We start from the raw sequence: 72,089 nt of genomic DNA on the forward strand, positions 1-72,089 counted from the left end.
TGCAAATCGCAGGGACGATGCAACAAGATAGCAAAGATGATGAATTGTAGACTTATATTTGCAGATTTTAAATCTTATTGCAATAAAACAGAAGCAATTACAATAATCTAAAACTAAAATATGATGCTAATTATGCTCAAAATTAAAGCTAATCCAGATCCTATAATGATGCATGAGACATTATGCATTTAAGTTGCTGAAATTGAACACCAGATAGTAGATTTGAACTAATAAAACATAAAAGCTCATCAATCAAGAGCATCAAAAATCACCAGAGAATAGTTGAGGGTTTTGCATAGTCAATTTGTTTTTGCACAGGGTGAATTAGCTACGGTTGCTATCTGGAATTGATCAAACCTTGTGCCTTGTTGTTAGATTTCGAAAAGTTGCTAATGGGTTCAAATGTCTTATGGGAGACCATATGCCTAGCTGGATTTAAATTCTTCCATCAACAAAATTTATTGGATTTCCATCAATCTCTCTATTGTATAGTGTTTTTAAGCTTATTGTTAGGTTACTAGCATGTTATGCCATACCAGTCCGTATTTGGTGTACCATTATCTCTACGCAGTATGAGGTTACTGAGTATTAATATGTGTACTGACACTATACCGAGATGGTATTGGTACGGGGGTCGAGTATCGATATCATGAACCTTGGTCATTAGCCTAAGAAACTAGTAAATTTGAAGTCTCCGCCAGATGCATCTTTACTTAATGAGCTGGTATATCCATTTGCATATTACATGCATGATTTGTCTGCTAGAATTTATTGAAAAAACAGCTTTGATCATTGAGGGCTACAAATTTACATCATGATGTCTACCTGGAAAAGGTTCTAGGTGGAGCCTCATGGACCCTACGTGCTAGAAGGATAGACGTGTTTAATGCAGTATTAGTAAGGTTCTTATTTGTTGGATATCCACAAAGAAACAAGGATCAGCCTGATTTTACTATAGAGACTTGAAATTTTATTAGGAACCTACAAGCATAGAATCCCAGCCTTCCTCTCCTTTCTTTTCTGCTACTTATATTATTGCACTTTCCACATCTTGTTAGAGCTTAGCACTTGCTAACCCTTAGCCTCTCATCTCACACAACCATCACAAACGAAGTTAATGAGATAGAGGTGTTATTACATAATAGCCATCTAATTCGTAATCAATCAATACTATGAAAATCCCACATGTTTGGTATTCTTTTCCTAGTTCCATATGCCTAGGTCTGGCAAAAATTAGTTGACACCAGACTTATGGCATTGCCATACATTTGTTAGTTGTTTCCTGCTTTGTTGAGCCTAGATCCACTTCAGAATCAATCAAAGTTTAAGCTTATGGCAATCCCTTATTTCTTCCCACTTCAAAGTCTGCTGGGATTCTATAACTCTGTACATTTAAAATTTGAATAGCCATCTGAATAAGGCAATGGACATGGTTTCTTAGGAACAGAATTCAAGATATAAAATCTTAACTAATAGAGCGTCCTGATTGACTTCAATTACAATAATGCTTGACATCATTTTTCAATTAAGCCTGTGATAAGCTTGCTGTTATCATATAACAGCAAACATCTAACATCTGAAACAGAATAAAAAGAAAAACTGGAAAAGGCATTGGACCCACCAGCCATTACATGGTTTCTAAGCCAATTTTCTGTTGGAGGGAGAACCAGTCATAAAGCTCATTATTAACTCCCTCTTATTCTCCTTCTCCATATTGCCTTCTCTCCAAGCCTTTTTGTCCAATCCTTGATGTTATCAGTTGGTCTATTACCTGAATGGTGGGATATAACCTATAAAATGGGTGAGAACTAGCAACAAGAAAAGATGACAAGGAAAAGAGAAGCCATCAAAGGAAAAAATTGTGGTACGCCGTATCGGCCCGAACTGGGCGATACGGGGCATACCGTATTGTACAAGTTTGGGACCGGTATTTGATATGGGTGGTGTACCAATACTCAGTACTGCAAAAAGCTCCGTACCATACTATATCGACACTGTGCTAGTGTAGCACCAGTATGGAGTCCGGTACCGAGACGACAAACTTTGGAAAAAACAGAAGCTTAGAGAAGAGGTAACAAAATAGCAGGAGAAAGAGAGAAAGAAGGTGATGTTTCTTTTCAATCCATGTTGTTCCTCTTGCTTGCTTTTACAAGCTATGCCCAGATATGCTACCCGTGCCTTTTCCATTAGGGGTGGCAATCGGGTCGGGTCGGGTCATAAACGGATCGGGTCACATGCAGGTCGGGTCAGAAAATCATAAACCTGAACCCGACCTGTTTATTAAACAGGTCAGAAATTACAACCTGAACCTGTCATGTTTAATAAACAGGTAACCCGACCCGTTTAACCTGTTTAATAAACTGGTAACCTGCTTGCTCAATCCGATCCGACCTGTTTAACCTGTTTACCCAACCCGACCCGTTTAACCTATTTAGACTTGTTTAACCTGCCCAACCCAATCTGTTTAACCTGCCCAACCTGACCTGTTTAGACCCGTTTAACCTGTTTAGACCTGTTTAACCTGCCCAATGGTTAAACGGTTTAAACGGTTTAAACGGGCCAGACATCTAAAACCCGTATCCGACCCAATTAATAAACAGGTTAAACGGGTTGACCTGTTTACGACTCGAACCTGTTTAGGCTAAATCCAAACCTGTTTATGGCGGGTCGAACATGGGTCGGGTTGGCGGGTCGAACACGGGTCGGGTTGGCGGGTCGGGTCATATTTTGCCACCCCTATTTTCCATTGCCTTAGAAAAGAGAAGGAAACAAGAAGAGAAGTTGGAGGATGTATGTGCTACTATGTTTTCTCAATCTTTTGCTTCCATGTTTTTCTTCTGTATTAAATTTGGCTGAATCCCCTCATATTTCTCTACCTAGCTCTGAATTTAATAGCTGGATATGAGGTGTTTTGAGTTCTTTGTTTCCCCTCTGCATGACCTGTCTACACTAACTTTGTTTTCAGTGGATTTTGTTTTGTACTGCCCTGTTTCTTTCTGGTTTCCCATTTAAAACCCGCCTGCTTTGAGAGTTCTGCTGCTGAGATATTTAGAGATGGCTCACTTTTGTCTATCCAGTCCTCACATAAATGAATGTATGGATAATCATGTACGCCATGTAAAGTTTACGCCGAGCCCTCTTATTCTTCTTAAACCTTAGATTTTGTCCTTGTATGTTTGTTGTTTGATCAAATGTTCAGATGAGATTCGAACCCTTCTTTCTAGAGTATAATGAAAATGTTAAAGAACATTTGATGGAAGGTGACAGCCTGAAACATGATTTAGCAAGCAAGCTTGAGCAATAATCATGGCGCACATGTTTGGATTTTGGTTATAACCTTCACCCCCAAAATTGGCTTGATTCTAATTTCTCAACATGTAATATTAAAGACAGAGCATTTAGCATGGTCCTTCTGCAAATGTGATCCTCGCTTTAAGGTTGGATTGACAGAAAAAGGAGATAGCTTTCAGCTTTGGGCTGGCCTGATAGGCAATGTCAGAAAGATAGAACACCTGACCTGTTACTTCTGAAAAATAAGTTTTGATTTTTGACTTTGAGCTAGTCCAGTTAAAACAAAAGAAGCCTTCACCCTCAGGGTTGTCTCAAATCAAGTGAAACTGGATAATGGAGCTCCGCCCTAGATATACGACCCATCTCTAAGACCCATGTTTTGTTCTACTTCAAAGTCTAGATGGACATAACAAAATACATCTAAGCTCTCAAGCATGGTTTGATTCTAAGCAAATTAGACATGAAGTTGGCCTCACTTATATTTGGCATGGCATGAAATAAGGAGGACTACAACTCTTCACCTTCAAATGAGATTTCATGTGAACTCATAGTACAGAATTGAGTTTTTTTTCCGCTTTTTTTTATAAACAAGTGGACTCTAACATAGAGAGGACTTAGAGTTCAAAGCTTGGAGCTTTAAGTATGAAGGCAAAGGTCATATCCTTCGAAACATGGAAGCTTTTTTTTAAAACAAAATCCTGATTAAAGCAACAGCTGTAAACCTAGATGGAGTGGGACAGCTCTCAAGCTGCACTCCTACAAGGAAGAGGTTGCTTAAATCTGAACTTAGGATCATATCTATTAGAGATTACCCGGAAGCATAAACATTCAGCCAGTATCCTGAATAAGGATCTTCTTTAAAGTTGCAAGGCATTGTTTAACATCTAGAATTGATTTGATGCTAGCCCTATATTGTTGGACCTGGACCTGAGCCAAGTATCTAATCACATTAGATATCTAATGTATCACTAATATCATGGACTCTTTTCACAAATCATTGGCTGTTAAGTATGCATTAATGATAATAAATTTTAAATTTTTAACAGCCTGTCTTTTTCCATCAATATAGGTATGAAAAAAATATGATACACCAAGTTTTTGGGACTCTTCTTGACACTTTTAACCAGATGACAACCTCCCCAAATTTGTGGCAGTATCCTTGCTTTGTTGAGTATCTGCTTCTTGACACTTTTAACCAGATGACAACCTCCCCAAATTTGTGGCAGTATCCTAGAGAAGGCCTGGAAAACCAGGTCACTGGAAATCTTAATTCATTCTTCACTCAAACTACCAACACATTATTCACTAGAGGTACCACCTGTGATTAATTATAAACATGATTAAGTTTAAAAATGATATAACGCCTCTGCAGGCAGATCAGTTATTGGCAATCAACATCATACTAGATACACCATCTAAACTTCTTTACGTGGGGAAAAACAAAATATAATCTAATTCAGAATGGGAATTTATCATTTCTTTTTATTTTCTGATGAATTCTTATAATGTATGTCAGGGGCTGGAATTGATCTCTCTTCTCTGATCATTGTTGAGGGTAAGGTTTGCTGGGATCTATATATTGATGGGCTTGTTGTCAGTTCAGATGGCAATCTACTGGATGCATTAGCAGCTGCTATTAAGGTAAATTCTCATGGTAATAAAAAACTCAGCTTACCATCTTCTTACATAGTATATATGCTTTCGTGGCTAAGTAAATTGTTGTGGAAAAATATTATTGCCTTTTCCATTATATGACCCATAAAACCATTAACCATTTGTTAGATAAAATAAATGAGATCTCAGGGCATATGCTTGGGCATATTAATCAGTTCAAACAATGATTTGCTGAATGCTATACCTATCAAGGTCATTGATATGGGTAAGGCAAATCTCATCGGATTATTATATTTTTAGTAGGTTGCAGGGAGATATGTACCTAAAAAAGAGAAGAGAAAAACCAGGGAAAAGGAGCATCTAAAAGAATAGAACTATAAGAAAGCATTAGGTGATACTGACTTCTTACAAAGTTATTAATCAGAGCTAAGTTCTATTATTTTATTCTATGAACAAGCTGTTAACATTGAAATAAATTTTAATAAAAATAATAGACAAAAGCAACTGATGCATGTTTGTGAAGCTTTTGTTCTTTTCCTTTTCATTCACTTCTGAGATGGGTCAAGGTAAGTAAAAGCGATGTAAGACATGGTATTGAGACCTAAGGCCATGGTCTTAGAAGTTTTTTAACATTTTTCCCATTTTCTTCATATCAGTTTTTTTTTTTTTGAGAAATTATTCATCTCAGTGTTACTTTGACATCTAGCACAAGTGCCATAAAATATTCAACATGTTAGCCTCCAACAACCATAGAAAATTATTTTGTCCAAACTAGAGTTGATCAAAATCCGGGCCGGGTCGGGCTCTACAGCAGAAATTAGGCCCAATGGTTATGCCTAGGCCCAGCCCGACCCGACTGTCAGGCTTAAATTTTTGTCCAGGCCCGACCCGACTTTATAAATTTGGTCCCAAGCCCGACCTGACAGGTCCAATTTTTTCTTTGTTTGGAATCTGAAAATGGGCTAGAATGGCCCAACAGCTTAATGGGCTCTCTAAAACTTCATATATATATATATATGGTGTTTTATATATAAAACACGGGCCGGGCCGAGCCATTTTTAAAAGTTTCCAAGCTCGGCTCGATTTTTTGGTCGGGCCGCTTTTCCTACCCAAGCTCGACCCATGGGCCTTTTTTTTAATGCCCAAGCCCGAAAAATTCTGGGCCGGGCTGGGCGGGCTGGGTAGGCCAGAAGGCCCGTGATTAGCTCTAGTCCAAATAAATAATTTTTATTCATCTCTGAATGTGTATATTTTCTACAACTTGAAAATACATTGTAAAAGTTTTCACTTTACCATAGCAAGATGGTGAGGACCAAGGAATGGGAAGCAAAACCTAGAAAGTAGAGAGGAGAAAAAGCAATTAACGATGAAGATATTTTATAAAATCAATTTTCTGCTATATAATTTATCTCTGTACATGTGTAGAACTATTAATGATGCAAATCCACAGTTCATCAATCTAAAGAGTTTTTTGACAGGTCCTTCCATCTCCCTCCTCCTCTCCCTTACCATTCTCCCCTCCACAAAAACAAGCCACCCCCTCTCTCTTTCTCAAAACCCTCGTGGCATAGCACAAGCCATCAAACTACCCCACAACAAGTCTGCTTGCCGTTTTATGGGAAATTCCTAGTTAGAAACCGAACCTTCCTTGTATAAATCAAATGGATCAAAAGCTTAGGTTCACAAAATTAGATCGTCATTTTTCATGTTGTTGCACCATAACAATATCAACATGGAATAGTCTGTTCTTTTGCTTCACAAACCCTGTGTTATTGAAGTAATTTTATGAAACTCCCATAGTTAAAGCTGCTTGCTTTTGAGGAATTTTGGTAATGAAGATCCAATCTGTAAGCACTAGATGATCTTAAGGAACATTTCAAAATCTAACCAGTGATTATTAGAAATCGGCTATAAACTTTTACGTTATTCTTTGTAAACTTAATGCATTGACAATTATTTCCTATATTGTATACTTTCCTGCAGGTGGCCTTGAGTAATACAGGCATCCCAAAGGTGAATGTTGATCTCGGACCTTCACCAGATGACCAACCAGAGGTCGACGTTAGCGATGAAGAGTTCTTGCAGTTTGACACTTCTGGAGTTCCAGTTGTGGTTACCTTAACCAAGGTAAGAGTTCTAACAGCAGTTTAGACTACAAGTAGCTTGTGATTGACAGAAGCTCCATTCATTGAGAATCAAAGTATTGGAAGGAATCTCGAAGGAATTGGGCTAGCATGTTTGAATCCTTTGTCCTGATTTTTGAGGATAAAGAACTCTGTCTCCAGTGTGATTTACAATATTCTGGCTAATTAGGACTGTGGATCCAATGGCTGCCACAGATTTCCGCTCTGCCTCTTCGGGGGAAAATTTGCAATGATCACAGGCTGTCGGTGGATAACACTTTCTGCCATCCAAACAGGGCCTCATTGTAGAATATATGTTTATGAGAAATTCTCCAGTGATAGGTTCATTGCAGTTGGATGTTCGGCATAGGATGAAATGAAAAAGGTATCAAGGTATTACAAAAAGATGGTGAATTTGCATGTGCAAACAACTTGTTCCCACTATATAATGCACTTTCTTTGGTCTCTACCTCTCTAAGGGAACCTTTCTTTGATGAGTATTTTGGTAGACTGAAATTGTAGGCAATTCGTATATTATTCTTCTAAAATTATGTTGCATAAACATATGATCATGCATTCGAGATCTACCCCATCTATCTCAATTGATATAAAATGGTTATACCGAAACTATCCATTTTTAGTTGGTTTCTTTTTAGTTTCAATTTTTTTTCAAATTTCATCAGTGGTTATTGCCATTATTCTGATAGGTCGGAACTTTTGCAAGTTGGGGTCTAATTGACACCTTGGAATGTATCATGGAGCAAAGATTGAGTTGGCAAACCATCTAATAGGCACCAGATTGAATCTTGACTATCATAAGAAACTAAGAATTTAGTTGAAGCCTTTGGCTGACATAAATGAGTTTGGGTCATGTTTTTTTTTTTTTTTTTTGTTTTTCTTCTAAATAATGAGCTTGCTCATCACTGTTAAGTTTTGAATTCATATCTCTCAGGTTGGCAGGCACTACATTGTGGATGCAACCTTGGAAGAGGAGTCTCAGATGAGTTCTGCTGTGTCAGTCTCTGTGAACAGGCATGGACACATATGTGGGTTGACCAAGCGTGGTGGCGCAGGCTTGGACCCTAGTGTTATTCTTGACATGATATCCGTGGCAAAACATGTGAGCCAGAATCTTATATCAGTGTTGGATTCAGAGATTGCTGCTGCTGAAGCAAATGCTAAGGAGTGACAATATTATTACTTTAGATAGTTAAGTAATTGTTCTTGTACTCTGTGTTAATGTAAAATTTGCTTAGAAATCTCTTCACCATATGAAAACTCGCGTTGGATACATTTTTTAAGTCCCTTTGATCATTTTACATCATGTTTCAAGTTCAGCCGAAAGGGAGCCAAAGCCACAATGGCCATTGTGTAGAATTTGGTATCTTCTGCAACCCAACGCGTGGATATTTTAGAATATTAAAGCATATTACAAAACAAACATTTACTCATTAGGAGTTTTAAGGGTGTTTTTTCCACCACGTCGCACTATGGCAGGGGCTGTTCTTAGTAAGTATTTTTGGGTGGAGGGAGTGAGTTTTTTTGGTACTTTGCCCCCTATGATGTAGGATTAAGGGTTGGTCTGAAAATATGCAATCACATACAGAAGTGACGATGGAAAAGATTATTCAAATATCTGCATCGTAATTATGCTTTGTTGGGATGCCAAAGCATTTTATCTGGCAATAAGATATATCTATATTGTGGTAAAAAAGTGTTAGGCACCTACCTTCTGTAAGGGTGCCCATGCGTGATTCAAATGAGTTCAAGTGGGAGTTATTACATTGTGGTAACTACCTTCTGTAGTTATCCTAATTCTTATAAACCACCTCAACCTTCCCTACAGTAAAAATGGATAAGAAACCAGAGGGATCATTGATCTTCTCTCGTCTCCTCCATGTCCCTTTGCCACTTTTGAATTTAATAGACTATTAGGTTATAAGAAGGAGTTTCTGTTTCAATTGTCAATGGATTTTCGATCATGGATTCATGCTACAATGCGGAAGAAGATGTTCAAGAGCACAACAAGGAGTTTGGAGCATGTAGTCCTTGCTAAAACCTGGTCTCAAAAGTCTTTGATCATGCCCTTCCAAATGGTGTATTATTGGTCTTCCTTTTGGTTGAAGTATTGATTTCCATCGAAAAGAAAAAAGTTTGAGAAAAAGTTACCCAACAAGAAGGGAGTGCTTATTATAATAAGAAAATTTAATTCATATGAGTCCGTATTAGAAAAATCACTTTTAAACATATTGTACTATTTTTTCTAATTGTCGAGGACTCTTCTACCTCAGGTGCTCATCCTTCTGTCGCCATCCACCATGTATGATGTTTATTGCATGGATAAATTATAGGGGTGGCTATCAGGTCAAACCAAATATGGGTTCATTCAAATACATGATAGATCAAAAATCTATCAACCCGAATATGACTTGTTAATTAAATGGGTTGAAAATTCAGACTCAAATCTAACCAATTTATTAAATAGGTAACCTAACCTGATCTACAATGGGGCAAGCTAGAGCACTCTGAGCTTCTCCAGTCAGTAGATCTTAGGTACAGATTCAAAACCCTCCACCCTTTGTTGCTAGGTTCTATTTTTAAATCTCATGCGCCTAGACCTCTTTCTTCTATCTTTGCAAACCACCCCAAAGAAACTTTTCTTTATGAAAGGTAGGGGTTTAAGACGTGAATCTAGAAGAACCCCAACAATCACCGGCCATATCCCTACAAGTATGATCTCTAGAACTCGTGGTTTAACTATGTCTCCCAGTACAAATCATGTGTGAGAGAAAAACGGTCTCTTTAATATCATGGCCTTTTCCTGTTGTTTTCCTGTGGCTAACTAACTTTTGCTCTAAGAGAAAAAGTCAACCATATCATGACCAGCTCGAGTCTTTGAGACTCAGGTATTCTTTTTAACCTCAGATCAACTGGCAAACTTTTCTATGCTAACACCTTTGTTGACATCCCAAAGGATGATTTCGTTTTGCCTTTAAGTAATTCTATTAGTTATAATTTCTATATGTAGACTTATCACTATCGTATTGGGCCGATATCATATCAAGAGTACGTTGCCTTCTTTCTGGTATGGGTGCAAATACCTACTCTTCTCTCAATTGGTCCAAGTGGTCAAGGCACACCTCAGGTTGGCCACAGCCTTTGCTAAAGATTGTCCTATAGCCTGGCTCCTTTTGTGCTAGCCTATCTCTACCAGGGCCATAGAGAAATCACTTCTAGGCATTGGGGATGTGGAGGTCTTCTCTAGATTCCCAAGATTTGGTTGTACGTCTACTTCTCAAAAATCAATCCATCTGTGTCTTATGAGTCCGACATCGTTCTTGTAGATCATTAGTATGTTCTCTTAGAAGGTCCGTTCCTTTTCTTCCTAGAGTATTTACGGTTCTTCTATGAAAGCCTTCCTTGTAGAGTTATAAATCTCTAGTTTTCTTTTCTTCATTCTTCGAAGCCTGCCTAGCTAGTTCTCTCAAAGGCCCATATGCCCCCAATGGAGATCAAAGATGTAGAACTTTTATAGAGAGACTTCTTCGTCCCTAAAGATCACCATATCAGTTCACCATATCAGTTCAATCAACAATAACTGCTCTATTGAGTACTACTCCCCCAATTTTTTTGTTCATCATTTCGGCCTAGTATGTGGCATCCCTTATTTGCCCTTTTAGTATACGAATGCCTTGTTTGTTGATTGGATACTTATCTCTGAGCTACCTCGGATTGTATTGGCGGACTTCTTTCATAAACTATTTTTTCCCTCTTGACCTTCGGCTTGGCATGACCAGAGAGTTTATAGGTTGGTGGGATGCTTATAACCAACATTCAGTATGAGAGTGCTACCTCCATCTTGGACCGTATCAACATCAACTCTCCTCTTGATTCAGCACCCGATACTTCTTCTAGTTCATAGTTGATTGACAGTAAGTCTAAGCAAGACTCTAGTCCACGGCAAAGGCAAAAGTATCGGTATTCTTTATGACCTAACTAAATTGGTTTGTTTTGATTGCATGGTTGCAATCACTTCTCAAGATCCTTCTTCTTGTAACTACTTTGATAGTTCCTCTTGTTTTGCTGGTCTCAGAGACCAAAGTCCAAACTCCGAAGGGGATAAATGCAGTGGTTCATAAGCCCAAGCCTACCCCTCTCTGACGCCATGGCAGAGTGAGATGCCCTATAAAGACAAGCAAGGACGTGTCTTCCAAGTCTGCCATGGTTCTAGACATCAGTGAGGGCTTGGAAGAGAAATCACTTGATATCACTGCTGATGCCATGGACTCACCATAGGCTGAACCTTTGGGAGATTTGGCTCTCTTGATGGAGTTGACTCCCCCTTCTTGATCTCCACATACATCCTCACCATCACTAAGAGCCTCCAATGTTGGGAAATCTTTCGGTCCTTGTGACCGATATTATAGTTCATACTCCTTGGCCTGATAAGTCCGAGCCTCTGTTTATCCCGACTCCATCTGCATCCTTAAAGGCACAGCTCTCCATCTCCTCAATTACCGGCCATGAGGTATTATTTACCAGCTTTAACAACACTATTCTTCTATTTTCTGACCTGATTCCTTTTCTCAAGGGCTCAGCAGTCTTTCCATCTTCCAATCTCTAGCTAGTGCTAGAGCTAGGCTGTTGGCCCGATCGGTTGATGCCTGTATCGACCACTCATCAATCAATACTACTGTATAAGTAAGGATAGCTAAGAAGTCACCGCAGTGCATTCTCCCCATCCCGATTGACAACCTTATCTTCTCAAATAGTATGGTTGATTTTCTGAACGTGATTTCAACCTTACAACACTTTGCCTATCTCTTGGTGGATCAGGTCGATGATCTTCTACACAAACTAGCCAACATCTCTACTATTCATCATCCATTGGCGAACCTAACCAAGGAAGTAGATACTTTGACATCCCACACAAATGAACTGAAGGTCAAGGTCCCTTCTTTAGAAGAAGAAATCATGCTTGCTTGGATGCATAGACAACCATCTAAGATAATTTCACACTTAGAAGGAACTAGTTGCATCCCTTGAAGCATAGCTGATCGACGCTTGCTAAGAGGTATAACTCTTGGAGGAAGAGTAGGTGAAGCTGGAGCACAATAATAAGAAAAAAATTTTAGCCTTAGATGCAGCTCTATAGCAGCTAGAAGTATGCAAGTCTAATCTCTAGCCCTCTTTGAGAAGGTAGTTGCTTCCGAGCTGATGTCCCAAGCTCTTGAGAGAGGATCAAAATCTTTGTGAGAGATCTTTAGAATGGAGTCCAGTAGAGCAGGGCATTATTATATGTATCAACCTCTTGGCCGAAACCTAATCGAATGTATTCTTACTAGCTACAACATATTATTATTTTATTCTTTTTGTTTTTAGAATGAATTTATCATCATCTCCATCTTCCAACATATCTTTTGTTTGGGATCCATATTACCTATAGTCTATATGAGGATCCTTAACATTCGAATGGTCAAGCTCCATACCCTATAGGATCTCCAAGAATAGCTAAAATGATAACACCCCCGACATATGGATTCAATGCACACAGCATTTATGAAAGTGTTGCCACCCTTTCCATCCCATTCCAGGCGAGCTAGAGAACGCAGGATCCTCAAGAAACTCAGTTGGTCAAAATAGAGGACACGTTGCCAGGCTTTTCTGGACGAGACTTGGATGTATGAATGGGCATGTCACTGGTATTAGGCTAGACAGAAATATGTGAGTCGAAGGGAGGATGGAGAGTAACATGAGTCGAAGTGCTTGAACCTTCAAAGACTTCCGCCACCATCACACCACCATTTTCAAGAAGATAGAAATGAATAGAGGTGTAGCTCTAGGATATAGTAAAAGGTGTAGCATTGGGCTATTGTACGTGTTGCCCAGCTATGCAGCCCAAGAGGGAGGGAGAATTGTTTTTTTGTCAAAAATTTTAACTACCAATGAAACAAAAAAAAGTTTAAAAGAAGAATACAAACTTTATCAGTAAGCAGATAAGTGAAATATTTTCAATAAATAAAGAGGGAGTGATAAAAATTTTACCAACTCCAATGATCTTTTCTTTGTTGTTGTTGCTAAAGGTGGCCACACCTGCTTTTCTTTCAAGAAAAATGAATTGAGATTCATCCCTTGTCATGCGTCTAGAGCACCTACTATTCAAGTACTATTTTCTATTTGCTCCATGGGTTGCTAGACCCACCTGTACCACATAAATCAAGTTTTTTTTTTAGGTACCCAAGCTCTCATGGGTCTTCATAGGTTAGCTATTATGGTTCCTTTTGGAACCCAAATTTTCTTAATAGCCACTTTACCATTTATGATATTTGTTTTGTACTTATAGGTAAAAAATTTATGGCCAATTTTACCAAGGTCATAACAAGTTATTTTTCTTGATTGATTGTTGGAAGATTTAGCAAACATATTCTCTAAATATTTTTATTTTAATGAAGGATTATAGATAGATTCAGCTTTGTTAAAGACAATTCATTTGCTATCTAACATCATGTTCAACTATTCATAACTTAAGGTATTTTTTTCTCCAATTAGTTTTAGTTTACTTACTTCTTTGCTTAATTTCTGGTTTTCTTATAGTAAAGTTTGTTTTGTCTTTAATATATTTTCATTTTTAGTTAAGAGAGTTTGATTTTTTAACTTAAGTTCTCTGCTCTTTTGACTAAGCCTTTTAAATTCATCTATTAACTCAGAAATAGCTTCCTAATGTTTATTAAATAATAAATTATCCAAAAATTCAGAACTTACCTCATCCTTATATGTCATGAGACATAGATTAGCTATTTCTTGGATTTCGTTTTCTGAGCTCGATTCATCGCTGTCACTCCAAGCAGCTACTATTGCTTTTCTCTTTGACTTTTTCAGAACCTTATTGAGTAATGGGTAGTCTGCTCTAAAGTAGCCAGGTTTCTTACACTCATAGCATACTTGTGGCTACTCTTTTTTTGGCTTTGCTCCTCCTTAGCTAGGGGCTTTCTTCTTACTCCTCGCCTTCTTATAAACCTTCTAAACCTTATAATGAAGGCCATTTTCTCATCACCCTCTGTATTGTCAGCTTTTTTGCTCTCTTCTTCTTGTTGAACAATTGATATGAGAGCAATGGTTCTTCTCCTTTTTTTATTCATTTTCTTCTAGGTCCTGCTTCATGTATAGCTCGCGAGTCATCAGCAAACCCAATAGTTTTTTAGAGGAAGGGCACTGAGGTCTTTTGCTTTTTGAATGGCAGTAACTTTAGCCTCAGCAATGATCTGAGAATCTTTCTTACCAAATCGCTATTAGTATATAATTTTCCAAGGCAATTAAGACTATTTATAATATAAACTTTAGCAGTAAACAGATAAGTAAATAAGCTGAAGATAAAAGCAGATAGATCAAGTAATGCAAGCACAAGAGATTTATAGTAGTTCGGTGCTAATCCTGCACCTACGTCTACTCTTCAAGATTTTCTTCTTAGAAATTTCACTATAATCTTTAACCTAGATTACAGCCTAGTTATTTTTTAGGTTCACAACTAAATCCAGTTAATTTTCTCAGGTCAATCTACCAAATTCTACAACTGATTATTTTTTTGGTTCACAAACAACTCGGTTGATTTTTTAAGAAAATCAACCAAAATCTACACCGATTGTCTTTCTGGGTTCACAGTCAACCTAGTTGATTTTTTCAGAAAATCAATCAAAACATTCACAATCCAATTTTAGGTTTGGATGAACCTTCTCCTAAGTGTCAATCCTTGAAACTTATTACAGCAAAGATAGAAAGAATTAATTGCTGACATAATGAATATAGCTTCAAGATAATAAATATAAAATAATAAATGGAGCTAGACTTTATTGGTTGACTTGATTGCTCTTGAACATGCTTCACCAACTCTTTGATGTAGAAGATGTGATCTTTCAGCTTATAATTGAAGCACTTGAATGATATCTTCTTTGAAGCTAATAGATATTTATGAGCTGAATTATTATGAAAAGTTTAAGGTAGCATTATTTCGATGTGATTGGGTAGATATAAACTCACCTAGAGATTTGGGGCATGATATAAATAGATTCACACTTATAAATTTTTTAAGGTTGATACATACTGGTGTGTTATTGAAAGACGACCCATTTATTTTTTTATCTCAAGCTCGACAAGTATTTTTTGTGCAAGATTCAAAAGATAAAAATTGGTCTATTGCATTAAGACGAAACCTAGGGACTTGTATGATATGGAAAAAGGGTTGGAAGAAGAGGACATTGATACTTATACTCAGTGTATGCCTTATAATATTATGCCAACTGATGAAGTAAATGCGCCAACGAATTTGGTTAGGATGGATGTTGAATGAGAATGTAGTTTCTTAATGGTAAGTAAAATTTACGATGTATACATTGAATGAATTATTGTGTTCTCTTTTATTAACAATTCATTTAGTATTGAATTATCATTTAACTAATATTGATTCTTTTTTGTGTATAGCAGGTAACAAAATGTGCCGAGGAAAATGATTCAGAGCTTTGGAGTTCCAACAGTCTCAGGTGGGATCTTCTTCTGATCAGTTCCAGCAGTCCTGTGAGCACCAGCAGCATGAGTCCCAATCTCAGCACGAGCCTCCTGCTGATTACCCAGGGAAGGAGGTTGTTATGGATGACTTGCAGATATAGAGTAATTTGATTTAAAGTTTATATTTTAAGTTTTATTATAATCTAATTATTTTAATTTATTCGTTTTCAATATTTTAATTCATATTTTATTTAATTTTAATAGATGGACAAGGGACGGTGAGGACGAGATGGGGACCCACTCGAGCAAGAAATGTGTGGCAGCTTCGTGAGGGTGACAAGATCGTCATCTGATGCAATGAATTAGGAAAGCCCATCAAGGCTGGAAGCTTTTATCAAGTTTATTAGGATCGGTTGCACACAAGGGTCAGCTGTGTCCGCTCAACTATATGAAGTGGAATAAAATGCTTCCTTCATATAAGGTTGAGCTTCTTAGACTTATATAGGTAATGAATTGAATTTGTTCTTGTTAATTTGATACCTCTTGTATGTTAAATTTGCTTACTATCATAAATTTAATTTTTGATTTGATATTATTATAACATTCTGTATCTTGGTGTAGGGTAAGTTTGTACTCCCTCCAGAGAGCTATGATTGGGTGCTAAAGTCCCTCAACTGCAATTAGAAAGAATATAAGGCGAAGTTGAAGATGGACTTCAAGCGTGAGGGTACGACAGAGGAGGAGGTTGCTCGTGTTTGTTCCCCTGATGTATACCCTCAGTAGTGGAGAGAGCTTGTTCACTACTGATTTTGTGAAAGAGGACAGGTTGTGTATATTGTTTCAATATCTTATATTATCTTTATTATTATATGGATTACAAATATATACATTGAATATATTATATTATTTATCTTTTTTTTGGTAGACATATTTCGATATTGGTAGAGCTGCACGAGTATCTCAGGCAGTTTCTCACACTTCAGGCTCAAAGAGTTATGCAAGACGTAAAAATGAATTCGTAAGTTTTTTTAATACTCTTTGAAACTCTATTAATATATAGTACGCGTCATATATATAGTTTACCAATATACTCTTCGTGTGCGTAGATAGAAGAGCATAGAAGAGAGTCTAGTGAGGTGTTGTTCTATAGAATGACTCACACCCACCGAGATGACAGCTTTGTCTAAGAGGAGTCGAGAGATATAATTGTATGTATTCATCTTTGATCTGTTCAAATTTTTTTTATTAGTTTTACTTTTTAAAAAATATTAATGTAACTATTTTTTTTGGGAGAGATATAGGATAGGGCTACATCTCTTATTTCAGAGCGCGTTGAGGAGTCATTATCATCCAGCGCGACCAGTCGCGTCGAAGCTTAGGTCTTTGCTGAATTAATGGGCCCAGAGCATTATGGTCGAGTGAGGGCCCACTTAGTTGTTTGCAGGGAGCCGATATAACCAAGATGCCAGACAAGATAGTAGCACTGCAGAGGTTTGTAGTCTGAAGATAGAGATAGAGTAGATTAGGCAGAGCTATAAGACAAGGATAGAGGAGATAAGGCAGAGCCATAGGATTGATATTGCAGAGTTGAAGTAGAGCCATGAGTTAAAGATACAATCTTTGTAGGATCAGCTTGACTAGATTTCATCTTTATTGCAGAGATTTTTTCCTCCGGTAAATAACTAAATCTATTTGAATATTTTACGTAATTATAACGTATTTTTGTACGAGCGTAATGACTTTCGTATTCTTACTTTATAAAGTGTCTTTTTTTTCTTGTAGATTTCTGATACTTCATTTACTTATAGAGATGATGATGCCATCGACCCCGATACATCGCAAACTGTTTATTTAGGAATTTAATATGTATGTTTTTAATGTTATCGAAGTACAATGTAATCCAATATGATAATATGAATGTTTTGAATGAAAAGTTCTTGTTTGTGATGTGATTTTTATTATTTATGTGATTTAGGTTGTGTATTTGTTGTATTAGAAAGTAATGTATACAGGTTTAAAAATTGTTTTTATATATTTTTTAAAAAAAATAATCACTATTGCCGACGTTTTTAAGCATGGGCAATAAGCAAAGCGGCACGACACGGGGTGGCCTTTGCCGATGCTTGAAAGCATCGGCAAAGGCCCAAGCAGCCCTAGCTTGGGATGATGCTTTTAAGCGTCGGCAAAAGCCCAACACGCTTTGGACTCCATCGACGCTAATAAGCATCGATAGAGTCCAAAATGGGCCGACGCTAATTAGCGTCGGTAGAGTCCAAAGCGGGCCGATGCTTAAAAGCATCAACATAGAGTCCGTTTATGCCGACTTTTTAAAAAAAACGTCGAAAAAAAATCTCTTCCTCACTTGTTCGACGCTTTCGTGATACTTTTGGAAGCATCGGCGCAAAATTACCGACACTTAGACTCTAGAAAAGGCCAAGAAATGTTATTTCTTTTGTAGTGTCACCATTTTCTAAGGTCAATTCGAGATTTTCAAGAGTCGACCCATGATCTTTAGGAGTCATCTCAAGATTGTTTCTATTTCTGCTATTCTCTATCTTTCTTCTTTGGCACTTATGGAGTCGGCTTTTTCAGTTTAGGGGTCGACTCATCAGATGACTGGAGTTGACGTGTTGCTTTCAGTGGTCGATTCTTCAATAGATTAAGTTTCACTGGTCTCTGTCTTTCCATCGTGGCCATTCTCGGGTTGACTTGACTGTTTCTAAGGTCGAATCTAGTTAGACTAGAGTCGGCTCGTAAATTCCATGGGTCGGCTTGCCATTGCAATGATTTCCTTAGCTCTCTGTCTTTTCTCTATGGCCATTCTGGGGTCGACTCTTGCTAAGCTGGAGTTAGCTCGAGTACTTCATGGGTCGACTCGTCAGTGTGATGAATTTCTAGACTTTCTGTCTATCTTCTGAGACTACTCTGGGGTTGATTCGTGATTTGCTGGAGTCGACTCGTAAAGGCATATCAAGCAGCGATAGTGTGCTAGAGTCGATTCGTTGAAGCTTGTGGTCGACTCTTGAGGCAGCTCAAGATGAATTTTTTCTACCTTACATGTGAGCTTTAAATATTGCTTTCATGGCTTTTTGGAGTTTAACTTCTTAATGTGGAGCTTTAGATGGATGATCTTTACTTGAGAGTGGCCGAAGGCTTTCTTCTTGCTTTCTAAAATTAATTAATGTTAGCCCAACTAGGCAACCCAAGAGGGGGAGGGGGGAGAATTGGGTTTTATAAAGTTTTGCAAAAATAAAATCAAATCCCCTCAAGTTTTTAAATCTAATGAAATAAACTAGATGCAACAAGTATAGCAAGTAATAATCACAAATATGCAACTAAGTATGAAAAATAAAGAGTGAAGGAAAGAAAAATAACACGCAATGATTTTTTAACAAGTATAGCAAGCTTTTTAACTCTAAATTTTTGAGATTCATCATGAAGTTCTTTACAAGGATTTTGTAATTCTTTATAAGAAAAGTTTCATTAGAAGAAATGCATACCTCTTCCGATTCATCGTCAATGGCCATTAAGTAAAGGTTGGCGATCTCGTCTTTTTCTTCATCCGAGCTATCATCATTGCTTGTATCGTTGGAAGTGCACTTCAAAGTGATGTTCTTTTTCTTGTTGTTGTCGTCAATCTCCTTGTGACTCATCATGGTAATCTCATGAGTCATGAGTGAACCCAAGAGTTCATCAAGACTTAGTCGATTGCGATCTTTAGCTTCTTGGATCATCCTCACTTTTGGTTCCCAATTTCTTAGCAAGCATTGGAGGAACTTTCTTACTATTTCTACATTTGAATAAGTCTTACCAAGAGCTTTCAAATTATTAGTGATGTTAGTAAAACGAGTAAATTTCTTAGAGATAGATTCATTTTCATTCATTTTAAACAACTCGTAATAATGAATAAGCATACTAATTTTTGATTCTTTCACTTGATTGGTTCCTTCATGCATAACCTCTAATTTATCCCATATTTCTTTAGCCGTTTCACATGCCGAGACTTTATTATACTCATCAACATCAATAGCGCAAATCAAAGAATACATGGCTTATTACCTTTTGATACTTTTCCATGCATCTACATCATGAGCACATAAAAAGATTCTCATACAGGCTTTTCAATACATGTAGTTTGAGCCATTGAAAAATGGAGGTTTATTTGTAGAATGCCCTTCAATAATACCGGTGTTCAAAAAGTTTGTCATAGATCTTTTCTCAAAAGACGGTGAAGTCTAAAAATAATTTTTGAGCCTTGCTCTGATATCAATTGTTGGCCCAACCAGGCAACCCAAAAGGGAGGGTGAATTAGATTTTATAAAATTTTGCGGAAATAAATCAAATTTTCTCAAGTTTTTAATTCTAATGAAATAAACTAGATACAACAACTATAGCTAGTAATAATCACAAATATGCAACTAAGTATAAAAAATAAAGAGTGAAGGGAAGAAAAAGAATATGCAACGATTTATAGTGGTTCGGTCTTCTTGTGAGCCTACATCCACTCTCCGAAACTTCTTTTCGAGATTTAATCCACTATGCTTATCCAAAGCTTTACAAACCGCTTGTCTTCCGGGTGCAAGCAACCTTTACACTTGGTGATATCCGAGCTAACTCTTGGTTGATCTACTCTCTCAAATACTCCCTTATTTATCTAGAATACAATTTTCTCAAGCAATCACTCTCTATCAGTCAAGCCAGCAAGAGCTTAACAACTCTCTTACAATACTTAAAAAAAAGAATGAAAGCACTGCATTTAATTTCTCAACAATGAAGGATTGTCACTTGTAAGCACAAAACTCTTTTGATTTTTCTTCAATCTTTTGGAACTCTCTTCCTTCCCCTTGCTGCAATATGAGGTATGAACCTCCTTTTATAGGCTTGAGAAGCTATTTTCCCGTTTGTAATAATTTGAAGCTTTGCAAACATTTTTTCAACACATTTAATGTAGGGTGATTCGGGTCGGATTTAGTTTTCTGCTTTGCAGCACCTTTTTGATAAATCAAAAGGCTAAATTTGACTTAGTGGTTGCAGACAGAATCGTAGCCCTTTAAGTTATCTTTCCAACCTGAGGAGAATCTCTCAAAAGGACATTTGGTTGAAACATTACAGCTAAAAGAGTAAATATATATCAGCCTGAATTACAGCTATAGATAGATAGACTGCAGACCCTATTACTCGTAGCTAACATTCAAATTTGAAAATATATTTAATATAAACATTGTGTCGCTTTAAGTTATATTTCCAACCTGCTAAGAATCATTTCAAAAGAACATTTGGTTGAAAAGTTACAGCTAAAAGAGGAAACATATGTCAGCCTGAATTACAGCTATTGATAGATAGATTACAGACCCTATTACGCTTAGCTAACGTTCAAATTTGAAAATATATTAATATAAATGTTATGTCCCTTTAAGTTATATCTCTAACTTGATGAGAATCATTTCAAAAGGACATTTGGTTGAAAAATTACAGCTAAAAGAGTAAACATATGTCAGCCTGAATTACAGCTACGGATAAATAGATTGCAGACCTTATTTCTCATAGCTAACGTTCAAATTTGAAAATATGTTGAATATAAAAGTTTTAGATAAATAAGTATTCTTTCAATATAATCAAGAATTGTATTAATATTATATTTTAATAAAATGTTATGTCAAAAATACTGACATACGTTTAGAATTCCAGCATTTGCCTTCAAAAGAAATCTCAATTCCTAATTTTTATTCATTTCCTATAATCATAATAATGAACTAAATTCATTTGTTTGTTATCATCAAAATAAAATAGTAAACCGTTAAAACCATAGGGTTAACAATTAATTAAACTCAAAGCAATAGATTAGTCAACTTTTTACTCAACTATTTTGCATCATCAAAATCAAGCCTTTAGGGTCAAGAATCTCTCCCTTTTTGATGATGATAAAATTCTTGAGTTCCAAAAGAAATTGATATAATCAATGATAGCATCTTTTAGAAAAATATATTTTTACAAAATTCAGATAGAAAGAATAACTTGAATAACATCTAAATTTGAGTTTACAAAATTCATAAGAGTGAAAAATAATTTTATATTACTTGATATTATTCACTCTTTATGCTTTATTATACTTGCTTTAGCTGCAAGTTGAATAATTCTCTCCCTTTTTGATGTAATAATAGGACTATTTAAAGAAGAATTTTAGATCACTATTTGCAAAAATTTTAAACTTCAATCATTCTTCTCTTTATGAACCGTTCATCAGAACTTTTCTCTAGTTTCTTTCTCAAACTTTTCTTTAGAGATTTCATCTGATATCATTGAATTTTTATCATCGTTCATGTTTCTTTCTCAATTTTTCTTTACTCCCCCTTTTTCTTTTTCTTTCTCCCCCTTTTTGTCATTATTCACAAGGAGGCCACCAATTCACAGAACATGTAGGAAAAACATGAGAATTCTGTAAGTATTCAAACTAAGATATTCATTGCAGCATATCACATAATCAGATGGATCAACACAAGTTATGAAATCCAATAAGCACTTAAACTAAAGATTTTCTTCACTGTAATATTAACGCATATCATAAGCACATGTCACATAAATCAACAACCACATGTTACTTGAACTAAGACTGTAAATTTCATTAAGTTAGAGAGTTCGAGTACATGAAAGGATAGGGACAAGTTACAAAAGATAGAATAAGAAGACACATGATAATCATTGATCAAGCATAATTATGATGTCTAGTCTTTGTCTGAAGAAGAGGAGACATCAAGATTAGCAAGCCTGCTAGAAGATTAGCAGCTCGACGACTCCCAGCTCTACTAGAAGGTCCAACACTAGTAAAGCATTGAAAAGATTTAGATAAAGAAGGTTGACCAGGTTGTGCAGGGGGTCTAGCTGATGTGGAGGCTTTAGGGATAAAGGAGCCGGTCTCAAGTTTCCCAATTAAACTCCCTATAGACTGAAGAAAATACATCACTCCAGAGGAAATAGCAGTAGAGGTGCTTTGAATCTCTTCTTTCAATTGCTAGATTCTAGACTTAATTCTTCCTCTAAGTCTTCCAGCTTCTAGAGCAAGTTCAGAACAGTATCTTCAGTTGAACCTTGACTTATTCTGCCATGATCAATCTTTTTTTCCAATGAACCCACCCTTTTACTTAGATCAGTGATAGAGTTCTGAATCAATGTCAATTTTGCACTTTGCTCTGTCAACAACTGTACCAATTCAAATGAAGCTGCGGCTTGAGGATCCCTTGAGCTATTTTCCAATTCAAGAATTCTAGCTGCCAGAAGGATTGCAGCTAGTTGATCAGATATAATCTTCAGCTCATCTTCATGCACTCGAATGTAAACATGTTGATATCTGCTAGCTGATGGTGTTTCAAAGTCTTCTTTAACAGCAGATTGCTTCTGAGCTTCTCTTCTTATAGTTCTGCTATGGCTTCTTCTTTATTTTCCTCTTCCTCAAGTCTGGCTGCTCCTTTGGTTTTCACCCAACGACCATCTTTCTTGTTGAATCCCATGCGATGTAGAGAATATTCATTATAGGTGTCAGAAAACAACAGGACACTATATTTTCCTTCGGTGTGGTTGCAACCCCAGTCCTCGTGACCCCAAGGTCACCACTTAGCCCCCCCATATGTATTGGGATGGTTGATTTTTTTGATTGAAGCATGCACTCCTTTCTCAATCCAAACACGATCTCTTGTATATAGTTTTGTTGTCTCGGCTAAAGAATTTCGAGAACATTGGATAGTTTTCATCCTCATTTTCTTGACTAGCTAAATCAAATTGCTAGATTTAATGATTTTGACATTTCACTCCAAAAACTAATGGTTAATTTACTTCCCCTAGCTTCTTGATTGGCTAGGTTTACCATAGTATTCATTCCAGCATGCTATGGCTGGTGACTCTAATCTTCAACAACAGAACTAAGCTTCTCCTATAGTTTTCTCATTATCTTTGGCGCTGTCATGTTCTGCTTTATAAGCGCCTTTAGTATGGCAACTGTTGGGCATAAAAAGATCTCCAATAGGCTACGCCTGCATTCCTCTAGATAGGACTAAAGCTGCATGACCACTTTCTATACAAGATCAATCGATAGATAGGTCACCATCATCTGACAAGCATCCTTGGTCCTTTCGGCAATGTGATGGTAGCTATGTGAATGTCCTACTGGGCATGCCAAAACCTTGTTTCCTATTCTCCTTTCGATCTAGAGAGAGATGAGCATGCCAAAGAAACTTGTTGATTGCCAAAAAAGGGTAACAAGTCTTGTGGCTGGGTATTACTACCCTTTCCACCCTACTTTTGGTGAGCTAGAGAACTTGTGATCACAGAAAACTCGGTGAGTTGGTGAAGGGTATGCTTCCAAGCTTGTTTGGGTAAGGGGTAGATGTGTACACGAGCATGCCACTAGTATTGGATTAATTGGAAAGATGTTGATTGAAGGGAGGATAGAGAGTAATATGGATTCAAAAATCTTAACCTTCAAGAACTTCTGCCATCATCACACTACCATTCGAAGAAGATGGAATTGGATAGGAATGTAGTGCTAGGTTATGCCAAAAGGGTGTAGCAGTGGACTATGGTAAGGGTGTAGTGATGAACTGTAATAGAAAATCTAAGTTACACCTACTCCTAGGATAAAAGATTAAGATAAAGATACAGTAATATAATTGGATTGATTATTGAAGGATCCTTTTATAGAGTACGAATCAACTATTTATGCTAATACATAACAACGATCCTTAAATAAAATAACTATCTACTTTGATATTTGCTTCCCATGTTTGGTCTCCATTCCTAGTGGTTCTGGTAATTGTCACCAACCGTCCTCTCACTACATATGTCAAAAGGATGATTGCTCTGCAACTATCAGACCAACAATCATATTCTATCAGTCTTTGGCTTATATTGGCTGTCTCTCTTCACTCAACCTCCAATATGATCTTTCAGACTTAGGAATTTCTGAGATTGGTAGGATTGTCTCGGTCTTCTACTGGTCATCTTTCATGACCAAGACTGCCCTTCGGCATATTATCTCCGATAAGATCTTTCAACCCGCTTATCCATATTAAGGCTGAATTCTATCTATTTGGCCTGTGTCTTCATCCTTAGTATGATTCATGGCCAAACTTTACCCAATCTTAGCAACAGTCATGTAATTCTTACCTACTCTGATTCTGTCAAACTTGGTCTATATGGTGCATGCTCTCAGCTGGTAGCTAAATTGTTGCATGAGATGTATGTAAATACTATGGTAGATGGGTGAGAGTCGCACCGGCATGTTGAGAAGCCAAAAAGAGGATATCGAAAGGAAGATGATTCGAATAGTATGGATCCAAATACCTTGACGTTTGAGGACTTTCGCTACTGTTACATCACTCGTTTGAAAGTAATTTGATGGGTAGGAACAGCCGTAGCTAGGGCTATGATAGAAGATATCTACGTTATTGTTACTCCTAAGATAGAGCCCTATTGGCAATCTAAGAGTAGGATAAAGTAAAAGTAATACAAAGATAAATTAAAGATAAAATAAGATTCATTGATGTGTTGAAGGGTTCCTCTAGAATACAAATCATTTATTTATACTAGAAGACTATCTACATGAACTTGCCCCCTCTCAATAATAGTCCATATCTGGCCTTTATTTCTTGCTAGTCAGGTAATTGATATCGACTCTCCTCCCACTACTCATAGTTATCATAACGGCTCCACTAGTTAGATTGATAATCGTACATGATTGGCCTTATCTTTGTTATTAGACTCTACTTGGCCCGTCCATAGTAGCTTGCTTCGGACATCTCCTTGTAGTATTGTCTTTTATACTTGGAAGTGCTTGTGGACCGATTCAATTAGCTCTATCTATACCATACTTGTTCACTTTGGTCCACCAAATATTCTTTCACTAGCCATCTTGGTGACTATACCAACTATAGGTCCTAGCTTAAAGCTTAGAAGTCTCGCCCTCAGACTAGAGCCATCCTCGGCTCTAATACCAAATTGTTAGATGTATGCCCTAGAAGCCAATCTTGCGGACACATTATTAATTCTGGGACATAAATTTGTACTTGACTTTATTATTATTGAATAATAAATGGGCATCTTTTCATTCATATTGTTTATGTGTCTATGAATCGTCCAAGGAATTAATAAGATGATAATACATATTCTCAAGAGTTGAGAATTTGAGCCATGTATCATTGGTGATTAATTTCTAAATGCTCCTGGTTAATGGATCATCACGAGGACGGTGATCAGTCCGATCAGTGCACAGATCGCTTTCCTTATGGATGGACGAGACTCGAGTCCACAGTGTAGAGACACTGAAGTGATAGTGTAGGTGTTTGTTAGAGAACAAGGGTACTGAGCGTGACCAAGACAAGAAGTCACTTGGATGTCTATCCACTCGTCAGTGACTTGCTTGATGTTGCAGTAGTGTGGCTGGTCCTTTGACCTGCGGTGCTTCGGCTATTCACAGTGAGGTTATTGTAGTTTGACTGCACATATACATGGTCTCTAGTCATATGGGTCCTTGTTGTGTAGATTGGCTGCAGTAGGTTCACTGTAGGAGTAGATTTTGCACTTACATGGAATCTATCGACCTTGATAGAAGAGGAGTGATCCTATGTGATTTATTAGACTGAGTTCTAAGACCTTAGACAGGGCAGTAATATAAAGTGGAGAAAGAGTTTTCCACTATCGAACTCAAGTCGAATAAATTTAGACATATGACAGATAACGGGGTTTGACGAGTTATCCATGACCTCCGGTCTGTAGGGATCCACGATAGAAGGACTGTATCATACGATAATTGCACCTAGAGGTTCATCATTCTATTCTGCTGGGTAGCCACTACATACTGCTAGGTGTCACTGGTGGATGGTTAGACTCACAAGGATCATCTGGATGGTCGATGATCCCTGGTGAGTTGAGTTGGAAATGTTTCAACCCATTGAAAGGAGTTTTCAATGATATTGTGATAGAGATTGCAATATATCTCACTACCAGTCAGAATAGAACCTATGGGGTCACACACATTAGAAGTAATGACCGATCCGATGGTTGAATTGTGATTAAGAATCACATGTGATCAATTAGATTGATAAATTGAAAACCCGCTAAGAGTTGGTGGTTAGAAGAAGGAATAATTGCAATCGGATTTGCAATTTAATTTAATTAATTGGATTTAATTAATTGGATTGATCATGAGTCCTACTTGGAGTGGGATTCATGAAGTCCTAATTGGATTAGGATTTCAAATTAAATTAGAGTCCTACTTGGAATAGGATTTCTAAAGTCCTAATTATCTTAGGGCTGAAATTTGAACAAGTCCTAATTAGATTAGGATTTTCTCAAGTCCTAATTAATTTTAATTTTAATCTAATTAATTAAATGACTCATAATTGGATTAGGATTGAAGAGTTTAATAGAGTCATGGTTCAATTAAATCCTAATTAGATTAGGATAAGGAGGAAATTGAAATGGGTTCATATAAATCCTATTTTGAATAGGATTGGACTCATGAAATGAACGCAAATTAAATCACCCTTTAATTTGATTAAATGGTAGATTTAATTAGACTTGAGGGAGGGGCCCACGCCCCTCCCCTTGGGATGTGCGTGGAAGAAAAAGGAGGGGCGTAAGCCCCTCCTTGCTGCCGAAATAAAGAGATAGGGATGAGCTCCTTAAAAATAGGAGCTCATCCTTATCACATATGGAATTAAAAGGAGGAGGGTTTTGGCCCCTCCTCTTATGCTAATTCTGGTGGTTCACGGCAGCAAGCTCCCTCTCATTCATTTCTCCTTTCAGCCGCAAGGAAGCAAGGGAAAAAGAAAATCCTTGGTGGCTCTCCTCCTTCTTCCTTTTGGTTCCAAAACAAAGAGAAAGGAAAAGGCTGCGCAAGGTTTTCAAATCTACTTCCTTGGCTCTTCTTTCTTCTTCCTCCTCTCAAGGCAATCAAAGGTTGATTCAAAGGAGAGGACTTCATCCATCTAAAGCCTTCTCTACAAGGGAGCTAGCACCCCGGGGAGATCCAAAGGCTTCGATCGACTCACTACTTCATGTGGATACCTGTAAAGGCCGGACGCGTGTGCGGCTTCTACTGAACCTTCATCAAATACCACGTGAATCAGATTTGCGGAGACCATCTATCCGTACAAGGAGAAAATCTGATCTTCTTAATCATGATTTTAAAATGATTCAATAAGAATTTAATCCTGATCTATCTACAAAAAGTTTTAAAATACGTTCATGCGATGAACGAAATATGCACATGTCGTTCCGCTGCGCATCTGAAAAAATTTTGAATTTTCAGCGGCATGTGACAGATCCTAACAGTGGTATCAGAGCCATGGTTATGTAGATTAAGATTAGGATTAAATTTTTAAAGGCATTTTAGATCTGAAATTTAAGGGATTATGCTTGCTGAAATTTATGTATGCAGAATTTTCAGCTTGCTAATTTTTCTGCATACTAATTTTTAGATGCTTAGATTAATGATTCTAATGCATTGATAATGTGATTACAAATGTTTAGAGTCAAATCTAGCATGATCAGCAAGTCATGAGATGGAATAATCAATTAAATTACAGATCTGAAAATAATTTTTATGCATGTGATGCATATGGTGATGATCATGGATGGACCCTTTGAATGTGCTGAAATGTTCTGCGATGTTCTGTGATGCATGTAATTTTAATTTTTTAGATGTCTGCGTGCATCTTAAATTCATGTATTACAGACCTGCATGTCTCATGAAAAAAGGGTTGTAATTTATTATTTTTATTTTTATTTAATTTTTAAAGCAATCTGGGATGTAATCTGTGATGTGTGTTGCACGTCGATAGTTGATCGATATGTGCATAAACAAGCTCAACATGCGCGGATCGAGATCAAGGGTTGATTGAAGATGGATCAAGGAGTTGATCACAATTGGACCTAAGGGATCAAGATCAAGTCAAGAGTTGAAGACGATCTAACCAATTGACGTGCATGTGCCTGTAAAATGACCCCATCCTCGATCCATGATCATCACCATTTAATTTTATTTTGATAAATGCCTGGATGTTTAATGCTTATGTCTATGCGGGTAGACTTATATTTGCATTAGATGTGAATACGCAATCGAGTGAGACCTAAATATAAACCTCCCTAATTAGTCGAGAGTGAACCTATATGAGTTCGTCATATTAGATTAATTGATCTAATTCGTGTCTAGGCAAGCCTAAAAAGTGGTTACTTAATTAGGACTTTACTCTCTGAGTATGGAGAGCCTCCCACTTGCTTACCTGGCCAATTGTTCTATTACCTCTTATGAAGAACTCAAGTTGCAAACACTAAGACATGATTTCATAATATTAAGTTCATAGGTCTTCCACCGTAGTAGAGTTGCTAAGGTCTTTCCGGTGTTGATTTGTCTCGGCTGGACACAGTGGGCAAGTTGCATCAGGGGATTAGACCTCTCTATTAGACATGAGATGTTGTGGGGTAAAGGTGGGGTTGGGCACCAATAACTGTTAAGTGAGGACCCAATAACGATTTTATTCCTGTAGTTATACGGTGGGTCTGACTTAACTAAGTAATGAGGCCAATAACTGTTAGGTGAGGTCTTCATCACTTAGAGACCAAGTACCACTGCAATTTGCTTCAAAAGCATTGTACAAGAGTTGTACACTCATCCATTTATATGTCACCAATAACTGTTAGGTGAGGCGGCATGTAAATCGCTGAGACCGCAGTACCCATTAGAAATCCTAGTCGCGTAGGGTTTTCGTTTCTCCATCAGGGGAGTATGAGGGATTCGAGAAAATAGTGGGAGCATATTTGTTTTAAAAGACCCTAAAATAAATAGAGTTCAAGTACAAAGTCTAACTAGAATCTTTACTCTCTACAAATCACAATGTCAGCTTCGAACCCTTTGACCCGTGTCCTTGAGATCAACCGACTGACCGGAATCAATTATAAAGATTGGCTTAGAAACCTGAAAATTATTTTGAATTATGAGAAATTAGGGTATGTGCTCGAGAATGACATCCCCAGGTTACCAGCATGTCCTACTGATGATCAGCGTGAGACGTATCAAAAGTGCACAGATGATGACATTAGGGTCAAGTGCTACATCATGACATCCATGACTAATGAACTTCAATGTCAGCATGAGAACATGAAGACTGCTAGGAAAATACTGGCTCACCTACAAGAGTTGTATGGTGAGCAAAGCCGCACTGCACGCTTTGAAGTGTCCAAGCGGCTCTTTAAGGCAAAAATGTGCGAGAGGCAGTCTGTCCATGATCACTGTTTGACTATGATCAAGGACCTAGAGGAGCTTGAAAAGCTCGGTATGACCATGCATAAGGAACTGCAGATAGATCTGATCCTGCAATCCCTTCCTGATTCATTTGGGCAGTTTATAGTAAACTACCATATGAATAAAATTGAATGCACTAAGACCGAACTATTGAATATGTTGGTAACTACTGAGGGAGCCTTGAAAGGTTCAAGGGGCTCTGTTCTGGCTGCTGAATTGACTTCTGGTTCTAAGAGAAAGTCTAATTGGAAGAAAAAGGAGGGGCGTAAGCCCCTCCTTGCTGCCGAAATAAAGAGATAGGGATGAGCTCCTTAAAAATAGGAGCTCATCCTTATCACATATGGAATTAAAAGGAGGAGGGTTTTGGCCCCTCCTCTTATGCTAATTCTGGTGGTTCACGGCAGCAAGCTCCCTCTCATTCATTTCTCCTTTCAGCCGCAAGGAAGCAAGGGAAAAAGAAAATCCTTGGTGGCTCTCCTCCTTCTTCCTTTTGGTTCCAAAACAAAGAGAAAGGAAAAGGCTGCGCAAGGTTTTCAAATCTACTTCCTTGGCTATTCCTTCTTCTTCCTCCTCTCAAGGCAATCAAAGGTTGATTCAAAGGAGAGGACTTCAGCCATCTAAAGCCTTCTCTACAAGGGAGCTAGCACCCCGGAGAGATCCAAAGGCTTCGATCGACTCACTACTTCGTGTGGATACCTGTAAAGGCCGAACGCGTGTGCGGCTTCTACTGAACCTTCATCAAATACCACGTGAATCAGAGTTGCGGAGACCATCTATCCGTACAAGGAGAAGATCTGATCTTCTTAATCATGATTTTAAAATGATTCAATAAGAATTTAATCCTGATCTATCTACAAAAAGTTTTAAAATACGTTCATGCGATGAACGAAATATGCACATGTCGTTCCGCTGCGCATCTGAAAAAATTTTGGATTTTCAGCGGCATGTGACAGATCCTAACAGTGGTATCAGAGCCATGGTTATGTAGATTAAGATTAGGATTAAATTTTTAAAGGCATTTTAGATCTGAAATTTAAGGGATTATGCTTGCTGAAATTTATGTATGCAGAATTTTCAGCTTGCTAATTTTTCTGCATACTAATTTTTAGATACTTAGATTAATGATTCTAATGCATTGATAATGTGATTACAAATGTTTAGAGTCAAATCTAGCATGATCAGCAAGTCATGAGATGGAATAATCAATTAAATTACAGATCTGAAAATAATTTTTATGCATGTGATGCATATGGTGATGATCATGGATGGACCCTTTGAATGTGCTGAAATGTTCTGCGATGTTCTGTGATGCATGTAATTTTAATTTTTTAGATGTCTGCGTGCATCTTAAATTCATGTATTACAGACCTGCATGTCTCATGAAAAAAGGGTTGTAATTTATTATTTTTATTTTTATTTAATTTTTAAAGCAATCTGGGATGTAATCTGTGATGTGTGTTGCACGTCGATAGTTGATCGATATGTGCATAAACAAGCTCAACATGCGCGGATCGAGATCAAGGGTTGATTGAAGATGGATCAAGGAGTTGATCACAATTGGACCTAAGGGATCAAGATCAAGTCAAGAGTTGAAGACGATCTAACCAATTGACGTGCATGTGCCTGTAAAATGACCCCATCCTCGATCCATGATCATCACCATTTAATTTTATTTTGATAAATGCCTGGATGTTTAATGCTTATGTCTATGCGGGTAGACTTATATTTGCATTAGATGTGAATACGCAATCGAGTGAGACCTAAATATAAACCTCCCTAATTAGTCGAGAGTGAACCTATATGAGTTCGTCATATTAGATTAATTGATCTAATTCGTGTCTAGGCAAGCCTAAAAAGTGGTTACTTAATTAGGACTTTACTCTCTGAGTATGGAGAGCCTCCCACTTGCTTACCTGGCCAATTGTTCTATTACCTCTTATGAAGAACTCAAGTTGCAAACACTAAGACATGATTTCATAATATTAAGTTCATAGGTCTTCCACCGTAGTAGAGTTGCTAAGGTCTTTCCGGTGTTGATTTGTCTCGGCTGGACACAGTGGGCAAGTTGCATCAGGGGATTGGACCTCTCTATTAGACATGAGATGTTGTGGGGTAAAGGTGGGGTTGGGCACCAATAACTGTTAAGTGAGGACCCAATAACGATTTTATTCCTGTAGTTATACGGTGGGTCTGACTTAACTAAGTAATGAGGCCAATAACTGTTAGGTGAGGTCTTCATCACTTAGAGACCAAGTACCACTGCAATTTGCTTCAAAAGCATTGTACAAGAGTTGTACACTCATCCATTTATATGTCACCAATAACTGTTAGGTGATGCGGCATGTAAATCGCTGAGACCGCAGTACCCATTAGAAATCCTAGTTGCGTAGGGTTTTCGTTTCTCCATCAGGGGAGTATGAGGGATTCGAGAAAATAGTGGGAGCATATTTGTTTTAAAAGACCCTAAAACAAATAGAGTTCAAGTACAAAGTCTAACTAGAATCTTTACTCTCTACAGATCACAATGTCAGCTTCGAACCCTTTGACCCGTGTCCTTGAGACCAACCGACTGACCGGAATCAATTATAAAGATTGGCTTAGAAACCTGAAAATTATTTTGAATTATGAGAAATTAGGGTATGTGCTCGAGAATGACATCCCCAGGTTACCAGCATGTCCTACTGATGATCAGCGTGAGACGTATCAAAAGTGGACAGATGATGACATTAGGGTCAAGTGCTACATCATGACATCCATGACTAATGAACTTCAATGTCAGCATGAGAACATGAAGACTGCTAGGAAAATACTGGCTCACCTACAAGAGTTGTATGGTGAGCAAAGCCGCACTGCACGCTTTGAAGTGTCCAAGCGGCTCTTTAAGGCAAAAATGTGCGAGAGGCAGTCTGTCCATGATCACTGTTTGACTATGATCAAGGACCTAGAGGAGCTTGAAAAGCTCGGTATGACCATGCATAAGGAACTGCAGATAGATCTGATCCTGCAATCCCTTCCTGATTCATTTGGGCAGTTTATAGTAAACTACCATATGAATAAAATTGAATGCATTAAGACCGAACTATTGAATATGTTGGTAACTACTGAGGGAGCCTTGAAAGGTTCAAGGGGCTCTGTTCTGGCTGCTGAATTGACTTCTGGTTCTAAGAGAAAGTCTAATTGGAAGAAAAAGGAGGGGCGTAAGCCCCTCCTTGCTGCCGAAATAAAGAGATAGGGATGAGCTCCTTAAAAATAGGAGCTCATCCTTATCACATATGGAATTAAAAGGAGGAGGGTTTTGGCCCCTCCTCTTATGCTAATTCTGGTGGTTCACGGCAGCAAGCTCCCTCTCATTCATTTCTCCTTTCAGCCGCAAGGAAGCAAGGGAAAAAGAAAATCCTTGGTGGCTCTCCTCCTTCTTCCTTTTGGTTCCAAAACAAAGAGAAAGGAAAAGGCTGCGCAAGGTTTTCAAATCTACTTCATTGGCTCTTCCTTCTTCTTCCTCCTCTCAAGGCAATCAAAGGTTGATTCAAAGGAGAGGACTTTAGCCATCTAAAGCCTTCTCTACAAGGGAGCTGGCACCCCGGAGAGATCCAAAGGCTTCGATCGACTCACTACTTCGTGTGGATACCTGTAAAGGCCGGACGCGTGTGCGGCTTCTACTGAACCTTCATCAAATACCACGTGAATCAGATTTGCGGAGACCATCTATCCGTACAAGGAGAAGATCTGATCTTCTTAATCATGATTTTAAAATGATTCAATAAGAATTTAATCCTGATCTATCTACAAAAAGTTTTAAAATACGTTCATGCGATGAACGAAATATGCATATGTCGTTCCGCTGCGCATCTGAAAAAATTTTGAATTTTCAGCGGCATGTGACAGATCCTAACAGTGGTATCAGAGCCATGGTTATGTAGATTAAGATTAGGATTAAATTTTTAAAGGCATTTTAGATCTGAAATTTAAGGGATTATGCTTGCTGAAATTTATGTATGCAGAATTTTCAGCTTGCTAATTTTTCTGCATACTAATTTTTAGATACTTAGATTAATGATTCTAATGCATTGATAATGTGATTACAAATGTTTAGAGTCAAATCTAGCATGATCAGCAAGTCATTAGATGGAATAATCAATTAAATTACAGATCTGAAAATAATTTTTATGCATGTGATGCATATGGTGATGATCATGGATGGACCCTTTGAATGTGCTGAAATGTTCTGCGATGTTCTGTGATGCATGTAATTTTAATTTTTTAGATGTCTGCGTGCATCTTAAATTCATGTATTACAGACCTGCATGTCTCATGAAAAAAGGGTTGTAATTTATTATTTTTATTTTTATTTAATTTTTAAAGCAATCTGGGATGTAATCTGTGATATGTGTTGCACGTCGATAGTTGATCGATATGTGCATAAACAAGCTCAACATGCGCGGATCGAGATCAAGGGTTGATTGAAGATGGATCAAGGAGTTGATCACAATTGGACCTAAGGGATCAAGATCAAGTCAAGAGTTGAAGACGATCTAACCAATTGACGTGCATGTGCCTGTAAAATGACCCCATCCTCGATCCATGATTATCACCATTTAATTTTATTTTGATAAATGCCTGGATGTTTAATGCTTATGTCTATGCGGGTAGACTTATATTTGCATTAGATGTGAATACGCAATCGAGTGAGACCTAAATATAAACCTCCCTAATTAGTCGAGAGTGAACCTATATGAGTTCGTCATATTAGATTAATTGATCTAATTCGTGTCTAGGCAAGCCTAAAAAGTGGTTACTTAATTAGGACTTTACTCTCTGAGTATGGAGAGCCTCCCACTTGCTTACCTGGCCAATTGTTCTATTACCTCTTATGAAGAACTCAAGTTGCAAACACTAAGACATGATTTCATAATATTAAGTTCATAGGTCTTCCACCGTAGTAGAGTTGCTAAGGTCTTTCCGGTGTTGATTTGTCTCGGCTGGACACAGTGGGCAAGTTGCATCAGGGGATTGGACCTCTCTATTAGACATGAGATGTTGTGGGGTAAAGGTGGGGTTGGGCACCAATAACTGTTAAGTGAGGACCCAATAACGATTTTATTCCTGTAGTTATACGGTGGGTCTGACTTAACTAAGTAATGAGGCCAATAACTGTTAGGTGAGGTCTTCATCACTTAGAGACCAAGTACCACTGCAATTTGCTTCAAAAGCATTGTACAAGAGTTGTACACTCATCCATTTATATGTCACCAATAACTGTTAGGTGAGGCGGCATGTAAATCGCTGAGACCGCAGTACCCATTAGAAATCCTAGTCGCGTAGGGTTTTCGTTTCTCCATCAGGGGAGTATGAGGGATTCGAGAAAATAGTGGGAGCATATTTGTTTTAAAAGATCCTAAAACAAATAGAGTTCAAGTACAAAGTCTAAATAGAATCTTTACTCTCTACAGATCACAATGTCAGCTTCGAACCCTTTGACCCGTGTCCTTGAGACCAACCGACTGACCGGAATCAATTATAAAGATTGGCTTAGAAACCTGAAAATTGTTTTGAATTATGAGAAATTAGGGTATGTGCTCGAGAATGACATCCCCAGGTTACCAGCATGTCCTACTGATGATCAGCGTGAGACGTATCAAAAGTGGACATATGATGACATTAGGGTCAAGTGCTACATCATGACATCCATGACTAATGAACTTCAATGTCAGCATGAGAACATGAAGACTGCTAGGAAAATACTGGCTCACCTACAAGAGTTGTATGGTGAGCAAAGCTGCACTGCACGCTTTGAAGTGTCCAAGCGGCTCTTTAAGGCAAAAATGTACGAGAGGCAGTCTGTCCATGATCACTGTTTGACTATGATCAAGGACCTAGAGGAGCTTGAAAAGCTCGGTATGACCATGCATAAGGAACTGCAGATAGATCTGATCCTGCAATCCCTTCCTGATTCATTTGGGCAGTTTATAGTAAACTACCATATGAATAAAATTGAATGCACTAAGACCGAACTATTGAATATGTTGGTAACTACTGAGGGAGCCTTGAAAGGTTCAAGGAGCTCTGTTCTGGCTGCTGAACTGACTTCTGGTTCTAAGAGAAAGTCTAATTGGAAGAAAAAGAAGCATGTAAAGAAGCAGAAGAAAGACAAGAAGCCTAAGAAGGAAGTTCATAAGAAAAATGATAATGACAAGGAAAAATGTTTCCACTGCAACGTCGACGGCCATTGGAAAAGGAACTGCCCTTCATACCTCGAGAGCCTGAAGAACAAAAAGGCAGACACACCTTCTGAAGGTATGTTAGACTTGCTCGTAATTGAAACTAACCTTACGGTTTCTTCTACTTCTAGTTGGGTTATAGATTCTGGTTCTAGTGCTCATTTGTGTACTACTATGCAGGGTCTAAAGGAAAGTAGGAGGCTGCCGAAAGGTGCAGTGATCCTTCGGGTTGGCAATGGGGCAAGAGTTGCTGCTGTAGCTGTGGGCACCTATCCTCTACGATTACCATCTGGATTTAGTTTATTGCTTAGAGACTGTTACTATGTCCCTGCTGCTAGTAGGAATTTGATTTCTATTTCATGTTTAGCACAGGATGATCATATTTTGACATTTGACAAAGACTACTGTTCTATTTATTTCAGAAATAAATTAGTTGCACGTGGTTTCATGATCAACAGTCTCTATCACTTGCATATTGATGTGTCTGTTAATGTGTCTGAGCAAGTAGTGAATGCCATAGGATCTAAAAGATCCAGAGATGAGATAAACCAGAAGTATTTGTGGCACCTCAGGTTTGGTCATATTGGAGAGGACAGAATGAAAAAAATGGAGAAAGATGGGCTTCTCGACCCATTGATTTCTGAGTCATATCCAGTTTGTGAGTCCTGTCATCAAGAAAAAATGGCTAGATTGCCCTTTGTAGGACATGGGGAGAGGACCACTGAAATACTTAACTTAGTACACACTGATATGTGTGGCCCATTTTATGTGTCAGCCAAGGGTCGTTATTCGTACTTCATTACCTTTACCGATGATTATTCACGATATAGGTATGTGTATCTTATGAGATACAAATCTGAGCCTTTTGAAAAGTTCAAAAAATTTAGAAATGAAGTTTTTTTAAAAAAAATTAAAAAATTATATTTTTATAAAAATAAATTTTTTATATTTTATGTAAAAAATTTATATGAAAGATATTGAAAAGCTAATTTTTTATTGGTTGAGAATTGAGATGTCTTTTTTTCTTCAAAAGTACTATCAAACTATCAAAATTTATTGATAAATTTTTTTTCTTTATTAATAATATAATAGATATTTTATATAATTTTTTTATAAAATAGATACTCAACAAAATATAATTCTAGAATATACCACTTTTTTATTATCAGCCAAATATACTAAAATTATTTTTTAATATTATATTTTTAAAAATTATATTTTAAATAAATATTTTAATAAAAAAATTTTTGCGGCGAATCAAACGAGTCCGAAGTGAATCTCTATCTTCTCTGTCTTCCCGTAGCACCATCCTTTTTAAACGCAAATCCCCAACATAACACCCTACTCTTTTTTTTGCGCTAGACAAAACCCTTCCCTTCCTGCACCGACCTAAACCCCTTTCCCAAGACCAAAGGCGAGGTCTTGAATCCTCCTCGAGGACATGTGGCACCGGGCCTTCGTCGTCGGCGGCGGCGGCGCCGCCCTCCCTTGGCGCTCCCTCGCCCGGCGATCCCTCTCCTCCGGCACCTCCGCCGCCGTGGACTCCATCATCCTCCGCTCCCTCAAGGAACACTACCTCGAAGTCTCCAAGATGACCCCTCCTCCGGTACTCCCCCTCCTCCCTTCTTCTTCTTGGTTTTCTTTACCCCTTCTTGGGTTTCCGTGACCTTCTCTTCTATCCTCTCTCTAATAGAAAGTGAATCCGCCATTGCCGTACACAATCGTGAAGGGGGCGCTGGACATGGACGGGCCGGTCCTTCGGAGATCCTACAATGACGAGGAGATCACCATCTCCGTGATGCGCCTCGCCAACATCATGCCCGCAGGCGCCGAGGGTGACGACGGCGATGACTCGATCAACCAGCTGTTCCTCCACGTCGACGTGTCGAAGCCCGGGAGGGAGGAGTCCCTCCACTTCCTCTGTGGGCTCTACCCGGATGCGGTCGGTATACACTCTGTCTGCCTCCGGCCGAAGCTCGCAGCGTCCTCTGGCTCGTCCTCCATGTCCAAGTACCAGGGTCGTGTTTTCCAGTAAGCCCCTTTTCTGCCATCAAGCCTTCACTTTCTCTGTTTTATTGGCTTTTATTTGTTATGATTGAAATGGCTGAATCTGTCGTATCTAGATGAAAGCCTAATTGGGTCTTCTGTGCATCATGAGGAATTTAATTTTTACTAAACTGTAAATCTCCGTTGTGGTCGTGCTGGTGAAATGTAACCATATTGTAAACCCATTTTCTGAAAGAGAAAATTAGTATAAGATTGATTTTTGGCTAGTAAGAAATTATTTTTCTATGGGTAATTAAATGTTGGGGATACCTCTTTGATTAGAAACCAAAGTTCTCGTTTGAGTCTTGGATGGTGCATCCTGTAGTATTTGGGCTTGGTAAATTATAATGCGGGTGGGTCATCCTCTCTCTCTCTCTCTCTCTCTCTCTCTCTCTCTCTCTCTCGTAAAAAGAATGGATTGCATTATAAAACTAGTAAAATGTTGGGATGATACCTGTAGTTCCTTTTCAAAATAATGCATGATTATTATCAATGCCATTCTATTAAGAGAAGCATATGACAATTCATGATATAACCTGACATTGATAATCAGATTAAGGTCTCTTAAAGAAGAAATCTCATGGGAATTAATTATATTGAGAAGATCCAACATTAAAATTACGGTATTTGTCATAATAATTTTGTTGGCTTTCATGCAAAATAGATGATAAAGCAGACTATCAAGCATGATTGGTGAAAAGTTGGTTAACATAATTCAGAGATGTTTTATCTATGTGATTGAAGTGTGATGTTCAATAAGATCTAGCACTAGGAAAATTCATAAAAGTATTTTATAAGCTAAAAAAATAATAAATTTAAAAGAAATCTTGATGGAAGAATATAACATTGTCGATCACATATTTTATTTGATGATTTGATCTGCCTGCTGTTGGACTATTCTGACTTATTTATGTGATTACTTACTTCAATCTGCTGCTAGGTTAACTAGTTTTGCATATTTGTCTTCTTATTTTGATTTGAACATCATTTTGGCTGTTACTTCTCAGCCATAGAAGCTTTAAATCTTAATTTTTCCTGCCTTCTTTCACCTATGTAGACCTAGGATAGGCCTACTTAAGCCTTCCTAGGAAACTAAGATTGATTTCTTGCTGCCTTGTCTGCAGGACTTGGACAACAAGCAATTAAGCTTCTTTAAACCTTAGCTATATTATTCCTAGTGTCCTCCTGCACAACATAGGCTAGCTCTAGTGGTCCTCCATTAGTTTAGTATTAAAGCCAAACATCTTGCTTCTCCTTTTTCCTCTTTTTTCCTATTTTCTCCTCCTTTTTTCTCCTTTATTTTTAACCTCCTCTCTCTTTCCATCATGGTCTCCAGTTCTGAATTAAACAATTGGCCTGACCCTTGCCCAAGGCTACTATAAGGGCACCAAACAACAAGTTGCTCATCTTCAAGAGGAGATGACTATAGTCAAATCTTCCTTGGAAGGCATAAAACAAAATTTGGCATCATTGTACCTCCAAATTCAAAATCTTGCAGTTGAAAAACTTGTAGAAATGGGTTCTTCTTCGGTTTTGCAACCTTCATAGGTTGATGTTCTAACACCCGCTCCTGAAAGCCCTGCTTGTGTAAACAGAGATCCAAGAGTTGTTGTGATGGATTGAGTTGAAACTTGTGGTAGCTGATTTTCATGGTGGACATGATCTAAAGGTCTTCTTGGATTGGGTTCACAGCTTAGAAAGCTATCTTAGGTGGTATCAAATTGCTCGGGAATGTCAACTTCTATCTACTGAAGCAAAGTTGGAAGAGATGGCAAGAATATAGTGGACCAAACAGTTGAATCATGCTACCAACCATACTAAGGATGACATGAAGGCATTCATGACTCACTACTTCATGCCTCCCAACTACAATTAGTGGCTCCAGTTATAGTTCACACATTTCAGGCAAGGACATTTGATGATCGAGAAGTGTACTTCCAAGCTCTACAGCTTGGTGGCTCGATCTGACTTTCCATGGGTTGAGGTTGTAATAATCTCCATGTATCGCTAAGGTTTGAACCCCAAAATCTCCTCTGGTTTAGCTACAAAAGACTTTATACATAGGAAGATGCTACACAGATTGCTTATTAGATTCAACAAGAAATGAAAAAGAAATCAGCTTTCAAGTCTTCTTCTAGTTCATTCAAATCTGATCATTCAGCATCAGAGTTGAGCCAATCAAAGCCCCAACCGCCTCTGCAGCTTCCTGCAACAAATTAGCACACACATCAAGTTCACAAAGTAGATTGGGTGGAGGTTCCAAATCCAGGGCTGAAATCTAATGCTTCACTTGCAAAGGAATTGGCCACTTTTCTTCACAATGCCCTAATCAATTGGTGACATTTGCTGATGAGGCCCATCTTATTGCTAATGCCGGTCCCTAGCAGAAAGCCAGAGAGGTTCTCTATCTTGAAGCTGAAAAAGTGATGAAGAAAAGAGTGTTGATAGTGAAGATGAAGAAGTACATCATTGTGTTGTTCTCTGACCTTTTATCACTACACACCAAGAAGATGATCGTGAAGGTTGGAGGTGCAGCAATATTCTCCAAACAAATTTAAGGTGCAATGGATAGCTTTGTGCCATTATGATACATTTTGGGTGATGCACTAATTTTGTCTTTGAAGATGGTGTTGAAAAGCTAAAGTTGAAAATTGAGCCACACCCAAATTCTTAGAGGTAACATGGGTGAAAAATGCCAGTCCCAAGGTCCATTAGAGGTGTTTGGTCAGTTATTCAATTGGTGGGCTTGTGGCCATTGTGCAAATTAATGTGCTGCCCGTTAAAGTATGTCACATCTCTAGCGTCTATGGCTTTTTGAAAGGAAGGTACGATAGGATGGCTATTTGAGTACATATTTGTTTCAGCATGGAGGCCTCATTGTTACTTATGTAACTGCCAAAGACCTCCAGTAATGAAGTTGAAGAGGCCTGCTGGCACATTCCTTCTGCAACATGTCATCTCAGTCCAAGATGGCTCATTAGGTCCCTACCCCAATTTGATGGAGCTGAGTTCTCAAAGGAGGGGGAATACAGCATGTTGATCTGAAATTTGGAGTGAGAATGTTGCTAGAGTTTGTTTTATTTCTTCAAAAGAAGATTTGACTACAATCATGTTGTATTACATATGAGCAATTTGTTGTTTAGTGCCATTGTAGCCTTGGGGGAGGATCTCAAGCGGACTGTTTAATTCAGCATTGGAGATCATGAAGAAAAAAGATAATAGGTAAAAGCAAGGTCCGCTGGACCGACTGTGCCAACGTACCGGTTGGAACGGGTACCGATCCGGCCAACAGAGTGGAAACGACGCGTGGACGCGAAAATAAAACAATGTGCGGATACGCGCGCGTCTGTGCGTGGACGCGAAAAAAAACAACGCGTGTCCGCACGCGGAGACCGTTAAATGCCATAGAATGGCATTTATTAAATGGCTCACGCGGGGTGCCAGCCCGCGCGGGGCATAGCGCACGGGCGCGAGCTGGGTGCGCAATTCCCCGAGCCCCGCGTGGGCGCGATCTGGGTGCGCAATTCCTTGATAGCGCCCGCGCGGGCGTGCTGCCTCGTGTGGGTGCGGTTCCCAGTGCAGGGAACGGCGTGCGGACGCGGTTCCCAGCTCGCGTCCGCGCGGGCACTCTTCCCCCCCGCGTGGGCGCGCGGGGAAGCGACGCTTGGGCCGGTGCGAACCGGCCTGTTTTGCACCGGTACCGGCTTGTACTGGTGTGCACCGGTTCGCATCGGTACACAACAAAAAATAGCCGATTCCGGCTTCTGTAAGGCCGGAACCATTTTTCACAGCCGAACCGTACCGGTTGGAGCCGGTACCAGTACGGTACGTGGTGAACCGGCCGGTTCGGGCCGGTTCAGCAGACCTTGGGTAAAAGAGATAGGGAAAAAATGGAAAGAAGAGGAAAAAGGGAAAGTAGGATATTTGGCTTTAGTACTAAACTGATGCAGGACCACTTAGGGTTGGCTTGCATTACGTGAGAGGACTCTAGGAATAGGATAGCTTAGCATTTAAAGAAGCTTTATTGCTTGCTGTCCAAATCCAGAGGGTAGGGCAACATTTAGTTTTCTGCTTAAACAAAGGATTAAATAGGCCTATCCTAGGGTTATATAAGTGAAAATAAGCATGGAAGATCAATATCTAGGGTTTTTACAGTTGAAAGTAATAGTCAAAAATGATGTTCAAATCAAAGTAAGTAGGCAAAGATACAAGACTAGTTGACCTAGCAGAATATGCAAATAATGACAATCTAGCATAGAAATAATCATATAAATAAAGTAAAAATGTATAACAGCGTGCAGATAAAATCCTTAAATAATATTTGCGATCAGCAATGTTATATTCTTCAATCAAAGAAAGTTGAATAATCTGCTAATAGTTCAGATAAATAGATAATGACAACAGCAAATAAATCATAAACAAGAAGATTTATAGGAGAGAAATCGTAAAGAGAACCAAGGTTTTAAACCCCATGGGGATTGGACATCTTGGTTTTTCCAAGGAATGGAATGTGCCGCATCCCGCCCTAGCTCGATGGCATCTTGGTCAAGCATCCTGGTACTTTCTTGGGATGCCATTGATTTTTTTATTTTTAGTTTTTTTAGATATTTTATTGTTTTGTTTTTTTAATATATTTGGATTTCAAAAATACTATGTTTAGTGTAAATTAGGATATTTAGTACCATTATAAGCTATATAAATATATTTATATATACTTTTTTTACTCTACTTAACGTATCTAAGTCGTAATCCCAAACTAGTTGGGGTCGGCTACATGAAATTTCTAATTGCCTCACATTTTGTGCTATAAAGAATAGTTGGTTGTATGAATGTCCTATAAATCTTGAAGTTGGCAGGAATCCTATGATCACGTAATATCCTAGTTGCACTTCTTTGTAACTTGATTTAATCCTATAAATGACATCTTCTCCAATCTCCTCTTCTAAACAATCAATCCTAAAAGGATCAATCTTAGGCACTTAATGATCCTCAATTTTCACTCCACTTTCATTTCTATTTCTATTTCTACTAAAACTGCATCATATATTTCATTTTGGTCTTGCTTAACCTAAAATCGATGGACTCGAAGGGACTCCTCCGTAATTTCAACTTACGATTAATTCCAACCTTAGTGTTATCCATTAAAACTATATCATATGCAAACAGTATATACCAAGAAATATTGTCTTGAATATGCTTATTGTGATTGGGAACTTACTCGTATTACCACCAATAGTTCCCATGGTAGTAACTACTTCATCATGTATGTCTTTAATCATGTTAACATATCTAACAGAAACTCCTTTCTTTTATAACATCCACCTTAAGGCTTCTCTAGGAACTTTATCATATGCTTTTTTTAAAATAAAGATTATATGAAGATATTGTCTCTATATACTTCTCCATTAACCTTTAGAAGAGAAACTTTCATAGTTGACCTTCTTGGCATAAAACCAAATTTTCTCTCTGATACTTTTGTATCACACCTCAATAGGTGCTGATTCATCCTATCCCAAAGTTCTATTATATGGCTTATGAGTTCAATACTACACTAGTTAGAATATTTTTGAATATCACTTTTGTTCTTTAAATTACTACTATAGTGCTCTTCCTCCTTTCATCAAGCATATTTTTGGTTTTTAAAATCTTAAATCGTCAATAAAATTACTCCCACATCACCTAAACACTTTCAAATCATAGTAGGAATTCATCAGATCCGCTGCATTTCCTATTTTCATCTTTTTATAGTCTTCTTTACCTTAGATACTCTAATTCTATGTCTATGCTTAACATTTCTATCCTCAATGGAACTAGTAAAGCATTCTAAATTGTTTACTTGATAATCATTGAATGGCTCACTAAAACAACCGTTCCATCTTTGTCTAATCTCATCCTCTTTAACCAATTTTTTGTTATTTATCATTGATACATTTTACTGTAGTCAAGTCTCTAGGATTTCTTTCTCTTCGTCTTGCAATCTTATACATGCCTTTCTCCCTATCTAATTTGTAATATAACTCTTCGTACACCTTGAATCTAGTCTTTTGTACCGCTTTCTTAACTTTCTTCTTAGTCATCTTATAGCTTTCATATGCTTTTACATTCCTATATTTAGGTTGCTGCCAATCACACTCTTTTTTAGATTTAACCGCCAACTAAACATTCTCATTCTACCATCAAGCTTTCTTATTGGATGGTCATTTTTTCTTTGATTCTCCTAGTATCTTTATAACCACTTTCTTAATATTGTTAGCTATTTCTTTCCACTTGGTATTGATTTTGCCATCTAGACCCTATGTTCTTCCCTTCAACATTCTATCCTCAAAAGATATTTGTTTCTTCTCTCACAAATTATACTATATAGTCCTCCAGTTCCTATTTTCTTTTGTTCTATGTCATTTTCTAATATACAGATCTAAAATTACTAGTCTATGTTGGGTGGCTAAAAATTCACTTGGTATAACCTTACAATATTTACAAAACACAATATGTCTTTCTAATAAGAAAGACATCTATTTGACTAGTTTCATGCTCAGTTTTAAAAGATATCAAGTGAATTTTATTTCAAGCAAGTGTCAGCTAAGATTAGGTCATATGGCACTGCAAACTGCAAAAATGATGCCTCCTGCTTTGTTTCTATCTTCAAAATCATAACTTTCATGCACCCTTTCAAAACCTACACTATATTTTACCATGCAACTATTTAAATCCTTTGATAAATATCTTTTTTCTATAGGAATCTCTTGAATTAGTCCATCCATGTTCTTCCAGAAGCATTATTTCATAGCATCATCAATCACGCTTGAGGAGCATAAGCATTAAGGATATAAGCATTAAGGATATTATTATACTCCTCGCCTAGCACCAATTTTATCAAGATGATTCTATCTCCTATGCTCTTCATATTGACAAACTCGTCTTTTAAATTCTAATCTACAATAATTTCTACTCCATTTTTATTCATATCATTTTCCATATATCAAAGTTTATAACCTATCTTACTAAGTTCTTTTGCTTTTCTTCATCTATCCACTTAGTCTTTTGCAAGCAAGTTTTGTTATCCCCCCTAGCCATGGTGTCTATTAGTTCCATCAATTTTTCTGTCAATGACTTTATATTTCAAGTTGCTAACCATATCCTACTTTTTTGGACTGACTTCTTTACCTTCATCCACCCATTAAAGTGTGAGAACCCCTACTTTTTATCACATCCAAGTGTCGATATGACATTTTGCTTTAGGGGAATGCCTAGTTAATCCTTATCCATTTTTCACTAAATCCCAAGTTCGATGTAGCACATCTCTAGTAAGTTGTGGCCCAATAGTTTTCTTTTAGAGATTCATGTTCATAGGATGTGGCTATAGCTTGACGCTAGTTGTCAACCTACCATAACCCTCCTCTTTTATTAGGGCTTGAGACTGGTTATGTGCAAAGAATTATGCATTAAGCACAACATAGACTGAGTTATATCGACATTTTTGTATTTATTGATTTTTATTACTAAAGCTTTAATGATAATCTTTTATATACTTAGAATTTAAAAAAAAAGAATATATGTTGCTAAAATAGTATATACTCTACTGCCGTAAGTTATGTAAGTCTATTTATATCTTTTATCTCTATTAATATTGTTAAATTTTTATCTTGATTTGGAGTCTGAGCTGTTGTTTGCGACTAAGGTTTGCTGTACCAGCCGGTATCACCGGGCATAAAGCAGGAGCATATAAGGGTATATGAATGCTGCAAGACCAAAAATTATAAACCAAAGCACCCATACAAAAAATATAAAATATAAACAAAAAATATATAATATATAATATATAATATTATAGATGTGTCTATGTATATATGTATATACATATATATTTGAGAAAATATTATTGTTGGACTTGGGGATTTAACTTTTGTGCACTTAGGTGCATAAAATTTTAAATCTTCCCCCCTAACCAATCAAGCAAACTGTCACCTTTCTTATAAGAATAACTAAAACTAATTAAACTATCTAAAGTTTAAATGCCTAAAAAAAATGAGAGTGAAGGGACATGTGGCTCTTTTTACGCCCCTTTCCCTCATGTGGCACCACCTTATCAAATCCTCCCAAATCCATCTTCCCCATCGTAAACCGCTCCCTCTCCTTTCTCAAACCAATTTTCTATCTTGTCCTCACTTCCTTGAGTACCCTATCCAATGAGAGGACCTTCTGTCCCTTATTGTGATCGAAGATGAGACTCGAGGTGCAGGGCCGTGGATTCCTCCCTTCGATCCCTGCCTTCCTTCCCAACTTCAGTTTCTTTGTTTCACTCTTCAATCTCTTCCTTCCCGACTCTGCCCTCACTTCCTTGAGTGCCCTATCCAATGAGAGACCCTTCTGTCCCTTCCTGCATTCGAAGATGAGACTCGAGGATCAGGGCCATGGATTCTTCCCTTTGATCCTTGCTTCCCTCCTCAACTTCAGTTTCTTTGTTTCGCTCTTCAATTTCTTCCTTCCCGACTCTGACTTCTCTTTTCCGCTGCATCTGACAGTCAACGCCTTGTCAGTGGCAGAGAAAGAAATCATCCTTGGCTTCGGATCTATGGTGAGGGATGGTGGAGGTGAGGAAGTTCGAGTGGCCGGTGTTTGGAAGGCCTATGACCACCATCAGTATTATCCGCGGTAGATGGGGGGGGGAGCCATTTTTTTTCGTGTCCTAGCTGGGATGAAGATAGGATGGTGGGATTACCCACGTTCTTGGATTTTGGGGTCCCACCCCCATCCCAATTCCTATTATCTCATAGGAACATGATGGAATAGCTACGATACTCCCCATCTTGGTGGGATTGCAATCCTTGAAGAGAAAAGATTAATAGGAAAAAAACAGAATAGGCAGTGAGAAAGGATTAAGAAAGAGAGAGAGACAAACCAGGCTCCGAAGATGTTCTTTTTTGCCAAAATATTTCTGTGTAGATCACAGTTAGACACCAATAACAAGGCCACATGTAAGGCCAATCAGATTCCTATCTTTTCCTAATTTGAGTGAAATTAGGGTTCCTTGTAGATCTCACAAATCATGTAATTGACTGACCTATTTGACCTCTACTAGGACTCCTAATTAAGCCTGGCTCTACAGCGAACATTGTTCCCACTACAGTAAGACGTGAACCGTACCAGCGGCTAACTTTGATATTAATCTGAAAACACCAAATTAAAAATGAAAATCAAAAGCTGATCAATCATCAATGAACCTGGGATAGTTGGATGAAGTTCCAGCTGCACCTTGCTTCCTTGTTGGTCCTCACAGCAGGGTGAGGTCCTAAAATGCCTCTATTGCTACCTGACTTCATGATCTCAGCCCTCTGCTGGCTTGAATAGCAACATAAGCATTTTCATGGCTGATTTTTGTAGCCATTGCACCCTCCTTTGGTCCTTTGTAGTTGATCTTCAATTATCGCTGCATCAGAGGTGAAATTGAATTCTATGAGAAGCAACTTTGTTTAAGATAGTTGGGATGTTATTGCATCTCAAAGACAGAAAAACAGAAAATCTTGACACTTGGTGGAAACCTCTAGCAAGTTGAGACATAATATTAGGCTTTCATTGTCTTCAAATCACAAGAGTTTGGCAAAAAGAAGGGTGATAAGAAAAAGAGGGAACCCTTATAATAGGGATAAGAACATTTTCAAGCAAGGAAAGCTATACTGTACGGAACCGAACATCGCAATACCGCCCCGAACCGCTCAGTTCGAGGTGTACGGAGCTGTAACGGGGGCTGATTGACATGGTTCTAGCCCTCAATTCAAGAAACCAGCATGGGAAGGGATGAAAGAGAAGAAAAGAGAGGAAAAGAGAGGGATTGGGAGCAAGAGAGTTGCCGGGAGAGGGTGAGAGAGGAAGCTCGGAAGCCCTTCTCTTCTCCGTTCATTCGCAAGGGGCGCTGGGTGGAGCCCTTGTTTCGAATGAAATTGGAGCTCGACCCTAATTTTTAATTTTTTTTTTTTTACTTTTTTTCTATTCTTAATTGAAGTCGGCAAACTCTATGCCGATTTCACTTAAAGAATTGAAAAAAATTAAATATTGGGGCCGAATTTCTGGTTCGTTCGAAACAAAGACTTTTGCCCAGCGCCCCTGCGGATGAGTGGAGGTGGAGAGGAGGGCTTCCAAGCTCCCTCTCTCAACCTCTCCCGGTATCTCTCATGCTCCCCCTCCCTCTCCCTTCCTCTCTCTCTCCTTTTCCCTCTCCCTCTGTCTCTCTGGTTTTCCTTTGTCGGTACATGCCGGAATGGCATGGTACGATATTGTACTATATCGTACCGCCGGCCTACCGGCAGGGTTGCCGGTTCTGGTACTATGGGCCTTGTGCTCAAAGGCCTTAAAGGCTAATCTCAAAAATCAGAAAGTGATGACATTAGCTGATTTTAAACTAGTAGTTTGGTCATTGGTGGATAGATAGAATCCACCAAGCATAAAAAAATGGATGCATCTTCAGCCATCTCTGAGGGAATGGAGACCTTTGGATGAATAAGAAGCATTTGCAAAATTGAAAATTTTGACTAACTATTTTCTAATGAGAAAAGAAGGAATTGTGCATAGGGAGAATTTTGCAACAATTGTTTTAATCTCACACCAGTTGATATTAGCAGAAGAATGTGTTTTTCTTGACGAGGTTGCAAAACCATGTAACATCCCTTTCCGTAGGAAGGCACTGTCATGCAAAATTCTGTATTTTAAATAATGGGAACAAGAAACTAATTTGTTATGTATAATGTGCAAGCCTTAAGGCCAACCATGTGAGGCCAGCCTCTAAAACCATCTTGTTGTCCACATGGTGCTACCATCTCTTTCCTACTTTTCCTCCTTTTGTTTCCTTTGGGTATTATCCTTCCATATATCCATCTTATCTCATCATAGAGGGAAACATCATAAAAAATAAAGTGTTTTTTCCATGTTTTCACATGCATTGCATGTATAATGGCAACCCGAAGTACCCCACTCTTTTCATGGGGCTCTGCGTGCTGGGGTCATTTTCCTCTCGGAACAGCTGCAAAAGCTACCAACTTAAAATAAATACATTTTCCTTGTTTCTGTTCGTATTCTTAGGAGAGAAACAAGAGAAGTGCCCCTCCCAAAATTCAATGTGTATTTATCAGATTATAGATGTTCAATAGCCATAACCATTGAGCCTTATCCCAACTATTTATCAGATTATAGACGTGATATAAAAATTCTCCTGATCAGATGGAAAATCATAGCCATCTGTCTCCTATCACCTGCACTATATATGCCAAACTCTAGTAAAAGAGAACCTACAAGTTTATATTTGTAAAACAGGAGTTTGATGAGGCCATATAAGATGTGGTTTGGGGACTCCCTCTATAACTAGGAAACAGGAACACATGCACAAAGGATCCAATTTGTTTTGTGACATGTTCAGAATCATTACCTCTTCTGGATGTATAATGGACCAGATCTGTGGTTTTTCCTCCCACTAGGCTCCACATGTTTCTCCCTTTCCCAAATATCCTTATTTGCTGTACTAATCATACCATATTCCACCCTTCCTAATAAATCTATCATGAGTTAAGTTTAATACCTAACTCAACAAATCCATCACTTGAAACCACATCACCATCTACAGAGCTAATGAATTTAAGCATCCTGCCCGCCGATGAACCTGCCTAATCCAAAAAGATATTGCTATACTTTTCTCGCTTGGCCTTTAACTCAGTGATTCTTCCCAAACCTCTCAGGCTCTCACTATCAGTCGAAAGGGACAATTTTTGGATTCTGATAGCACCTGCTGTTCAAGCAACTGCATAGTTTCTTGAGCTCCTTTGCTTGAAAAGTGGAGCAATGAGGAAGGGTTTTTAATCCTCTGCTCTTCGAAGAATAAATGGATAATGGATCACTGCTTCTTATCCTTTGACATTGGCCAATGTTCCGCCCAATCCTCCTCTCTCATCTTTAAATGTCATGATGATGGTGAGAGGCTTCAATTTCTTTATATGTCTAATTGATGAAAGAAAGAGCTGAAAAATCTAGCTAATCTACCACCTGCCTGGTTAAGAAAGATGGGCTGCTTCCCTGCTTTGTTCTTGATATAGTACTAGCTCATTGGGACTAAGTGGAATGTGGGATTCATGGGTACTCAAAGCTCTACCATTCTAGCATCCAGTCAACCCTCTTTTCTCTAATGGCTCTTTGGTAACTGATTCACTGCTTGAAGACATCAAGCTTTCTGGAGTCATCTTGAGGGTGACTTTGTTTGGCAACCCAATGGTGGAAATTTGAAGGCAGGGATTGGGGCATGAAAACATAGCAATAGAGTATTTCAAGTGCAATTATTCATGTGTTTCATTAATATTTCTGAAGCTGGTATAACTTGCACATTGCCTAGGTATGCTTGGAACTATTGGTTGATCTTAGTGGTCGACGGTTGTGGTAGTCAATGACAATTTACTGAAGATGAGTTGATAATCTAGGTGAGAGATGGCATTGGCTGGGTTTAGGTCTAGGGAGGAAGGAGTATGGAAAGTGAAAAAGAATTTAGCGAATTGTGTCTTTCTTCGTTTTGCGTCTCTCCTGCATCTTTTTGTTAGGGCCAAATTGTGAGAGTTGGATGCTGCTTCATAAGTGTATGGAATAAAATAAATAACTTCGGATCATCTGATGTGGCATATTGATTTTAGTTTTGTAGGCAAAAGAAATGATTTTTTCTTTTGTAAATAAATTATGAACTAGTTGTTTGAAGAAAATACCTTGAAAGAAAAAATCAAAACCTGTTGTGGGACCCGAAATGGACATGGGCCCAGACCTTTATTTGTTTTAGGAGTGAGGCAGCGAGCTTAGTTCTGATTATGTATGCACTTTCACACACACACACACACACACACACACACACACACACACACAGAGAGAGAGAGAGAGAGAGAGAGAGAGAGAGAGTTGGAGTATGCACTAAATGTTCAATCTTTGATAAAATATTTGGTGATTCAAAATCCATGATGGGCCACCAAAATTGAAGACTGAAACTATTGAAGATGACCATAAAAAAATGTATTGAAATCAAATTATTCCAGATTTTTTCTTCATATTTTTTAGGATGGGTTGCATATATTCTCGTTATTAGAACAGATAATGGATGACATGAACTTCCTTCCATGTATATACCTGGGCTTGTAGCAGTTTTCTTTGATATTATTTGCGCAGTTTTCTTTCTGTAGCAGTTGGATGAAACTTCTAACTTGTTTGAATATCCAATACTTTTTCTATTTGTTTATGTAGTTAATTTGATGGTGAATCTGCTGTTTTAAATTGGAATAGTGAATTTCATTTGCATATTTCTCTCTCATTTGTTTTTAGGAGTATCATGAATTGCTAAGTCTTTACTCCTTGTAAATGATGATGCTTCTAGTTCCACTAGTTCCAGATCTCGTTTGGATGTCATAACTGTTATTTCAGTTCAACAAAGATATTATAATTAAGGATTGATACAAACAAATGGTATTGGTTTGCATTTAAGTTCCATGACTCTGGTGGTTGAACTGGCAGGGAGCTGGAACAGAAGATGAGAGATGCATTCCATATCTACATAGAGGCACGTGGTGTGAATGAGAGCCTTTTTCCATTTCTCCAAGCATGGCTTTATGTGAAGGATCACCGAAACCTCATGCGTTGGTTTAAGAGCGTCGGCACGTTCATCAATGAGCACAAACCAGCTTGAGCTTCAACTATTCTATGTTCAAATCTTTGGGAACCAGTGGTCGCTTGCTCTCACCATGAGCGTATACTTGTGCATTCCCATAAAGTCATCTCCTGGTCAAGGACTTTCAATCCAAGTTTTGAACATTCAAGCAAGTTAAATGGAATCGCTAAATTATGTCTTCTACTGGAAGAAGATGATGTTGGAAAAGCTTACATGCAGCATGTTCCACAAACGAAAATGTAAGAGAACTGTTTCTCATCTTTCAATTGTTTACTGCCGGGAGCTGATGGATACTAAGGAATTTGGATTAGATGTATTTGAGAGATTATGAACAATTATAGGTTACGAACAAAGGTTTGTACCTCTAGTAGAATAACAGTTTCATTATTTATTTTTTTGAAATTTGTTTTCATCATCGTCAAAAAATGAAAAATCTGAACATGCTCTTGGTCTAGACATCACAATTCCTTCAGAATTAGGCTTGTTTTATGTAGGGGTACCATGATTCCGGTATTCTCTACTCATGGTACTCATGGCCCAAGCCATCCATGCTCAGTTTTGTATTTTGTGTACTCCTGCATGGAAAATCCATTTCCTTGGTGGTATTTGTTTGCCTTGGGGAGTTGGGGTAAGCTGTTGCAGTACTTGAAAGCATTTCCTAGAACCTTTTTATCTCCCTGTTTCCAAGATTCCGAGAGAGAAAAAGGACTTTTTAGATGTTATCCTGAACTATTTTATTTTGCAGTAAAGTTGGGAGAATATGAGGGTGGGATGCCATCCTACTGGAAGACCAGACTGTAAGGTACAATCCGATGTGATCCAGCCGAGCCTTAAACCAACTCAAATTGTGTTTTGGGTCCAAAACTTTGTAGTCCAGTTAGCTTGGGCTAAGGTGTTCAGGTTTATTGCAATGCATATCATTTTTTATGAGGTTGGGTTTTGGTGGGGAGGAGGATCCAGAGACATTTTCTTGGCCGTCAGTCTCAGGATGAGTCAAAATGGATGTCCCCACCAAAGCACCACTCAGATGGAAGTCAGAGCAAAATGTAGGCACCCGCAGCACCACGAAACTTCGCAAAGTCCTACCATCATCATGGCTTCCATTCAAGTGGGGGAGGTCAAAATGAAGCCATCATTTCCTCCCTCCATTATATCAGCCATCCATTTTAGGAGCTCGGTGCTGTCCTTCAGCCTTCCTCTCATGTTCTCTTGGTGGAGGAGTCAGCGTCCACAGGACAGCGACATAAAGTAGTAGAAGGGAGGCCCAAAGAAACGTAGTTCTGGCCTTTTGCAGGGGAGGGGACTCCTTTTAATTTTTCAGAAAAGTCAATACCTGTTGGTCCCTTGCTTCGCCCATCTGATTCATGTTGGTAGGAAAAATTACAGCCTGCGCTGTGTGCGCCAGCGCAGTCATGCACACCACCAGTCTCCAAGGTGTATTCATGTGGGCCAATCACATATTGAATGGAACCCCATGGTAGTGCGCCTCGATGACTGGTGGCATGCACGACCACATGGTGCGCATGGTGTAGGAAATAATTTCTCTATTGGTAGGGTAAGAGGGATCTAATGCATCCATTACCACTACCCTTGCTCATCCCACCCCATTTAGGTTGGAGGCTAAGCCTCCAGGAAGACCGATTTGATGCCAAGGCTGATGCTACTCAGAATTGAACCCTAGACTTCTTGCTCAAAGGGCGAGATATAATATCCAGCTCCCTGAAATTAGGACTATCTATTACTGAATTTAAGTTAGACGAAAAAAAAAGAAAAAGATTTTCGGCCAATGGACCAAGTCATCTAGGAGAGGAGATGGCGTGAAAATTATTCCCCCTACAACTTTTTATAGCTTCCACTCATTGCAGCACCCATCCATGTTTTTCTAGGTCTGCTTCTTGATAATTGGAGGTGTAACTTTTGTAACTCAATCATGGTGACTTATTCTTCGAAAAAACAGTTAGAATTGGATAATAAAAAATTTAAAGGAATTGGCATCAAGGATACCGGGCATCTTCTTTTAGAATCTATCATATATTATATGCAAATAGTTTCTAAAGAGGTATCTCTTGTACACTAATAGAGATTTTATAGACAGGCCCTTTGATGTCTTGAATAATACGATGCGAAGAACACGCATTAGCCACTATGTGAATATTTTGATATCAAAGAACGGCTTCTGCAACATGAAAAGCAAAGCTTATAGTAATATCAATATGAGCATCCTGATTGATGAATATTTCCTTCATGATGAGATTCTTAGGTGTAGCATATTTAAAAGGTAATTATCACGTAAGTAAGGGACTAAATCTCGTGGAATGTTACTTCACTCTTGTGAAAAAGGCTCGTGCCAAGTGTATTTGTCCCGGTAGTCTTTATCTTTATTTGTGGTGTGTTAGAAAAAGTGGTTGACTTTATCTCATCCTCTTGTATAAAATAAGGTTACCTAAGTTAAGTGGCTTTTTCATCCTTTGAGCAAATAGTTTTATCCATCAACTTTTTGTTTGTATTTGACTGGTTAAACTAACACCTTCTCCTTATTCACTATTTAAGCAACAACCAGAAACAGTCTTTTAAAGATTCAGTATGAGCTTGTTCATTGTGCATGTGAGCGGGAGAAAAAGGGGGAGAGAGACGATGGAAAAGAAAGGAAAGAGGAGAGGTAAAAATGAGAGAGAGGAGAAGAAATAAAAAATAAAAAATTGGTTGGTCTGGCCCAGTTAAGCTCTGCTCCTGGACTCCTCTTTTTATTGCTCAACATTCTCTTGGAAGAGTGAGTTTCACTGTACTTATCTTTGATTGGTGTTTTCTTTGTAAGACTCTTTGCACCATTCCCTTAAGACATGTGCTAAATAATTTGGTAAATGTAGTACTTGTAATTTATCTTGTATACTCTAAATACTACAGTGGATTCTTTTACTCACTTGATAAAGATGATCTAGAATGAAAAATGTTATAGATCTTGTTTACACCACATCCGTGCTCAAAGTGATATGTGGGAGACATATGCCCAATTAATTGAATAGTGGAGTGAAAACAGGTACAAGGGGTTGGGAAAATATCTCAAGAGTTGTGAGGCCGAATGGACGCCATATGGAAGCCGACCAAGGAATCCCACCAGAGGCCCGATATGTGTAAAAAAAGAGCCGAACAAGGCACCAACATAAAGTAAGCCAAATAAAAATATAACAAGGGTTTCGGCCAGCTCAGTATAACTATTAGTCTAACTGGTGGTACATGATTAGTTTGCTCTGACGGATGTGTGTTTTCCATCTATACAACCCAAAAGAGGGGTGAATTGGATTTTTCAAAAAACTTTGATGAATAATGTAGTTGAATTAAATGCTTAACAAGTGAATAATGATTTCAGCAAGTACGAAGTAAGTAAATATGCAAGATATTAAAATAAAGAAAATAAGCAAGACAAACACAGAAAGTTTATAGTGGTTCGATGCTAACCTTACACCTACATCCACTCCCGAAGACTTCTTAAGAATTTCAGTGTAATTTATAGCTAGATTACAGCCCAGTTGTTTTCTGGGTTCATAACCAAACCCATTTGAATATTTCATGTTAATCAACTAAAACTTTCACCAATTATTTTTCGGGTTCCCAATCAAACCAGTTGATTTTTCAGACCAATCTACCAAAACTTGCCCCGAGCCTTTTTCAGGCTCAACACAATCTAATTCAAGGTTTGGAGAGACCTTTTTTCCAAGTTTTAGTTCCATAAACTTGTTACAGCAAATGATAGAAACAATTAAATGTTGTTACAATAAATGTAGCTCCAAGATAGTAGATACAAAAATAATAAATTGAGCTACACTAGGTTGGTTGACTTGAATGTTTCTTGAAGGTGCTTCACCAACTCTCTGAAGTTGAGGATGTAATCTTTCAGCTCACAATAAAAGCTTTAAAGAATGATTTGATTGTTGAAGCTTTCTATTTTTTTCTTTCTCTCTTGCTCTTAGTGGATTTTTCTTTGTGATTCTTGATTAGCTTGTTGTTTCCTTCGGTGCTCCCATGCATTTATACTCTTTGGAGCTGGTTGGAACACATTTCTAGCCATTAGACAATTAATAGAGCTATTGAGAGAGAAAAATAGTTGTTTAGATTTGCTGAAAAACTAACTGTTATAGTTGTCAGGCACAGAGGGGTCGACTCGCAGATTTCAGGAATTGACTCTTCAATAGGCTATCTTTCACTATTTTCTATCTTCCACTATTGCCATTCTACGGTTGACTCTAGTTTTACTAGAGTTGGGTCATGGATTCCATTGGTCAACTCGTCAAAGCAATGATTTTTTTGGCTCTTTGTCTTTTCTCTGTGGCCATTCTAGGGCAACTCATCTTTATCTAGGCTCGACTTGTGCTAAGCAAGAGTCGGCTCGAGTAGTTCATGTGTCGACTTGTCAATGTGATGAATTTTTTGGCTTTATATTTGTCCTCTGATACTATTCTAGGATAAACTCACAATCTGTTGGAATTGGCTCGTGAAGATGCTATAGTTAGTGACAGTGTGCTGAGATCGACTCGTTGTAAGCTTGGGGTCGATTCTTAAGGTAGCTCATGATAAAATCTTCTGTGCTTGTATGTGAGTTTCCAAGGAATAGTTTTATGGCTTTTTAGAGTTTGCTTTTTGATGTGGAGCTATAGATGGATGATCTTGTTTTGAGAGTAGCTGAAGACTTTTTTCTTTTTTACTTTCTGAAAGTTTATTACTTAAACTCAAAGTAAATAGATGAGTCAACTTTTAATTTAACTGTTTTGCATCATCAAAATTAATGCTTTAGATTCAACAATCTTCCTCTTTTTGATGATGACAAAACCCTTGAGTTTCAAAAGAAAAGGATATAATCAATGATAACATCTTTTAAAATAAATTATTTTTGCAAAAATCAGATACAAGAGTAAGCATGAATAACATCTAAATTAATGTTCTTCAAAAATCATTGAGTGAAGAATGATTTTATATTGTTTGATACCATTCACTCTTTATAATTGCTTTAAACATTAAGTTGTCTATAATATTAATTTTTCCCCTTTGTGGTGTAATTATAAAACTATATAAAGATGATTTTTTTAAAACAATATCACTTGCAGAAATTTTTAATTTTCTAGAGATTAACTTTAACCAGATATCATTGATCTTTTTTCTTTCTCCCCTTTTTTTTGTGTCTTCTCTTTTTTCTTTCTCCCTCTTTTTGCCATAATCAATAAGGAGGGCACAAGTTTACCAGAAAAGGTAGGATAATGTGAGGATTCAGACTCAAATAATCACGCATTTTACATAGTCAATAATCACATTTCAAAAGATAAGTGTGATAAACATCGAAAAAAACTTAAATATTTAATGTGACATTTTTATTCATTAAATAGAATTGTAGACTTGAAGCATTGTGAAGTACATGTCCCAGAAACTAGATAGATAAGCACTTATCCTCTTAAACAAAGCACAATTCCTTTGAATTTTGTGGAGTGATTGATTAAAACCCTATTTGATTTTGATGAGCTCAAAGCATTTGAGTATATCTTTTGTTTACTAATGAATTCAATTGAGTGTTTCAGTGAAAATCTTGTCTAAGTGTTTCTAGACTTGGTTCAAGATATTTTGGATAAGTTAAGAAGTCAGTTTGAACCAAAGTCTGAGACTCGAGTCGACTCCGGGATATTACGAGTCGACTCCAAGCGTATCAGAATCACTGGCACGGGCTCGAGTCGACTCCGGATCATTACGAGTCGACTCCGACTGAGAACTGACAGACGAACAGAAAGACTCAACTCAAAACCTGTCAGCGAGTCGACTCCTGAAGTGCGCGAGTCGACTCCGATGATTACCGAGTCGACTCCGGAGTAGTATGAGTCGACTCTAAGGAGTTACAGACAGAAAAGTCAGAGAGCGATTTTCGACCCTGAGATTCGAGTCGACTCCTGTGGAACGCGAGTCGACTCCGATGGTTGGCAGGTCGACTCCAAAGAAAGCGTAGAGTTGACTCTCAGTGGTACACAAGGCAAAAGTCAGAGAGCAGTTTTCGGACTCTGAGATCCGAGTCGACTCCCGCAATGCGCGAGTCGACTCCGAGACAGCGCGACCCCAAAAAGACAGAAGACCGAATTATTGTCTCTGAGAGCCGAGTCGACTCCCAGACAGCTCGAGTCAACTCTAAGGCAGCGCTACATCAAAAAGGCAGAAGGCTGTGTTTCGGAAACTGAGAGCCGAGTCGACTCCGGAACAGTTCGAGTCGACTCCAAGACTGGACGAGCCAAAAGACAGAAGATCGGAAGTTCGGGCTCTGAGCGCCGAGTCGACTCCCAGGATTGTCGAGTCGACTCGAGTGGGCCAAGTTGAAAAATTAGCTCCATGGACTTCATGGGATGAGCCGACTCCGAAAATGGCAAGTCAGCTCCAGAAGTTGGCGAGTCGACTCCGGGTTAAGTCAAGTCGACTCCCAGTCGCGGAGGTCACTTTAATTCAAATCCGGAACAGTTGCCGAGCCGACTCCAGAAAAGCATGAGTCGACTCCCGCTACAGCAGAGTCGACTCCAGATCGCGCGAGTCGACTCCGACCCCAACGGACATATTGTCAGGATGTGCAGAGTGTGCAGAACGGGCAGAAAAAAGTGTCTAACGGCTAGTTTCCGTGGGGGATGGCTTAAATAGCCACAGAGGATTGTAGCAAGGTAGAGAAGCACCATTCCACTCAAAGAAATCAAGCATCCTATCTCGGCCAACTAGTTTTCAACAGAAAAGAAGGAAAAGCGCCATTAACTCCATCCAGCTACCTCTTCCCAGCATTTAAAGAAGTCTCCTCCTGCCTTCAAGTCGACCAGACATTCAAGAGGAGACTCACAGTTCAAGAAGCCCTACTCTACTCCAACTCAAACGTGTTTGAGGGCTCTTAACTTCTCTCTAGTTTATATTGCTGTATATCTGCTTTTTAGAAGCTCTGTTTTTCTATTTGTCTTTGTTCTTTCCATCTTGTCTTTGCTTGATTCAATCAGGGGATTGAATCAAGAGTGTAGAGGTTGGTTGGTGAGCCGAGGGTAAAACCAACGTGTAAGGGTTCGATTGTGATCCCGGAAAAACAATCGGGGTGGTTCTAGTCAGTGAGCCTGGGAAAACCGACCGAGTTCGTTGTGAGCTCGTAAAACAACAAGTTGGGTTGTGAGCTTGTAAAACAACCGGCTGTAATCCAAGGGGTTATAGTGAATTCCCAAGTGAGACTTGGGGAGTGGACGTAGGAGCAAGGGATAGCTCCGAACCACTATAAACATTATGTTTGTGATTGCTTGTGTCTCTCTCTCTCACTCTTATTTCACTCACAGCACATAGCAACTAATTAATCATCTTGCAAAAGTATTAATTAGTCATCCACAAACGTTTTAATTGCAAAATTATTTTAAAACCCAATTCACCCCCCTTCTTGGGTTGTCTTTCTGGGCAACAAGTGGTATCAGAGCCTAAACTCTTCTACCCTAAGAGTAAAAGATCAAAATGACAACCCCATTTGGATCTTCCCACATTGAGGGTCAGTCCACCCAAAGACCCCCATTCTTTAATGGATCCGACTACTCATATTGGAAGGCTAGGATGAGAATATTTATCCAAGCCCAAGACTATGAGATGTGGACCATTGTAGTAAATGGACCATACATCCCATCCATCTATGTAGAGGGTGTCACTGTACCCAAACTCGAAAAGGATTGGGATGACCATGACATGAGAAAGGCACAACTCAATTCCAAAGCAATGAATGTGCTTTACTGTGCATTAGATAGGAATGAATTCAATAGAGTCTCTACTTGCAATTCTACAAAAAAGATTTGGGATAGACTTGAAGTGACCCATGAGGGCACGAATCAAGTCAAAGAATCCAAAATAAACATATTGGTTCATAATTATGAACTATTTAAGATGGATTCTAATGAAACAATCACTTGCATGTTCACTAGATTTACTGACATTGTCAATGGCCTAAAAAGCCTTGGCAAAAACTATACTAACAGTGATTTTGTCTGGAAGATTCTTCGCTGTCTACCAAGGTCATGGGAAGCCAAGGTGACGGCAATCCAAGAAGCCAAGGACTTGAACAAGCTACCACTTGAGTAGCTTCTTGGATCCCTAATGACGCACGAGCTAACAATGAAGCAACACAGCGAAGAAGACTCCTCCCATAAGAAAAAGATAATAGCTCTCAAATCTACATCATCTAACAAAGACTTGTCTTGCAGTAGCAGCAGTGAAGAAGAAGATCACGAGGGAGAGGATGATGAGGCTCTTCTCGTACGTAAGTTCAGAAGATTCATCAACCAAAAGAAGTCCTTTCATCAAAGGAGAGGCCCCTCAAATTTCTATCGAAAGGATAAAGGTAAGGAAAGGAAAAATGAGGGGATTGGATGTTATGAGTGCAAGAAGCCAGGACACATCAGAGCTGAGTGTCCTTTACTGAAGAAGGGGAGCAAGTACAAGAAGAAGAAAGCCCTTGTCACCACCCTATCGGACTCCGACACATCATCATCATCATCGGATGAGGAACCAGGAGAAAAGGCCAATTTCTGCTTCATGGCCAATGAAAATGAGGTAACATCCGCATCACATTTAGATTTTACTTTCGATGAATTATATGATGCTTTCAATGAATTAATGGATGAATACAAAACAATAAACGTTAAAAACAAAGAACTAAAAGTAACTAACCAAACTCATCTTCGTAAGTATGATTCATTAGTTAAGGATAAAGATGTTCTTATCAAAGAAAATGCAGAACTTAAAACAAGTAACCAAATCTTGATACAAAAGAATAATACCTTAACTAAAGAAAATGAAAGGCTGAACAAAGAAACATTAGAATCCAAAAACAATAAACATATAAATGAGAGTCTCACAAAAGAACTAAATGATCTAAAAGCAGAAAAACAAACACTAACTAAAGAACTTGAAAAATACAAACCCTTGGTTGAAAAATTTACATATAGTTCTGAAAAATTGAATATGATACTTAATAGTCAACGAGCGGTATTCAATAGAGCGGGTTTAGGGTATAAACCTAAACATAAGCAAAAACTTCTTAGTAACTTCTTTGTTAAAGCAGGGGAAAGTAAAACTAAGAAAATAACCTGCTTTTGTTGTGGAATTTTAGGACATAAAGCAAATGTGTGTAAGTATAGAAAAGAAAAAACTAAAAGAAAAATTAAGAGGGTTTGGGTTCCAAAAGGAACCAATATTACTAACCATGAAGGACCCAAGAAAACTTGGGTACCTAAGATTATATGATTTGCTTGTGTAGGAATGTCTTGCAGCCAAGGTCGACAAAAATTGTTGGTACTTGGATAGTGGCTGCTCAAGACACATGACGGGTGACAAGGATCAATTCTTCACCCTTGAAGCTAAGAAGGGAGGTGTTGTGACTTTTGGAGACAATAACCAAGGTCACATCATTGGTATAGGTAAAGTACAAATTATCCCTTCAACTTTTATTGATAATGTACGATATGTTGATGGTCTTAAGCATAATTTATTAAGCATTAGTCAATTATGTGATAGAGGTTATAATGTTATGTTTAAACCATCACTATGCATCATAACAAACCCAAATGACAATAGTTTAGTTTTTAAAGGAATAAGACGTGGAAATGTGTATGTTGTAGACCTTGAGGATCTTGCCAAACACAACCCATGTTTAGTTGTTAATGAAACTAAGGATAATGATGCTAGTTGGTTATGGCACCGTAAGTTAGGTCATGCAAGCATGGACACCATATCTAAACTAGTTAAAAGAGATTCTGTGATAGGTTTGCCAAAATTAAAGTTTGAAAAGAATAAAATATGTGAAGCATGTCAATTTGGCAAACAATCAAGGAACTCCTTTAAATCTATAAATTGTGTCTCTACCTCTAGACCTCTAGAACTACTACACATGGACCTATTCGGACCAACTAGAACCACAAGTCTAGGTGGAAATAAATATGGTCTAGTTATCGTAGATGATTATTCTAGATATACTTGGGTCATGTTCTTAGGCCATAAGGATCAAGCATTTTCAATTTTCAAGAAATTTCATAAAGAAGTAACAAATGCTAGAGATACTTCTGTAATAGCTATTAGAAGTGACCATGGTACCGAATTTGAAAATCATTTATTTGATGAGTTTTGTAGTAAAAAGGGAATAACACACAATTTTTCTGCACCTAGGACACCACAACAAAATGGAGTTGTGGAGAGGAAAAATAGAACTCTAGAGGAAATGGCTAGAACTATGTTGTGTGAAAGTAACCTCCCTAAGTACTTTTGGGGAGAAGCTGTCAATACCTCTTGTCATATATTAAATAGAGTTTTATTAAGACCCATCATAAAGAAAACACCTTATGAACTTTGGAAAAACAGAAAACCAAAAGTGAACTATTTTCATATTTTTGGATGTAGGTGTTTTGTTCATAATAATGGGAAAGATAATCTAGGAAAATTTGACTCTAAATCTGATGAGGGTATATTCTTGGGGTACTCCACAACTAGTAAAGCCTATAGAATCTTTAATAAAAGAACCCTAGTTATAGAAGAATCCATACATGTTGTTTTTGATGATTTTAGTGATATCTCTTCTAGCAAGAGAGTTAATTTTGATGATGATGGTGAAATTCTTGAAGAGAAGATAGATGAGATGACATTACAAGATGATAATCAAAAATTAATTGGAAATGCATCATCAAGCCAAGAGGCTATTATGGATCATGGGCTGACTAAGGCTTGGAGGTTTGCTCACGGGCATCCTAAGGAATTAATTCTAGATGATCCATCTCAACCTGTTAGGACTAGAGCATCTCTTAGGAACTTAAACAATCATCTAGCTTTCGTTTCACATTTTGAGCCCAAACACATAGAAGAAGCTGAAAAAGATGTAAATTGGATAAATGCAATGCAAGAAGAATTAAACCAATTTACTAGAAACAAAGTATGGAATCTAGTTGAAAGACCTACTGAATATTCAATTATAGGTACCAAATGGATTTATAAAAATAAACTTGATGAAAATGGAATTGTAATAAGGAATAAGGCTAGACTAGTAGCAAAGGGTTATAATCAAGAAGAAGGTATAGATTTTGATGAAACCTTTGCTCCTGTAGCTAGACTTGAAGCAATTAGACTTTTACTAGCATTTGCATGCTCTAAGGACTTCAAATTATTTCAAATGGATGTAAAAAGTGCATTCTTAAATGGGTATATTAATGAGGAGGTATATGTAGAACAACCTCCTGGTTTTGAAAATCATCAATACCCTAATCATGTATATAAATTGAACAAGGCACTTTATGGTTTGAAACAAGCACCTAGAGCATGGTATGAGAGGCTTAGCAAATTCCTATTAGAACATGAGTTTTCTAGGGGTAATGTAGATACAACATTGTTTCTAAAGAAGAAAAACAAAGATATGTTGTTAGTACAGATTTATGTTGATGATATTATTTTCGGTGCTACTAACAATCGCCTCTGCGAAGAATTTGCTGACTTGATGCAGAGTGAATTTGAAATGAGCATGATGGGAGAGCTGAATTATTTCCTCGGGCTTCAAATCAAACAATCTGAAGAAGGCATCTTCATCAATCAAGCTAAGTACATCAAGGAGATGCTTAAGAAGTTTGATATGGAGGGGAACAAGTCAATCAGCATCCCCATGAGCTCATTATGCAAATTAGACCAAGATGAATCAGGTAAATCTGTAGATCAGAAATTATATAGAGGTATGATAGGATCTTTATTGTATCTTACTGCAAGTAGACCTGATATCATGTTTAGTGTTTGCATGTGTGCTAGATATCAGTCTAATCCTAAGGAATCTCATCTAATTGCAGTCAAGAGAATCTTTAAATACCTAATAGGAACAAAGAATATAGGGTTATGGTATTCTAAAGAATCTAGCCTAAACTTAATAGGATACACAGATTCAGACTTTGCTGGATGTAAACTTGATAGAAAAAGCACCAGCGGGTCATGTCAATTCCTAGGAGAAAACTTAATCTCATGGTTTAGCAAGAAACAAAACTCGGTTGCATTATCTACTACTGAAGCTGAATATGTTGCAGCCGGGAGTTGTTGTGCTCAAATCTTGTGGATCAAACAACAATTGGAAGATTATGGCATTAAACAAGATAAAATTCTCATTAATTGTGATAATACAAGTGCCATTAACCTAACTAAAAATCCAATTCAGCATTCAAGAACTAAACATATTGAGATAAGACATCACTTCATAAGAGATCATGTACTGAATGGTGATGTGACACTTCAATTTGTTTGCACTGATGATCAATTAGCTGACATTTTTACAAAACCCTTAAGTGAAGAGAGATTTAGTGTGCTTAGGAGGGGATTAGGAGTGATTGATCCATCCTAGTGGTATTTTTCACTAGTTCATTGATTTTGATGATTAAAAATAGAGTTTCTCAACTATGATCATCAAATTAGATCATAACTTAGTGAGTGTCCCTGGTTTGGTACGAAAATAGCATAACTTTTAGGTGCGTGCCAGAGTTCGAGTCGACTCGAGTAAGTTTCGGAGTCGGCTCATAAGAAGGAGTCGACTCGCACACAGACGGGAGTCGACTCGAGGAAGATGAAGCATAAGAGGAGTCGACTCGCACATTGACGGGAGTCGACTCTAAGTCGATGGCTTATGAGGGGGAGTCGACTCGCGCATACTTTGGAGTCGACTCGAGGTCGAGTCGACTCGCGACTCAGTGGAGTCGACTCGAGGTCGGGATCCGGGTTTTTAACCCTAATCCAAGCGTTTTATCAACACTTCTATTCACCGCCGCCACTGTTCAAAAAACCCTAGAGCCGTCTCCTAGATCGTCTCTGACCGTCCTTAGGACTTTTTCCGTCGACCTTCCTCCGTCCATTAGCATTCTACCCCATTCTAGGTCGACCATGCCTCGTAAAGCCGTTGTCCCAAGCCGGAAGAGGCCCCAACCCGCGAGCGGCACCGAGCGACGGTCCAAAGCTCGGAACGATCCCGTGAGGCCACAACCTCCGGCTCGTTCCCCGCCAAGGGAGGTTCCCTCGAGGCCGTGCGCCGGGAAGGCGGTCTCCACCGGGAGATACGTCAATTTTGACTATCTCTCCCGGGAGGGCTTTACCATAGGAGAGAGATTGCGGGCCCAGGGTTTAGAGTATTTTTGTTCCTTAGATCTCCCCACATACCCTGGCCTAGTTAGAGAGTTTTATGGTACTGTCCATAGGGGCAATGGGGGAATAGAGGGAACTGTAGCCGGTGTCCCATTGTTTATTTCCGAGGATTTCATAGCCCAAATCCTCCACCTTCCACAAGTAGGGGTAGCTCCCACACACCCCGAGGATAGGACTGAGGCCCTTACGGCCATTCTAGGACATCCACCTCAGTCCCCCTTAGATGAGGTGTCCGCTAGCTCACTTTCTGTTGAGATGCGGCTCCTCTTGAGTATCATCTCTAGGTCCCTCTTTCCGAAGACTGGCCGCTTCGATTTTGTATCTGAGAGAGACCTAGCTCTTATGTTCTACATCCTCCAGGACACCCCAATCAACTTTCCCAAGATGATGTATAGATACCTATGTGAGCCACTAGATAGACCTAGGCTCACCCTCCCCTATGGCATGATGTTCACTCTTCTGTTTAGGGAGGCCGAGATTCCCATTCCTGAGGGGGAACCCTCTCGCGCATTGCGATGGACAGATCGCATGCGTCCGGAAACCCTACACAGGATGGGGTTTCGGAAGGTCGAGGAAACCTGGGTTAGGAAATCATCCACCTCCACACATACCACCAGACATTCCCCCAGTCCTGACCCAGACTCAGACTATCCTACCTTTTCCTCCACTTCTGCTCCCACCACCTCAGCCGGACCCTCCTCCTCTGCTCCACCTACTCAGCCCATGGAGGTCCGGATCGCTCCTGAGCAGCTCCGGGAGTTGCGGCAGGAGATAGTTAGAGATCTCCGGGACGACCTACTTAGGGAGCTCCGGGGTTCAGTGCCTGCTCCTTCTCCTGCACCTTCTTCAGCGTTGGTCCCTTCCCTGTCCGCCGTGGCTGAGATGACGGCCCATGTGCGGGAAGAGATCGACAATGTAAGGTTCCTGATCCAAGCCCAGTTCCACAGCATGAGCGAAGTCACGAGCACTACTCGGAAGATGCGCGATAACGTCCGACAGGATATGGGCACCACTACCCAGGGGGCAGAGCGCTTGGCGAATGTACTGATCGCCAAGTTGGACACACTGCAGGAGACCCTGACCGAGCTCTCCACCACACACAGCAGGGCCACTTCGGCCATTATCTCCCAGCTTGGGAATGTCACAGACGGGGTCACTCTCCTCATGGAACAGAACAGATTGAGAGGAGGAGCCACATCCTCGAGGAGGCCCTAGCTGCTTTTGTTTTATTTTGACATGTATCTTTTGCTTTACTTATTGTATTCACAAATGTATTTATATATACATCAATACAATGAGTAGACATATTCATTTCAATACTGTGCCAATTGATCTCTGCTTGCTTGTGTGTTCTATTCACTTCCTTTTTGATACGATGACAAAAAGGGGGAGAAATATGTAATAGATATGTAAAAGGAATAAATGAAAATCAATAAAAAAAAACTTTTAAAACACACAATAATTTGTTCTTAGTGGATTTGATACCTCGAGGCTCATTATCTCTCTGTTGGGGCTCCTAATGGAGTAATCTCCAGAATCTATTCAAGGGATATTCGGAGATTAGTTGAATCCTACTCAAGAACAAATTGACAGATTTTCCCTCTAAAAACCAAAAATTTCAGTTCAAAAACTTCAATGCATTAAAAGGAAATTCAGAGAATCAAAACAAAGTAGAATGCATATGTTGAGGGGGAGAATCTGAATTTTTAAGAAAGTCAAATTATTAAATATATATAAGCCAAACAATTGAGTGCATGACATGAAGGCTTATATAATTCCAAATGAAAGGGGGAGCTTTAACTCCAAAATTTATTGCTTCACACCTTTCAAGTTTGGATAAATTAAAAAAAAACCAGACACTTGAATTCATTTATAGATTTCATTTCCTTGTTTATTGAGCAATTCACTTTACATATACTCAATGTTTTGTCATCATCAAAAAGGGGGAGATTGTGGAGTGATTGATTAAAACCCTATTTGATTTTGATGAGCTCAAAGCATTTGAGTATATCTTTTATTTACTAATGAATTCAATTGAGTGTTTCAGTGAAATCTTGTCTAAGTGTTTCTAGACTTGGTTCAAGATATTTTGGATAAGTTAAGAAGTCAGTTTGAACCAAAGTTTGAGACTCGAGTCGACTCCGGGATATTACGAGTCGACTCCAAGCGTACCAGAATCACTGGCACGGGCTCGAGTCGACTCCGGATCATTACGAGTCGACTCCGACTGAGAACTGACAGACGAACAGAAAGACTCAACTCAAAACCTGTCAGCGAGTCGACTCCTGAAGTGCGCGAGTCGACTCCGATGATTACCGAGTCGACTCCGGAGTAGTATGAGTCGACTCCAAGGAGTTACAGACAGAAAAGTCAGAGAGCGATTTTCGACCCTGAGATTCGAGTCGACTCCTGTGGAACGCGAGTCGACTCCGATGGTTGGCAGGTCGACTCCAAAGAAAGCGTAGAGTCGACTCTCAGTGGTACACAAGGCAAAAGTCAGAGAGCAGTTTTCGGACTCTGAGATCCGAGTCGACTCCCGCAATGCGCGAGTCGACTCCGAGACAGCGCGACCCCAAAAAGACAGAAGACCGAATTATTGTCTCTGAGAGCCGAGTCGACTCCCAGACAGCTCGAGTCGACTTCAAGGCAGCGCTACATCAAAAAGGCAGAAGGCTGTGTTTCGGAAACTGAGAGCCGAGTCGACTCCGGAACAGTTCGAGTCGACTCCAAGACTGGACGAGCCAAAAGATAGAAGCTCGGGAGTTCGGGCTCTGAGCGCCGAGTCGACTCCCAGGATTGTCGAGTCGACTCGAGTGGACCAAGTTAAAAAATTAGCTCCATGGACTTCATGGGATGAGCCGACTCCGAAAATGGCAAGTCAGCTCCAGAAGTTGGCGAGTCGACTCCGGGTTAAGTCGAGTCGACTCCCAGTCGCGGAGGTCACTTTAATTCAAATCCGGAACAGTTGCCGAGCCGACTCCAGAAAAGCATGAGTCGACTCCCGCTACAGCCGAGTCGACTCCAGATCGCGCGAGTCGACTCCGACCCCAACGGACATATTGTCAGGATGTGCAGAGTGTGCAGAACGGGCAGAAAAAAGTGTCTAATGGCTAGTTTCCGTGGGGGATGGCTTAAATAGCCACAGAGGACTGTAGCAAGGTAGAGAAGCACCATTCCACTTAAAGAAATCAAGCATCCTATCTCGGCCAACTGGTTTTCAACAGAAAAGAAGGAAGAGCGCCATTAACTCCATCCAGCTACCTCTTCCTAGCATTTAAAGAAGTCTCCTCCTGCCTTCAAGTCGACCAGACATTCAAGAGGAGACTCACAGTTCAAGAAGCCCTACTCTACTCCAACTCAAACGTGTTTGAGGGCTCTTAACTTCTCTCTAGTTTATATTGCTGTATATCTGCTTTTTAGAAGCTCTGTTTTTCTATTTGTCTTTGTTCTTTCCATCTTGTCTTTGCTTGATTCAATCAGGGGATTGAATCAAGAGTGTAGAGGTTGGTTGGTGAGCCGAGGGTAAAACCAACGTGTAAGGGTTCGATTGTGATCCCGGAAAAACAATCGGGGTGGTTCTAGTCGGTGAGCCTGGAAAAACCGACCGAGTTCGTTGTGAGCTCGTAAAACAACAAGTTGGGTTGTGAGCTTGTAAAACAACCGGCTGTAATCCAAGAGGTTATAGTGAATTCCCAAGTGAGACTTGGGGAGTGGACGTAGGAGCAAGGGATAGCTCCGAACCACTATAAACATTGTGTTTGTGATTGCTTGTGTGTCTCTCTCTCACTCTCATTTCACTCACAGCACATAGCAACTAATTAATCATCTTGCAAAAGTATTAATTAGTCTTCCACAAACGTTTTAATTGCAAAATTATTTTAAAACCCAATTCACCCCCCCTCTTGGGTTGTCTTTCTGGGCAACAAATTTAAACTAAGAAATTCATTATAGATATTTGCTAGACACGTCATTTGAATTCAAACTGTAATCATCCAAACAAATTTTACTTGAATTAAAATAGTAATCTTTCATTAAGAAATAGAGTTTAAGTACAAGTGAGAGTATTTCAACCTATGATGTATAAAAGTTTGGTAGAATTCAAAAAGACTTAGGAATCTATACCAAAAGAGATGACAAGGAAAGATCCTATGTTCTAGGTTCATTTGATCAATCAGAGGAAGATAAAGATGAGGGTGATCCACGATAGGGGCAATTGATAGTTGATCTTCTAGTTCCAGGCCCAACAAGAGGAGAGAGAGAGATGGATGAGAAGGACTAGGTTGACGAGCCTGATTGGCTCTCAGCTATCTAGTAAAGTGACTGATAATATCCACTATAGGGGTGAGAGATTCTCTCAAGTGCCTTGTTGCACTCCAAACTTCTCTAAGCATTTCTAGAATTTGTTCATTGATCCTTTGAGTATTTGCAATGAAATTGCTGATCTTTCTTCTGATGGATGTTTGCCAGTTTTTGGTCTCCCCCTCAACATCTGCCACTCTTGTGTACTAACTAGCCACCATGAAATGGATGTTAGAGATATCATGCCTCAATTCTGCAACCATTTGTGTCAATGATCATACATGAGGCTCTAATCTCTGATCTGTCAGTAAAGTGTCATGTGGTGACTTAGTGGGCTATTGTTCTCTCTTACTAGTGAATTTAGAGCTCATCAATTCAGCCAATACTTCTTCAATTATGATCTACAAATGATCCTCATCCAGTATAATGGTGTGACTTGAGTTTCTATATGGATGTGGTGGCTCAAAATCAAAAGAAGCCATGAAGTCCTCACCTTCAGGCTCTTTAGCAGCATGCATTTCCATAGGAGCAGGTGGCTCAGCATGTTCTTCTGTAGAGGCAGCAAGCTCACTTGGTCCAGCTTTTGCAGCTTCATCTAGTTTACTACCTCTACCTCTTCTCACCCAATGATCGTCAATCTTAGAGTAACCTATTTGATGTAGGGACCAATCATTATAGGTGTCAGTGTGTAGTAGTGCTCTTGAGGTTTTCTCTTCAAGCACTACTCCCTGTTCCATGAATACAAGGACAAAATCATATTGTAAGGCAAAGAAGTCTTCGAATTGGTTGCTTCCTCATGAATATGCTAGAACATTAGAGACGGCAAGTTTAGAGGACTCACTATAAGCATGTGGTACATCACAAAGATGTCTCTCTCCAAGATAAAATCAAATCTTTCCATCTTGGGGAGGATAATCCTATTGATCATATGGTGAAGATGCCTCATTTTTACTAATAGTTGGCTTGCAGTGACTTCTTCTACTTCATTCACTTTCTCTCTTTCTAGAATGAGCTGCAATCCCAACCAATGGTCTTCTAGATAATCATTTAAGGGACCATTGGTCGGCATATGCAACAATCTTCCCATACTAGGAATATCCAACTGAATGAGGGTTCCTCTCACAGTGAACTCTAAGTTTCCAATTCCAAATCTCACATTCTCATAGAATTCTCTGACTAGGGTGGATAAGTAGGAAGGTCAAGTGAACACATAAAGTTCCAACTCATCTCCCTCAACTTGCTTCCAATCCAGAAGTTCCCTCGCTTCAAGAAATTAAAATCAACTTTTTATCCAGTAGTAACCACTCATGTAGCGAGAGGTACCTGAGTTGGAGCGGTCTGAAGAGGAGTAGTGATGTATCTTCAGTTTGAGAAGGCATTTTGTCCATTCAAGCTTTTGTCCTTCTCTCAGACAAAACTAGAGTTTTTGTTCTCTCCAACCATTGTACAACTTGCTTCTTAGGAGCCATCAAGAATCTAATCAACCCAGAAGGAGAGAAAACTAGGTCGAGGGTGGATGGATTTTGGAGGAGGAAGAGGCAGAGTAGGGTATCGAATAGAATGAAGAAGAGACAAGATGAAACAGATTAGGGAATGTTTGGATTTATCCTTCGTCTTTCGACACAGGGGTTAGCTCAATCTCATTTTTGAGTCGACTCATGAGTGGTGGGGTTGTCCCCTTATTTTTGAGAGTCGACTCCTCCACTTCCATAGAACTTTGAGTTGACTCGAAGCTCCCCCTTGCTCCTAGGGGTCGGCTCCTCATTATCTGGAGTTGACTACTCAAGTTAAGGATTGGCACACAAAGAGATAGAATTCAGGATTTTCAATAGAATGCAATTGAAATACAATAGATTTAAAGTGATAACCTGGAGTTGAACAGTAAGGAGTAAACACAAGGGATTATAAATTCTCAAATCACAAAACTTGTTTTTTTTATATAGAGGTTTTGCAAAGATGCCAGCCAAATAATTTTTAGAACGTACAAATTCAATTATTTTGCACACGGTGATTTATGAAATGATGTCTTATTCTAGTGTGTTTGGTTTTTTGAGTACTAATTTGGATTTTTAATTAAATTTATAGCACTTGTTATATTTTATGTGATTGCCAAATACATATGTTCCGCATTTAAATGTAATTCTTTAGAGTTTCTTTAGATTTAGACACATAAGTAAACATTCAACACAATATCAGGTCTACAAAGAATCTGTCAAGTGCATATAATGTTTTGAATCAATACTTTTATCATTTTTAACTTTGTCTAACTTACAGGAGGGGCTTAAAGGAGTACCGAAATGTTTTGCATTCTTCATGCCAAATTTCTTCAAGATTTCTCCTATATGCTTTCTTTGGTTGATGAAGATCCCATCTCTTGTTTGTTTGATTTTGAGATCGAGCAATAATGTGAGTTCGCTTATTATGTTTATCTCAAGTTCTTCCTGCATTTCATTAGTAGCACCTTAACAACATAATTCTGTGCAAATAATTTGTCATGATCCTTTCAGCTTATAAACAGGGTTATATCAAAAGTTTCTTTTAAAGATCATTTTCTAACAAAAATTTTCTTAATCCTTCATTCCAAGCTCTAAGAGCTTGCTTTAAACCAAATAAAGCCTTGTTTAATTTGAAAGCATAGTTTGGAAATTTATCATTTTTCAATTACCACAAAACCTTGCTTAGTAATAAACCATTCTGAAAAAGCACTTTTGATAACCAATGAAATACTTTAAATATTATGCAGCAAGCAGATGCAAGTAATAATCAGATATCTTTTATTTTTGCTATAGGTGTAAACGTTTTTATCAAAAATAATGCCTTCCTTTTAGTTATGTCTTTTAACAATCAAATTG

At 38.6% G+C, this 72,089-nt stretch overlaps 2 protein-coding genes across 3 annotated transcripts in view; both read left to right on the forward strand.

The window, feature by feature from the left end:
• The window catches only part of LOC103696307 (exosome complex component RRP42), a 13,448-nt gene extending 5,101 nt beyond the window's left edge, over positions 1 to 8,347 (forward strand). Inside the window, exons 6-8 of the mRNA XM_008777882.4 lie at positions 4,808 to 4,932; positions 6,889 to 7,032; positions 7,981 to 8,347. Coding sequence (XP_008776104.1) covers positions 4,808 to 4,932; positions 6,889 to 7,032; positions 7,981 to 8,217 — 506 coding nt within the window. The 3' untranslated portion in view covers positions 8,218 to 8,347. The remainder of the gene's footprint in view (positions 1 to 4,807; positions 4,933 to 6,888; positions 7,033 to 7,980) is intronic.
• Positions 8,348 to 37,370: 29,023 nt separating this feature from the next.
• Positions 37,371 to 52,218, forward strand: LOC103714423. Of its 2 annotated transcripts, none has more exons than XM_026807409.2 (3): positions 37,371 to 37,644; positions 37,768 to 38,069; positions 51,609 to 52,218. In XM_026807409.2, the coding sequence occupies exons 1-3, from the start codon at positions 37,480 to 37,482 to the stop codon at positions 51,778 to 51,780; spliced, it is 639 nt and encodes a 212-aa protein (XP_026663210.2). In that variant the 5' UTR covers positions 37,371 to 37,479; the 3' UTR covers positions 51,781 to 52,218. The 2 variants fall into 2 exon arrangements, with proteins under 2 accessions (XP_026663210.2, XP_008799886.2); XM_008801664.4 differs by having other exon boundaries at positions 37,375 to 37,644; positions 37,732 to 38,069.
• The last annotated feature ends 19,871 nt before the right edge of the window (positions 52,219 to 72,089 follow it).

Source organism: Phoenix dactylifera, unplaced genomic scaffold, assembly GCF_009389715.1.
Source record: "Phoenix dactylifera cultivar Barhee BC4 unplaced genomic scaffold, palm_55x_up_171113_PBpolish2nd_filt_p 000284F, whole genome shotgun sequence".
NCBI classification, from domain to species: domain Eukaryota; kingdom Viridiplantae; phylum Streptophyta; class Magnoliopsida; order Arecales; family Arecaceae; genus Phoenix; species Phoenix dactylifera.

Excerpts from the sequence above, each read along its gene's own strand:
- LOC103714423 (XM_008801664.4), top strand. The coding sequence starts at position 37,480 with ATGTGGCACCGGGCCTTCGTCGTCGGCGGCGGCGGCGCCGCCCTCCCT. Across the intron at positions 37,645-37,731 it reads CCAAGATGACCCCTCCTCCG|AAAGTGAATCCGCCATTGCC; the intron begins GTACTCCCCCTC and ends TCTCTCTAATAG. Across the intron at positions 38,070-51,608 it reads TACCAGGGTCGTGTTTTCCA|GGAGCTGGAACAGAAGATGA; the intron begins GTAAGCCCCTTT and ends TTGAACTGGCAG.